Here is a 70,898-nt window from a genome sequence, read left to right on the forward strand (position 1 = left end):
TGAGAACCACAGTATTCCTCATCATTCAGGCAGCTCACCTGACACAGGACAAAGGTGTTCCCCGTGGGCCCATGCTCTGCTTGGCTGCAGGGACCTAAGAGCCTTAAGCCCTAATAAGCTACCTGTGCTGCAAGTAAGAGTTCTAGCATGCTGCAGTGTCCATTAAGCACTCCAATCCTTCTGTACTCAAAAACTCAGATTTATTGGGTAACTTTCTAGGAGAAAAAACAAAAAAACTCTAAAGTTTCCCTGGCTCAGGCATACAAAAAGATCCCAAAGGGCAGAACACATAGAACTGACCCAATGGTGGGAGATCTGTCTGACTGGTTTTAGGCTTAGTCCTGCCCAGAAGCTGAGCACTAGCTTAGAAAAAAAGGATTTATTTTTGCCTGGGGATCCTCAGAATTCCCCTAGCCTTCTTTATAAAATAGCATATGAACTGATGCTGAGTGAAGCGAGCAGAACCTGGAAAACATTGTACACAACAAGATTGTGTGATAATGAGCTGACAGACTTGGCTCTTTTCAGCAATTCAGTGATCCAAGGCAATCCCAATAAACTTTGAGTAGAAAATGCCATCCACATCCAGAGAGAGACCTATACAGACTAAATATAGATACACTTAGAGTTATACCTCTTTTTCTTTTTTTCTTTCTCATGATTTTTCCCTTTTGTTCTTATTTTTCTCTCCCAACCTGATATATGAAAATATGTAAAAAGTAGATGTACATGTATAAACAAAAAATAAATAAATAAATAAAAATTTTAAAAAGAAAAAAAATCCTGGAAAATCTTATATGAACTGATGCAAAGTGATGTTAATAGAATGAAGAGAATATTGTACACAGTAAATAGTAATGCTAATGACAATCAACTGTAAAATATTTAGCTACTATAATAAATACTATGATCTACAACAAAAATAACAGTAGCCAGCATGCTTCTGCCCCCTGGTGGCTCCAAGAACAAAGACTACCCTTGACAGGGTTAGGATGCTCTGGGGCCTGAACTTGACCTCTCTCAGACAGGGCCCTGTCCTCACGCCCAGGATCCAAGCCAGGTACATCGGGGCTCTGCTTCAGATTAGAAGCCCTTGCATTAGTAGGTATCTGGGAAAGGGGACAAAGGTCCCAGCCCCAGAACCTCTGGGTTCTGTCCCCCAGCTCATCTCTCTGCTGCCTCCCATTAGACCCTAACTTCCAAATCTCCCTCTTCTTTCCTGTGATGTGGACTAGCAGGAAAGGACTCCCCAAGGCTTTGAGAAAGGGAGGTGAGACCATAAGTGGTAAAGGCAGAGAACAATGACAGGGTTCTTATCGGGAGAGGATGGGTCTAAGTGACCCAACCAGGAGCGGAGGGCAGGGCAGTGAAAGCAGAAGTGAACATCTACCCATCAGATCAGCAACAGCTGAAACCTGCTCCTCAATTCCCAGGAAAGGGCCCCTGAGGGTGAGGAAGGAGCACCACCTGGACACTGACAAGTGCAAACACCCAGGGAGGCATTCTCTCCAGTTAATACCTTGACTATTGCCACCTCACTATACAATCCGGGTCCTTTAGCCAGGTTATCCATTTTCCCAATTTTTACCACCCCCCCATAGCCTAATTCCTTCTCAGCATCAAGCTCACCTGCCTGACAGGCACTGGCACAAGAAACACTGGATTTAGTGAAAGAAAACCAGTGTCTGGACCCCAGCTCCCCCATTTGGGCAGCAAGCTGAGTTATCCCTTTTCTATCCCAATCACCATGCCAAAGATGTCCAGCTTATGAAAAATGAGAAAGATAGGGTGGTTTCTAGAGATCAGAACTGAGGACAAATACTGAAGCCTGACAACCTTCCAACTGTACAACACCAAACATTTAGCAAAGATATTAATCCCCACCAAGGAGAGCAGAAAAGCATAGAGAAGTAATAGGGCAAAGCTAGCAAGGATCTTAGTGGCCCCAAATGGAACCAAAATTTATACTTTCAGAAAGTTAGGACAAGAGCCTGAAAAGAAAGGAGCCAAGGACATGCCTAGCATTGATCAGAGCCTAGCTCCCAGCCTGCCAAAGGCCAGTAGGAAGCTCTTGAAATGTTCAATTCCTATAGTCCTCCCTAAGAGTGAGGAGGCCAGGGTCCAAGGGGCAAAACACCCCCTCTCATCCTGTTCATTTCAGAAGGCAAATTTCCTTCAGCCACAAATTGAGGTAAGGTACAGATAGGCATGAGAGCAGGAAGCTTGGATCAATGAAAAAGGCACCATGACAGTTTAAGAGACTATTAGCAAAGAGCAGTGTGTTTATACAGCTTCCCCAAAAGGACAGAAAAATGTGCTAAAGATTTGGGTTATAATAGCCAGGATGCCTGGGAGGAAGGAAGGGGCTTATACCCCAGACTCCAGCCCAATCAGTATTGCCTCACCTATACTAGCTAGTTTTCAGGGCACTGAGACCCCTCACATATTATATGGCATTACTGCAATCCTAGGACATAAGCATATTACAGGGTAGCAGCCTCTGCTGGACAAGGTGAACTACTACATTCACAGAAACATCAATGTTTGGGTTCCATATACCCTTAGTCTTCCTCCCTAAGTGGTTTTCCTAATCTTTTAGGAGATAGATAAGCTCAAAAAGATTTCTAAATTCAGTCCAAAAAACAACTTCACTCAATCAGGACAATTATGAAAAGCCCTGAAGGAAGGACCTGAGCTGCTTATTGTGGGCCTAGGCTCATTCTTCAGCACATCTTAAGAAAAATGAAGAAAAAATATTTTCTTATTGTTACCAGAAACTCTAATGTCTTTGACTCAGTCACGGAACCATATATGACTTTCTCCAGAAAAACAAAGTCCAATCATTAGACTTTATTGGGAAGAAGACAGGCCAGGACAGCCCTTCCCTGCACATTATGCTTCAGAAGCCAAAGTCAGCAGTGGGATATGGGGCAGAGCAGAAGGGCCAGTCAACAGGGCCATCTGCCACAGCCAGGGATACCAAGAGGCCCCCAAAGCCCAGTCACTTTCTGGGACCATGAAGAATCTCTGGAATATCAAGATAGCTAGAGCACTGTATTCTCTAAAATTGGAAGAGAAATACTATCACATAGGGCAGGGAAGACTCTGAGGGGTTCACCCTTCAGGCTCAGCTTTCAGGTGCCTGCTTCTCTACTCCTCAGGCTAAGCAATGAAGTATCTTTCTCAAACCCTACTCTCTATCCCTCACAAAAACTTCCTGTGGTTCCCCACTCCTCTCAGGATCAAATCCAAATTCCTTAGCCAAAATGCAAGGCCCTTCACAATTTTATTCTTACCACCACCTATCCAGCCTCATGGTCAACTTACTCCCCTAGGTAAATTCTCTGTTCCAGTCACAATGAAATCTTTGTCCCTTGGGTGCAATAGACATGTTCCCACCCAGGTGCATGGAATGCCCTTTCTTTTAAGTCTTGCCAGTAGTATAAGATTCAGTTTTTCCAGGAAGCCCTCCCTGAAATCTCAGTCCACAGAATCTCTACTCTCTACCCTGACTTCCTTTAGTTCTGATTTTTTTGTACATTCATGGGACATTTAACATAGACTAATGAAGTCCTTAGTGAAGTGCACAGAGCCCTGAACAAAGCAGGTGTTAAATACCCTCTAACCTAACTACTTCTATTAGGCCTAATACTCAAAAAGATCAAAGAAAGAATCCTTGCATACAAAAATATTTACAGCAGCTCATTTTGTGGTGGCAAAGAAGAGGAACTAAGAAAGTATCAATCAGCTGGGGAATCAGTGAACAAGTTATAGTAGAAACAATGTAATGGAACACTATTATATTTTAAGAAAGGATAACAAGAATGGATACAGAGAAACTTAGTAATGCTTGTATGAACTGATGCAGAATTAAGTGAGCTGAAACAGAGAGAATAATTTGTTAAATGACAACAACATTGTCAAGACAAAGTACCATGAAAGACTTAAGAATTCTGATCAGTCCAATAACCAATTATGATTCCAGAGGACCGATGATGATCAATACTAATTATCTCCTGAGGTGAGAGATGCAGGATGCAGATGAGCCATGTGTTTCTAGAAATAGATAATGCAGGAATTGAAATTAATTGAAAAAAGAAAATTTAAACAACAGTAAAGTAGGTGTTTCGAATTATATTGATAGTTATGATGAAATGCTAAGCTCAGTAGAAAACTTCTCAGGAAGGAAACTCCTCAGGGGAGTTTCCCTCAACAAAAATAAAATTGACCACAGCTAGATTTACAGTATTTTCTCTTCAACCAGGCAGTTTTGATGCACTCTTCAGCCCTTTACACACAAAGGGGGGGGGGGGAATAAGTGGGCAATAGCCAGTCGATCCATGGAAGAAACAGGGAAAAGGACCAGCTGCCCAGCTATCCCTTCCCAAGTCTCAGATGGGACCTGTACAGAGTTCAAGGCTGAGGTGAAAGGTATTCTCTGAACCCATATCATGGATAATTTTAAAAGATGATATCCAAGGGATCTCTTTAGAAAATGAGATAAAATATGGTTTGGCAGAAAGAGTATTGGCCTAGAAAGATGGGGTTCAAGGTTTTAAATCCTTGTTCTGTCACTATAAGAGCATTGCACATCATATCTTTTCTCTGTTTTACAACAATCTGTTGTAAAACAAGATTGGGCTACATGACTTCTAATGTGATCTGGTCAAACACAGTTATTTTACAAAAGAAGAAATGAGACACAGAAAAAGGAGGAAATTTGCTGAAAGTCTGCAGGAGATTTTGGACTCAAATCCTGACTCTCTATGTCCAGTCTTTTGCCATATATGCCGAAACAGGCCCCTTAGGGAAGTCATGAAACCTTAATACCTCCTTCATGAGGTCCACACCTCTCCCAATTCTGGAATCTAGCTTTCCACTATAGATACCTAGACCAGCTTCTGGAACATATCTTTTGCAAACATTCTCTCCTCCCTCTTAGAAACTTCATTAAATTCACTTAGAAGATTTTTGGAGGATCCATCTTCCCCTCCCCAGATCTCAAATAGGAAGCCTGGCTAGGAGACAGAAACACCAACAGCTCCTAAAAGCATTATCTAGGTATCCTCCTTAAGTCCAGAAACTTGGCCATCAGCTCCAAATAATTGTAAATTATATCTAGGTTACCTGAATATACTCTCAGGACTCAGATCCAAGAATCCTGGCAAAAAAAACCATACATCCATCTTTAAGCAAACATATGGTATCCAAAATACTACCTGTACGACCTTGAACAAGTCAATTAATCTGTTTGAATCTCAGTTTCCTCATCTGTCAAACAAAAGATTAGACCACATGATTTAAAAAAAAAAAAAAAAAAAAAACCTCTTTTAATTCTAAAATCCTGTATTCCAATGACTGTCTATAAAGTTCCTTTCAGTGCCCAATCTTTGAACTCTAAGGAAGCCAAAGGATAAAACCTTCCTACTCCATGTGAAGGGAAAGGGGCCTAGAAATAATTAAGAAGAGAATCACATCTACCAGAATTTCAAAGTTTCAGATAGGGAGGGCATATTTGCTCATTCATTCAATAAACATTTGCTTAGTACTCATTGCATGCACAACATTATACTAGATACTGAAGAGATGTAAGATTTAAATAAAATTCAGCCCCCACTATCATGAATCTTAGAACCTAGTAGAAGAATAAGACACAAATACAAACATGATTACAGATATATATACATATATATATATATATATACATATATATATATATATATTAGAGATTTACAAATAAAGATGTAACATAAGGTCTAAAGTATATGTTACAGTTATGGAAGAAATAAGAGAGGAATCCTAATTCTGAAAAGAGATGGTATCAAAGGTTGAGGTCCCAATTCCAGCTACCTCAGAGTTCAAATGGAAGGATACTTCCCAGTATTGTCCAAGAATCTCACCCACTGTGTTATCAAACCATCATGATCCTCCTTACTTGACAAAAAAAGGATATTACCACCTGCCTTTATTGGGAAGGAAAAAAGTTTCCTTGAGAACAGGGTTCAAGGAAATGAAAATAAGGGTGGGAGAAAAAAAGGAGGAACAAATAAAGGGAATTTTGAGGATCAAAGACATCCATCTTATCCTAGATTTGGGAAGGGCCTATTCAATAATTCATTCAGAAAAAGATCATATCAGAATTCTTCCCAAGTGAAACCAATGTAAAGGCAAGAAGATGATGGGAAAGGATTTTTCTGAGGGACTCAACTAAATAAAAGCCTTACAAAGCTAAATGATTACTTAATAATAATAATTGTTATTATGCAAATGTATAATCTCATGCATATTATGCAAGAAAAATATAAATAGTAACATCACGTGTGAGCTGCAAAATATTAGCACATATCAAGCAAGACATGACCTCATGGCTAGAAATATACATTAAAAATTCACTGTCTTTCATAGACTGACAAACAACAAATCCCCCTACTACAAATACAGACTTCAAATACATTCAAGAACTTAGATAATATACTATACTGAAGCCAGAATATTATCACAGCTCAAATTGTTGCATATACTTGTCCTAACATAACACTGTCCCATAAAAAAATTAGCACAATTTTCAAAAGATGTTGCCATAACACATATTCAGAATGCTAACCTATATGAAACAAAAATTTTCAAAATACAAAAAGCTAGCAGAAAAACATCAAAGTGCTGTAAGAAAAATATGAGGTGTTAAATATCCAGGGGAGGGGAGAGAATTGGCACACAAGGTTTTGCAAGGGTCAATGTTGAAAAATTATCCTTGCATATGTTTTGAAAATAAAAAGCTTCAATTAGATCACTCCTCGGACTGATCTCGCGACGTGGGACGATCTGCCTTGAGAGCTGCCTCCGCACTAGCCACGGGTGGAGAAGATGGCGGTCGCAGTGAGAACTTTGCGGGAGCAGCTAGAAAAAGCCAAGGAGAGCTTAAAAAATGTAGACGAGAATGACGTAAGACCCATCCAAGCTAGATTGTTGGCCCTCTCAGGCCCTGGTGGAGGTAGGGGTCGTGGTAGTTTATTGCTAAGGCGTGGATTCTCAGATAGTGGAGGAGGACCCCCAGCCAAACAGAGAGATCTTGAAGGGGCAGTCAATAGGCTGGGAGGAGAGCGTCGGACAAGAAGAGAATCACGCCAAGAAAGCAATGCAGAGGACGATGGTGTCAAAAAGCCGGCTTTGCAGTCTTCAGTTGTAGCTACCTCCAAAGAGCGCACACATAGAGACCTTATTCAGGATCAAAATATGGATGAAAAGGGAAAACAAAGGAATCGACGTATATTTGGCTTGTTAATGGGCACCCTTCAGAAATTTAAGCAGGAATCAACTGTAGCTACGGAAAGGTAAAAAAGGCGTCAAGAAATTGAACAAAAGCTTGAAGTGCAAGCAGAAGAAGAAAAAAAAAAACAAGTTGAAAATGAAAGGAGAGAACTTTTTGAAGAAAGACGCGCTAAACACACAGAACTGCGACTTTTGGAACAAAAGGTTGAACTTGCTCAGTTGCTATGTGTGAAGGTAGACGCAATGAATTTGCTGAACAAATAAATAAAACGGAGGCTAGGCCTAGAAGACAATCAATGAAGGAAAAAGAACCTCAGGTGGTGCATAATGAAGAAGAGAAAGTAGAACAAGAAGAGGGTAAGGTGGCTCAGCGTGAGGAAGAGATGGAGACAGGTAATCAGCACAATGATATAGAAATAGAAGATGCAGGAGAGGAAGAAGAAAAAGAAGTAGGTGCAGTTCATAGTAATGCAGAGAAAGAACAGGAGGAGGAGCAAAAAAAGGAAACTGAGGTTAAAATGGAGGAGGAGAATGAGATTAGGGGAAAAGAGAAGCAACAGGATAGTCAGCCTGAAGAAATTATGGATGTGAAAGAGGAGGGAGAAAGTGTCAAAAATGTAGATACAGAAACAGAGGAAATGGGAACTAATCAAGTTGAAAGTGTAGAACCTTCAGAAAATGAGAATAGCAAAGAAATAGGACCAGAATTGGAAGGTGAAATTCAGCCAAACAAAGAGTATAAACCTATTTCTCCTGTGAAGGAGAATGCTAATGTTCCAGAAATTGAAAATGAATCTGAAGAGAAACAAGAGAGAGAACCTGAGTCCCAACCAGAGTTTGTGGTTCAACCCCAACCCCAATCCCAGTCCTAGTCCCAGTCCCAGTCCCAGTCTCATACTCTGCCCTCACTCCAGCTCCAGCCCCAGTCCTTGCCTCAGTCTGAGACTTTGCCTTTAACACTTATAGAGCCACTACCTCAGGTCATGCAAGAAGCAAGGCATCTAACTGAGAGGAAAGGGTTTGCTATAGAACCTGTCAAACTTCCTGAGGTACAAATGCCTACGGAAAGGAAAACCAAAACCAAAACCAGGAGCAGAAGCAGGGGTCGTGCCAGAAACAAAACTAGCAAGAGTAGAAGTCATAGCAGTAGCAGTAGCACCTGAAGTAGTAGTTCAATTAGTAGTAGTAGCGGCAGCAGCTCCAGAAGTGGCAGCAGTAGCAGTCGGAGTAGTTCCAGTAGCAGCACTAGTACTAGCGGAAGCAGCAGCAGAGACAGTAGTAGTAGCAGCACTAGTAGCAGTGAGAGTAGGAGTCGAAGCCGAGGTCGGGGACATAACAGGGATAGAAAGCGCAGGAGGAGTGTGGATCGAAAGCCGAGGGATACATCAGGACTAGAAGTCACAATCACAAGTCTTCAAAAAGTAGTAGCAGAGATACAAAAAGATCGAAGGATAAGAGTTCTCGGTCTGAGAGAAAAAGGTCTATATCAGAAAGTAGTCGGTCAGGCAAAAGATCTTCAAGAAGTGAAAGAAGTAAATCAGATAGGAAAGACAAAAGGCGTTAATGGAAGAAACAGGCTTCCTTAGCCTATTTGCAGCAGAAGATTTCTTGATGTATAAAAGGATACCTTTCCTTTTAAGGGGAATGCAGCCTTAAGAATTGCATGTTGTAAAATTCCTTTTGGAAAAAATGAAGACTGTTTACCAGACATTCTTGTACTTTTTACATAATTTTGTAAAAGTTATTTATCAAAATTATGTGAGGTTTCAAAAAACATGTAAAAAAAAAATAAAAAAGATTAACAACCCTTGTCATCTTTTTTAAATATCCCATGCTCTACATTAAGAATCTGTATATTTTAAGGTAAATCTTTTAAGATTATGTGTTCACTTCATATCTGTATCATACATTGTTTTTGTAGAAATAAATGTACATTAAAGAAAAAAAAAAGCTTCAATTAAAAAAAAGAAAAAGAAAAATATGAGTCACCCAACATACCTGTCACCAGTCTGCTCCTAGAGCTGAATTAAGGATGTTTTCAAGGAGTTCACAGAAGATAAGCTTATATCCCCATTCATTTATTCAACTGCAAAAAGCATTTTTTATCCACTTATGAAAAAATGTGCAGAGCATTAAACAGAATATTAATAGCAGGACTGCAACTTGTTCCAAAGCCATTCATCTGATCTCCATTTAAAAAAATAAAAATAAAATATTATGAGAAGATAAATAGGGATAAGAATCAGATCTATGATTTCAATGATACAGAAAAATCCTAGTTGAATTGAGGAAATTCTTCATATCAATGCAAGTTTGAAGAGTTGCCTAGACTAGTAAGAGGTTAAATGACTTGCCCAGACTGATAGATAGTTTAGGAGGCATAATTTTAGCTTAGGTCTTGCTAGTTCTGAGGCCTAAATACTTCATCTTATGGAAACTTTCTCTAATGATATCAAAATGTCATTCAGGCACAACAAATGTAAAAAGCTATAAATTGTACCAAGGAAAATTTGAGACTGATATCTTTGAGTTTGAATACAAAGGTCAAATGGAACACCTGTCAAGATTGGCTAAAATGACAGGGAAAGATAATGCACAATGTTGGAGGGGATGTGGGAAAACAGGGACACTGATACATTGTTGGTGGAATTGTGAATACAGCCCAGCCATTCTGGAGAGCAATTTGGAACTATGCTCAAAAAGTTACCAAACTGTGCATACCCTTTGACCCAGCAGTGTTACTACTGGGCTTATATCCCAAAGAGATCTTAAAGAAGGGAAAGGGACCTCTATGTGCAAGAATGTTTGTGGCAGCCCTCTTTGTAGTGGCCAGAAACTGGAAACTGAGTGGATGCCCATTAATGGGAGAATGGCTGAATAAATTGTGGTATATGAATATTATGGAATATTATTGTTCTGTAAGAAATGACCAGCAGGATGATTTCAGAAAAGCCTGGAGAGACTTACATGAACTGATGCTGAGTGAAATGAGCAGGACCAGGAGACCATTATATACTTCAACAACAATACTATATGATGATGTATTCTTATGGACATAGCTCTCTTCAACAATGAGATGAACCAAATCAGTTCCAATAGAGCAGTAATGAACTGAACCAGCTATGCCCAGGGAAAGAACTCTGGGAGATGACTATGAACCACTACATAGAATTCCCAATACTCCTATTTTTGTCCGCCTGCATTTTTTATTTCCTTCACAGGCTAATTGTACACCATTTCAAAGTCCGATTCTTTTTGTACAGCAAAACAACTGTTTGGATATGTATACATATATTGTTTTTAATTTATACTTTAACATATTGAACAGGTATTGGTCAACCTGCCATGGGGGTGGGAAGGAAAGGGAAAAATTGGAACAAAAGGTTTGGCAATTATCAATAGTGTAAAATTACCCATGCATATATCTGGTAAATACAACCTATAACTTAAAAAAAAAAATCACTTTGACAGCTGAGTGGAGGATGGAGCAGAGCAAGGAAATGCTCAAGACCAGGAAATGAACCAGAAGACTATTGCAATAGTCTAGTGATGAAGTCTTGTACCAGGGTAATAAAGAAAAGAGAACATATATTGTGGAGGAAGAAATGATGAGACATGGCAACAAATCAAAACTCCTGTTTATTTGTACTTCCTTCTGTACTTCCCTCTGTTTTTTGCACATTCTTAAAAAAACCCCAAAGTAGAGACTCCAAAACTTTTCAAGAAACCCCAGTCCATCTGCTCTTGGAATGTAGTCTAGTACTCGACTATTTCAATTTAGGGATGTAACTATTAGGAATGATGTGGCACAGCCTTGGAGAATAGGTGAAAGAAAGGGAGTTAGGCCCTATATTTTTATTTCACTAAGCTATCCCTACAAGGATGTCTGGGCAATCAAAAGTCTGGGCTATCTCACACCTGGACTCAAACAATAAGCACTTCTTAGTTTCATGAAAGAAGGAGATCATTGTTAGCCCCTATTACCAAACTTTCTACCAATGTTGAACCCAATTTGATGACGTCATTTACCCTCCTCTGTTCTTTATTCTCTACTTACCAAATCCCTATAAATTTATCTGTTTGCTCCTTGTTCTTTACTATCTTCCACTCTTGGAATTTAACCTGATTTAATTAGCATTACAATTATAACAAAACTCTGAGAATTATCAAAAAAAAAGTTGGAGATGGTCTAAGCATTCAAATTTTTTTGAGACAACTACACCACCAGCCTGAAATCCAAATATTTTGGGGTCTTCTCAACTCCAACTTGATTGGCCATTGCCTTGATAAATGTTCTTCAGTCTTTCAAACATGTTTTTCTTTGCAATGTTCTTATCCTTGTGTAGATTGTTCTCCTGGTCCTGTTCATTTCATTCTTCATCTGCTCATTCTACCCAGAATTCTCTAAAATTCATCTCTTGTCATTTTTCATAACACAATATTTATATTCATATAACACAATTTATTGTCACACTCCTTAAGAGGCAAACTAAAACAACTCCCTCCCTTAGATTCTAGTTTTTTGGGTTTTTTTTATTATTCTTCGAGATAAGGACATTTATTTTACATATATTCTTTCCCTTGTATTAATCTACCTTTCCATATATATATCTTCATTCCTGCATATTTCCCTGTTGGGTTTTATGTTTCTATACCAAATAGGTATGTATATGTATGTGTTGTGTGTGTTCAATCCTCCTTTGTTTCAGGTGAGGTGAGATTCATCTAGTGATCACTTTCCCCCATCCCTTCCTCCATGTTTATATATTCTTCTTATATAACTTCATAAGAAATCATAGAGCTCCTTCCAATTGCTCAAATACACTTTCTAGGTTTCTTCTTGATTCTTACTTTGTATTTCAAAGTTGCCATTCAGCTTTGGTTCTTTTCATCAGAAATGTTTAAAACTCTTCTATTCCATCAAAGGATTATATTCAATTTTGCAAAAAGTTATTCTTGGTTGTAAACTGGTTTCTTGTGCTTTTAGAATAGCATATTCTACTTCCTCTTCTAGTTTTAAAAGTTGCCAGGTCCTATGTGATCCTTATCCATAGTAGAAGCTGCCAAGTTGTATCCTGTGTGACTACAATTTTTTAGTACTTGAACTGCTTCTTTCTGGATGCATGTAGTATTTTTTTCTTTAATGTGAAAACTTTGGATTTTGGTTATGATATTCCTTCAACTTTTCTTTTTGGGGATCCTTTCAAGAACTTTTCAGTGAATTTTATCTTTGCCCTTCTGGCAGTTTTTATTTATGCTTTTTGAAATAGGATAACTAGGTTGTTTTTTTTTTTTTAAATAATGGGTTTTGGGGGAGTCTAAAGATTCTTAAATTATCCTTTACCTGTTTTCCAGATCAATTGTTTTCTTATGAGGTGTCTTTTTTTAATTTTTATTTTCACAAAGTTCCTATATTGTTTTAATACTACGTGCTATTTCAATTATGTATATTTATAGAGTGAATCTAGTTTTCAAAGATTCTATTTCTTAGACAAGATTTATCATTCTGTTCTAAGATATTTATTCTCCTAATTTTTTACTCCATAGCTTTCATTGCATTTTTAAAATCTCTTATTTCACTTCTGAATTTTCATGTAGTCTTATTTTTTTTCTTTTGAATTTCTGCTTACAGTTGTTGTAAAGGCACATTCTCTTTCTGAAAGATGTATGGCTTTTCAAATATGTTATATACTAATTGGTGTTTTCTTTCATCTACTCTCAGCTTTTAGTTCCTGAAACAGGGCTTTATGCCAGGGTTTAAGATCTGTCCCTTCTATAATTTGGTCTGCTTGGAGTTATTTCAGGTCTCCTGAGTTATTCAGTACTTTCTTTGGCACCCCAGGACAGTTTTAGGGACCTTAGAGCCCCTGGGCCTGGACTAATCTCTGCAGCACCATAATGGCTGACACAAAATTTGTTGGTACCATGTTAGTCACTATGTCATTTTCTGCTGCCACTTATTGAGGCTTCTAAGTCCCCTCTCTTCCCCTCCTCCCCCAAAATTGTATTATGAAAGCTCCTTGCTCTTGCTGCCTCTGGTTATACAGTCCTGAGAACATGTCTTGTCACTGGTCACATTCATTCTTTCTTCCCTGGTGAAACTTCTTTTCTTAGTACCAATTAGTCTCTGGTTCTAGAAGTGGAAAAAGTGATTGTATTTTGTCATTACATTTCTTGGTCACAATTCAGTCTGATGTGAACTTTGGAGATTATTAGGCAACTATCTTGGCAGAAATATCCATAAATATTACTAAATATAAAGTTTATTACTATAATAGAGACAAAGAACACTTAACTGTTCCTTGACAAAAAGAAAGGAAGATTAATATCCTCAGAACAATCAAAAATATGTTTAAATTTACAAACATACTTTTGAAACAAACAGATCTCACTTCACAAGCCATTGTAAAGCCTATATACAAATTGTATAGCTTTATACCACTGAATTTGTCTCAATTAATCAAGTTTTATCTTCAGGTGTTGTCTATGATATAGATTAAGATTCAAGAGTGAAATTAAAAAGTATTCCACATAAATTGAATTAACATGTTAAAAGTATCAAATAAACAATTATCACATATACAGTTATGTTTATAAAAATTGAGAGATTTATGATAGTCATTTAAGATCATGTCTGTAAAGCCTCATTACTTAGGACAGCATCCAGCATATGACAGGTATTTATTAAATGCTTATTTATTGATTGAATACTCTTATTCACTTATAAAAAGCAGTAATTTTTTTACCCATTTGTGTGACAGCCTACAGTATATTAAATATACCCTAAAAATACCTGCATAATGATTTATCCTTGGACTGTTTCTATCTAAACTTCATTGAAAAAGATGAAAATTAGATGACAACAATAACTAAGGTTGAATCATGAGGATTTATTTATAGAAATGGAGAAGTTTTTGATGTCAATTCAGGACCAGGTCATCTGTTCTAGAAATTACAGAACAATTATCTTTGAAGAGCTCAGAGTTAGTTAATAATGCAATAACATATCATTTGCAGGCTGCAAAAATTTAGCATTTACCATAAACCTAGGTAGATAAGATGTAGTACTATTGTAGAGTTGTTTCAATTGTGTCCAATTCTTTGTAATTCTGTTTGGGGTTTTCTTAGCAAAGATACTGGAGTAGTTTGTCATTTTCTTCTTCAGCTTTTTTTTTTTTTTCTTACAGATGAACAAACTGAGGCAAACAGGGTTAGGTGACTCATCCAGGTTACACATCTGGTAAGTGTTTGAGACTTCATTTGAATTCAGGTCTTCCAGACTCCAAGCCTGGGTACTCTATCCATTGTGCCACCTAGCTGGCTAGATATAGCAGCTAGACTTTGTAACGTGCTGTTGTCTCCAGAAGCTGCAGATCGCTCTCTGGGAGGAGATATGCTGTATCAACTCAAATCTCTCGGACAGATTCTTCTTCCTGTAGAGAGCCGTTGTCTCCAGACTGCCGTTAACTCTGGTCCAGAGAAGTGATTTCCCTTCCTGCAGAGAGCTGCCTCAAGTCTGGTCTAGAGCAGAGACTCCCTTTTCCTCCAGACCTGCCCTCTTTTATCCTCCCAGAGAATGGGCGTAGGATAATGCAAGGGCTTCTGGGAAAAATTACTTCAACCAATGAACTTGCTCCTCCTAAACATGCAAGCTCTTCCCCAGGAATTCACAAGTCAAACTCCCAGGAAAGGCCAGAACTAGAAAATTGTTAAGTACCGACTTAGCACTTAGTAAAAACCTAATATCTTATTATCTCATTAACACTTAGTAAGAACCTAACAAGACTTAAATATCAGAAGCTTCCTATCTTCCAGAGACCAGTAGACAACAAATCCCTAGACAGCATTGCAAATACTAACCTCAAAATACACCAAAAAAAGCTCAAATGAATAAATTGTGTGGAAATTGGAGCATCATCACACACAACTGAATATAACACTAGATCCATAAAATATTAAGCATAACATTTTAATAGCTGTTGACATACAAAATCTCTATGTTGTATGAAACAAAAAAACTTTCAAAACACAGAAAATTAGTTTTAAAAAATCAAAATCATGCTGCAACAGGATAAAAAAGTATATGTTCTTCTGTTTTCTACTGGAATTGTAAAAAAGGATGCTTTTTAGTGACCCTCCAGAAGACATGCTTACTATTTCTATTCCACTATAAAAAACAAGTATATCTATCTGTACAACATTATCTGTCTTCACAACATTAAGTTGAAAAGGCTAAAAATAGCAAGCAAGCAATTGTCATAGAGACATTTCTATCAGAATGCCACCAAATGAGATGAGTGAGATAACAATAATAGTGATTGACTTATATAGCATGTTCAAAGTGCTTTATATACATTATTCCATTTGATCCTCATAACAACTCTGTGAAGTATGTACCACAGATATTATTCGCATTTTACAGATTAAAAAACTAATGCTTAGAGAATTTAAGCAACTTCTCTATACTCCTGCAACTGCCCCAGACAAGATTCAAAACTGGGTTTTCACCATCTCTAAGGCCAATGCACTTTTAATTACTCCATGATAACTCTCAGGAAAGGTAAACCACTAGTTTAGGAAGAAAGGGCTGGAGGGCACTTGCCTCATTGAAGCTTTGTGAAATATCACACCTAGGCCCTGCTCAGGACCTCAGCTTCCTGAGCAATCAGATGTTCTCAGAAATTACTCAGCAAGAAATAAGGTTGTCAGCAAAGCCTATGGCTCAGTGCCACTCCCTAATCAACTTTTATTTTTTTAATCTCTTTGGAAGAAATTAGGCTTGGGGCAGCTGCCGAATAAGCTCTTAAAGATAAAAAAAAAAAAAAAAAAGCCTCTTTATAGAAAGCACTTAATAGTATATTATTTTAGGGATTGTTTAATCTAAATCTCTCAATTCCATAGATGGGGAAATTATCTAACAGTTCCAAGATGATCTTCAAGCAAACAATCATCAAGACTATCCTTTTAGGGAAATCCTCTAACATTAAACAGGGCTGTTAGTTAGACCACATGCCCCAGGTATGAAACCTCATAAAAGCTTCATCTCAGCAACAAACTTATCTGCACGTGTATAAGGAGACACCAAAATCCCACAAACGGCTTTTAGAGGTAACATGGATTCCCACCCAGATTCTAAGGACTGTCCCTGAGTGATGACAGTCACAGCAAAACTTGCAATATTTCTGTAGGCCAGGACAAGTTACTTGGTGATGCAATATATGTGGCTGGGCTCTGGAATGATCTTGGGACAACCCCAGGCTCCTGCCTGCAGGAGAGTCACAGGTGGTAATATGACTGTTACTAAGTTACAACAAAAAGAATGATAATAGCTACTGTAGACATCAATATACACATGCAAGATTAGGGGTAGACCTGAAGGAAGATTTTCCTGGGGAGTTGGCCCCAGTAACAAAAATAAGTCACATTTCTCTGATATTTTAACTATCCTCTAATATATATATATTATATATAATACATATATATAATATAAATTATATTTATTTATAGATAAAGATATTGAAGTTCACTAAAAAAAAAAAAAAAAAGAAGTAGTTACTTGCCTGGAGACACAATCAATAAATGCCCGATTTAGAACTCCAACTCATGTCTTCTGATTTTAAGATTCTTTTCATTATGCCCCACTTTCAAAAACCTAGAATTTGGATGGAGCTACAAACTCCTTCTTTAACTTAGTAGAATCAACCAAAATAAGCATCCTGAAATAAATCAGGTAATAAGTCTCTGAGTGATTCTTTTCCTCCTAAAACTTGCTTCTTTGATCCTTTCTTCCAATTTTCAACTTTGTCTTATGTTGAGACGAAGACAAGCCCCAAATGATGAGAATGATGTAGACACACCAAATGATGAGACTCAGGAGAGCAACTGGCACCAAATAACGGGATTCGGTAGCAATTCACATGTGAAGAACTTACAAGGCTTTCTCTTTGTCAAAAGGTACATTTATTTATGAGAAGAAGTTAGACAAAATAAAGAGGTAAAATAAGCACCAGGAGAGGTAAATGTGAAATCGATTTGGGAAATTATATAGTTAGCAAGCAAAGAGGTTTTAACAATTAACAATAGAAAAGATAAGTTCCCCAGTGGAACTCACAATTAACCAGGAGAAAAGGGAATAGGCCATCATAAGGTGGGAATATGCTATTGATTGGCAGGCTAAATCCATAGAGGAGTTTAGTACTCTAAAAGAGTTAGTTAAGCTCTAAAAAGGAGAAGGGTTAAGGAGAAAGAAACCGTAAGGCATGGGAGAAGAGAGAATGGGGTCACACCATGAGGCAGAATGCTTTGGTGGGTGAACCCAAAGGGAATTCAGCAAAAATGGCACAGGCCATGGACAGATTTATAGGGGAAATGTAACCTCTGGGGTTTAACACATAACTTGGCTTTCTGGTTGGATACAATAAGGTGGGGTTACCTAAGAATTCCACAAGGGTGAGACTATAAGACTGAGTTGATTCCCATCAGTGTCCCCTGCTTGCCTCTGAGAGTAACTTTCTCAATACTTAGGCTTTTTCAGCCAATCCCATCTAGTTGCTCAGGATTTTATCACTTATCCATTAGATTCTTCCCTCTTATTTACAAATATGCCCAGATCTTCATCATCCTAAAAAAAAAAAAAAAAAAAAACCTTTCACTTGACCGTATCTGCTTGACCTTTATCATTGCTTCCTTTGACATCTCAACTTTAGGAAAAGCTATGATTTTTGCCTCCATTTTCTTATCTCCTATTTAATTCTGAACTCCCCCAATATGACTCAAGCTCCCACTACTCAACTGAAACTGTTCTTTCCAAGATCAACAATAATCTATTGCTAAATACAAGAGTCTTTTCTCAGTTTACATCTTTCATGACCTCTCTACAGTAGGTATCTCCATCCAATATCCTCTCCTTCCTGGGTTGTCCTGACATTGTTTCATCATGGTTCCTACCTGACTACATCTTCTCAATCTCCTTCAAAGGAAGAACATTCATGTTCTACCTCATGTCTATGAGCCCAAGAACCTCTCATATTCTTTCTCTGTGTGTCTCTCTACTTCCATTGATATCAATTATCTTTTGAAGATGACTCCCAAAGCTATCCACTTAGTTACCACCTCTCTTAGATCAAATTTCTTATCTCTAATTGCCTGCTGGGCATCTCCATTTAGTAATCATTTTGTTAGCATCTCAAACTCAACATGTCCAAAACTGTATTCCTTATCTGTCCCCTTGGTTTTCTTCAAGTTTATTTCAAGTTGTTTCTGAGACCATCTCCAACTTATACTGCTTGTTTGTGTATCTCTTATTTGTACATAGTTGTGCATATGTTGTCTCCCCCATTACACTGTGAGTCCTTAAGAACAGGGACTGTTTGCCCTCTTTGTAGTGGCCAGAAACTGGAAACTGAGTGGATGCCCATCAATTGGAGAATGGCTGAATAAACTGTGGTACATGCATATTATGGAATATTATTGTTCTGTAAGAAATGACCAGCAGGATGATTTCAGAAAGGCCTGGAGATACTTACATGAACTGATACTGAGTGAAATGAGCAGGACCAGGAGATCATTATATACTTCAACAACAATACTATATGATGATGTATTCTTATGGACATGACTCTCTTCAACAATGAGATGAACCAAATCAGTTCCAATAGAGCAGTAATGAACTGAACCAGCTATGCCCAGGGAAAGAACTCTGGAAGATGACTATGAACCATTACATAGAATTCCCAATACTCCTATTTTTGTCCGCCTGCATTTTTGATTTCCTTCATAGGCTAATTGTACACTATTTCAAAGCCTGATTCTTTTTGTACAACAAAATAACTGTATGGACAAGTATACATATATGATATTTAACTTATACTTTAACATATTTAACATGTATTGGTCAACCTGCCATCAGGGGAAAGGGTGGGGGAGAAAGAGGGGAAAAATTGGAACAAAAGGTTTTGCAATTGTCAATGCTGAAAAATTACCCATGCATATATCTTGTAAATAAAAAGCCATAATAAAAACAAAACAAAACAAACAAAAAAAAAAAAGAACAGGGGCTGTTCAAAAAATGTATGCATGGTCCTGGTGACACATAGTGAAGTGATTCAGGATTTATGATGGAGCCAGCCAGGTGCATCTAGAGAAAGGACTATGGGGACTGAGTGTGAATCACAACATAGTATTTTTGCATTTTTGTTGTTTGCTTACATTTTTTTTCTTTTGATCTGATTTTTCTTGTGCAGCATAATTGTGGAAATATGTATAAAAGAACTGCGCATGTTTAACATATATTGGGATTACTTGCTGTCTAAGAGAGGGGTGGGAGGAAGGAAGGGAGAAAAAATTTAGAGCAAGGTTTTGCAAGGGTGAATGTTGAAAACTGCGTATATTTTGAAAATAAAAAGCTAAAAAATGGTTTAAAGATGAAAAATCAAAAATAAAATAAAATACATGACAAGAAAAAATTAAAAAAGAAAAAAGAACAGGAGAATAGAAAGAATATTATAATTAGCAAGGAAAGAGGTTTTAACAATTAACAATGGAAAAGGCAAGTTCCTCACAATTAAGAAGGAGAAAGGGAATATGCTACAAAGTGGGACTATACCATTGACAGGCAGACTAAATCCACAGAAGGGATTAGCAAAGGAAGGCTAACTGACTAGGAGGCTAACCCTAAAAGAGATTTAAGTACCTTAAAAGAATTCACTATATGGAGCCTCTAGGTGGCACAGAAAATAGAGCACAAGCCTTGAAATCAGGAGGACCTGAGTTCAAATTTGACTTCAGACACTTAATACTTCCTAGTTGTGTGACCCTAGGCAAGTCACCTAACCAATTGTCTCAGGGAAAAAAAAGAAGATACAATGAAGTAGAATACCATAGTGGGCTAAAAAGAGATTTTGGCAAAAATTTGCATAGGCCAGGGCAGATTTATCCCTTTATCAATACTCAATTTGTGCTAACTTACATGATTTTAAGGCCCTATGGTTTGAGGGCATTTTTTTTTTCCTTACTGTTTTTGTTTTAACCTTCTCAGATCTGCAAGAAACTAAAAGAGCCAAACCATTATTCCTCTTAATTTTTAAAACATATTTATTAAATAAACATTTAAATCATTAAAAGTTGAATTGCTGTCTTTTACTGGGCATTTTTTCCTCCAAAATTGAATTATCCTCTAAAAAAAAGAAAAATAATTTTAAAAAATCAACAAATATAGTTTTTATGTCTGACAAATACAACATTCCACCCTGACAGCCCCCACCCTACAGGGCTCCATAGACAGGCAAGAGCCAAGTATCCTTCACCTTCTGATCCTCAGGCCCATTAGTTATCTTTCAGGTACTCAAAGAGAGTTCAGCTTCCTTTTAGTCATCTCATTTACATTTTATAAAAGTATATATTAAGTACCTGTGATGAGGTTAGTGGCAGTCAGAGTTAAAATAACAGGTTTTTTCATGAAAAAATTCATGAAACTCTGAATTATTAATTGGCAAGAATGAAAGTTTATTGTTGGAAAGAAAGCAAGTTTTGCTGAGACTGACTTCTTTAGTGGCAAAGTCCTCTTAGGGAAATGGAGTCTGGCACTGAGAAGAGAATGCCTTCTCAGTGGGCAGAGGGTCCCAGCAGCTGAGCAAGCTACTTTAGGCCTTCTACAAGTAGTGAGTTTAAGGAAACCTATTATATGGGTAGCTCCTGGTAGGGGGTTGAGACAACTTAAGCTGATCAGACCAGGATTTCTCAATTGAATGAGAATTAAAATTTCAAAAAGATAAATGGGAGTTGATTTGTCCTTGAATAGTGTTGCTTCTCTCATCCTGGGAGGATGGGCCCTCTCTCTAGACTCCTTAGAGCCTGGGAGATCCTGATCTCTCAAATCAAAAAGGGGACACAATTTAATTTTAAAGGGAACAGTTTCTCTCCCCCTTCACCTGCTATTAAGTAATATTGTCAGGCAATAATACCAAAAAAAAAAAAAAAAAAAAAAAAAAAAAGATTTTTAACTCAAGAAGTTACATTCTATTCAAAGAAAATACATATCCATAAAAATAAATACCAAAAACATGTATACATGCATTATACACATATGGAGGAGGGAAGGAGAGAGACCAGGAAGACCAAAACCACCAGAGTGAATCAAGTAAAGTTCAACTGCTGTAGGAAATAGCACTCTATCTGGAAGAAAACTGGGAATTGATCATAAATTTGGGCTATGATAATCTGTGGCAGGAAATGGTGGTGGAATGTTGGGAGCACAGTCTTCTCTACCTGCCACAACCTTAACCTGCTCCAAGGACATACTTACTATACACAACTTCCAAACTCATCCACCTCCATTGAAACCAGGAAGATACTGACCAGAATCAAATCCCCAGTACAGAAGAATGTTCATTGACCGGACAACAGGAATTCAGGAGGTTTTTTGTTTGTTTGTTTTTTCCTGAGACTGGGGTTAAGTGACTTGCCCAGGGTCACACAGCTAGGAAGTGTTAAGTGTCTGAGACCAGATTTGAACTCGGGTCCTCCTGAATTCAAGGCTGGTGCTCTATCCACTGCCACTTAGCTGCCCCAATTCAGGAGTTCTTGACCTTGACCTTGACAGTGGCTGGGCCAGACTCATGTCCATGTTCAGGAAGGCAAGGCTGGCTAGGCCCCACCAGGACATCAAGTCTAAGTCATCCAAGATCTCGTTTTCTCTACAATATGGCAGAAGGTGGAATAGAAGGGGTAGAAGACGGCTGAGGATGGAGTTGGAGGAGTTTCTGGGGGTTCTTGCCTCTCAGGGTAGGTGTAAAGGACATAATGGGGAAAGAAAAACTGGACAGAAACAGAAGCAGAGCAAAAAAACCCTCATGGGCAGATTTACAAAGGAAATTTAACCTCATGGTTTGATATAATAACTTGGCTTTCTGATTGGATACAGTATTATGGGGTTTCCAAAGAGCTCCATAGGGGTGGCACTATAAGGAAACTCCACTTGAACAAAAGGCTTACTTAGGCCTGAGATGGCCCTGTCTGTGCCCTTCCCTACTTGCCTCGGGAATATTACAATTTTATTAGTACTTCAGCTTTTCTCTGCTAACTGGACTAGGATCTCCACCTATCCTCTCAACTAGTCCTAGACTATTGTCCCATCTTCCTAATTGGCATCCCTTTATCTAGTCTTTGCCCTCTCCTAGCTTTACATAACTATCAAAACAATATTCCTTAAATCACACATCTGATCATGTTATTCCCCTGCTCAAGAAACTAGTTTCTCCCCATTGCTTGTAGCATAAAACATAAATTAGGCATTTATAGCCTTTCCTACTAAAATATCCATATATTTTGACCCAGAACTTCACTTTGAAGTGGCAACAGACAATCACAATGTCACAAAACTTGGGTTTCATCACAAGAGAAATTAATATGCATGTAGAACTCAAAGAGTTCACAATCAGTATGGAAATCTGCATTTTTACAATAGCAGGACAAAGCAAAGAGGAGATGTCCAAAATCTCTACCTAGAGAGGCATGGCTTAGGAGGGGGAAAAAGGTGTAGTAAAGGTAGGGAAAGGATAGAACCCTTCCCAAAGGAAAGGAGCAGGTAAAAACAAAAACTAGCATTCTTTTCCCTGGGAACTGCTGGACTATAAAGATGGGATGGTCTGCTCATCTACAAGGGCCTCAACTGCACAAGCAATTTCTCAGTCTAGTGTAGATTGAATGGCACCAAGACACAAGGGAGCCCAGCTTGGGATGCAAACAAAAAATTATGCCATCTAGGGTGGGGGGTGCTTCAACTTGATATATTTGGGGCCTCCCCTATAGTTTTAGTCCTGTGTTTCTGGAAAATATGACATTTCAAAAAAATAAGTTCAGGGGATCCCTTAAACAGTCTCTGAGAACAAAAGATGAACAAGCTATGTGCCAGCCCCAGCACTCCTGCTGGGACAAAGTACAAACAAAAACGGTCCTTACTTTTAAGGAACATAGTCTATGCCGGGCCTCTTAACCTTTTCCACTCACAACCTCTTTTTGCTCAAGAAATTTTTACCGAAACTAAAAAGAAAATGTGAGGATCCTGGATATGCGGGTATTATAAAGTAAATATACAAATCAAGCATTCATGATACCATAATTCATGATCCTACATTCAGTTACGGGCCCCCCACGGGACGAAAACTACCGCTTAACAAGCTGGGCTCTGTACTACGGGGAGGGGATGTTAGGTGGTCCAGGTCAAACCACGGAGCCCGGAGTGTTGTAAATTCCCTTCGTGTGTAGTCTGAAAAATAAAAAGCAATTATAAACATTTTTAATAAAATATGTATTTAGTGGCCGGTCCACAGATCACTATTGTCTTGAACAGATCTTTATGCCTCCAAAGCTCTTCTCTTTTATCCCTTAGCTTCAATTCGGAGAGGAAACGAGGCCGCGGATGGTGACTGTTCACCACGGATTGTTCCCACGGGGCCGAGTCGTCGGTCCCGAAGCTGGCTCACGTTAGGCCCTCGCTGCCGCACTTTGCGAGGCTCTACCTCGCTTCAGGGGCAACCCCGCGGGGCAGAAAAGGGAAAGGGCCGGCTCCCAGGCCCGGACTGTCCCCGGTGCCCTCCGGCCCCAGAACTCTGTATCGGAGGCGGAAGGTTCTTAAAGCCCACCTCGAACAACGCCTCGTTCTGCCGAGGAAGACGGAAAGGCCCCGGGACGGACACGGCCCCTCCGAGTCAGAAAGCGCCGTTTCCGGCCGTGGCCGCGGGCGCGGGGCAATTTTAGGGGCTCTAATTTTCAAGCAGACAGACCGCCCCGCAGTTAGACCCGGAGCCCGGGGGCAGGGGCCTCGTCGCCACATCCTCCTCGGAAGCCCCTGTCATACCCACTTAAGCCGCCTTCTCCCGCTCTTCTCCTACTCTCTCGCTCTGCAGCATTCCGCCCCCAGCTGCCGGTCCGCCTCACGCCCCGCTCGGTTCCTATGGCAACCCTGCCGCCTACCGCGTCGCTCTTCCGGGGGGCGGGGCGGCGCGAACCAATGACGTATGACGGACTCGTTTCCGGCCGGTGGCTGAGGGGCTGGGCTGGACCACCGGCAGTATCTGGGAGAGCGGCTGGCTTGGCGACGGCGGCCTGGCCGGGCCCGGGAGGGGGGGACGATGGGGGCCACGCGGGATCCGGAGCAGCCGCGGGGTCCCGGTGGAGCTGAGCGGGGCGCTCCCGAGCCGGGGGACGAGGGCTCGGCGGGGCAGCTGGTGGTCACGGTGAGAAGAGGACCCTTGGGAAGGTGGGCGCGGGGCCCGATCGAGGCCCGCCGGGGCAGGGGGCTAGGTTAGAGGGGGGGGCTAGGACTGAGGAGAGACCCTTGCCCCGCCCCAACCTCCTCTGTCCTCTGGGATCGTGGGCTCAAGGGGCTCAGCTGCGCCTCGCTTCCCGCAGAACCCCTGGAACATCATGATCAAACACCGGCAGGTACAGCGCAGGGGCCGCCGCTCCCAGATGACCACAAGGTGAGCCTGCCGCCCGGGGCCCCCGGGGGGAGGGAGGGGAAGGGGAGTCCTCCCGGCTACCCACTGCAGAGGGGCCTTCGAAGAAGCCAGGGGGGCGGGCCTCAGCCCTGTGGGATGTGAGAGAAAGAGCACTGGTTTAGAATGGGAAGATCCGGAAAACAAACCGCCTCCGCTAATAAAAACGCAAAATGGAAGGGACTCCCCTCCCCCAAGGTAGCCTCCAACCAATCCTCCCGACGCCAAATTAACCTTCCTGGCCCTATCCTGGTCCAGCCGCCTCTGTTCTGCGCATCTCAGGGTGTTTTCTTTTGTGAAACGGAGTGTCTGGAGTAAGATACGCATCAGTTCTAGAGCCTCTGGCTTCGGCAAATCAGTCCCCTTACCCGGGCTTGTGTTTCCTCCGGGCGATTGAGAATGACAGCCAGGGGCATTCCATGGGTTCCAAGGACACTTTGTACTCTAACGAGCCCCTCCATCCCGTCCCCTCCCCCAACCAGTGTTCCCAAAGTGGAAGATTATAAGGTAGGCAAGAACCCTTCACCGCACAGTGCACGTCCCGGATGCCTCTGAGTGTTTTGGTGATGATTGACTAGTCTTCGGAACTTGTACATCTGAGGGTTTTGAGTTAGGAGAAATCAGACTAGTCAGGCTGTAAGGCTTCGGTTATTAGCATTTTAATACCACTTCCCTTCCAAGGTAGATCCCAGCAACACTAATGAGTTCATAGTTGGATATAAGCCCCAGACTAATATAATACATCTTTTTATCTCATAAACCAGATTTTAATTTATTTCAGAGTAAGCACCGTATCTTAAACTAAAAATGCCTTGAGTGTTCTCTGAATGTTTCTTGATTGGGTTTTTGAATGGCAGTTTTAGAAGTTTGAAAGGACCTGCTTCCTTTAAGGTGAGGTACTTATTTAAGGAATGTTTAATGTAAGGAAAGCCATGACAAGAGTCATTGACCCTGTTAGGACAAAGATGAATCAAGCATTTGGAACCAGGGTTACATTTTCCCCTTTTAAAAATGCAGCTTCACAGACCCTGCCATCTCTATGGACCTGCTTCGAGCTGTCCTACAACCTAGCATCAATGAGGAGATTCAAACAGTCTTCAACAAGTACATGAAAGTAAGTGGTGTTGGGGGGGAAGCAGGCAGAGAAATCCTAACAGACTCACCCTGTTTGCTTGGATCTAATCTTCTACATTAGAATCATGGAACGTTGGTATCCCCAAATCCATCTAATCCAATACACATAGGTAAAAAGATTTCTCTGCCAACAATCCCAGTAAGTGATTATCAGAAAACATGTGCTCACAGTCTGATCCTACTATTACACTATTATATTACGTCCTACTATTCTGTTGCTAAAAGCCCTAACGAGTGTGCCATGGGAAGCTTGGGTTGTCTTCTCTGACAACAACCTTACAGGGTATCAAATAAAGGTGATTGTCCCATGCCCTTCTTAGATGATAGGTGGAGTACCACATTCAGTTCTAAGTGGGTCACATTTGTAGAAGGATATCAACAAATTGGAGCACATCCAAATGAGAACAGTCAATGTGGTAAAAGGACTGGGATTGTGGTAGTTCATTCATTTCAGTCTTCCCTGACTCTTTGTGTCCCTGTTGATGTTTTCTTGGCAAAGATAATGGAGTAGTTTCCCATTTTCTGCTCCAAAGGGACTGGAGACTATACCATAAAAGAAAAGATTAAAAATCCTGCAGTTTTTAGCTTGAAGAAGAGAAATCTTTTGAAGTAGCCTGATAGATAGATAGATAGATAGATAGATAGAGTAGTTTGAAGAGTAGTTATGTAGAAGAGGAATTTTACATGTTCTGATTAACCCCAGATGGCAGAACTAGGAACATCAGGTAGAAACTGCAAAAGCAGATTTGGGCTTAATATAAGGGAAAAGTTCATAAACAATTAGAGCATTCCGGATATACAGTAGACTTCATTAGAAGGTATATAGGGAAATTCATGTCACTGAAAATCTTGGGGCTATCATAGTGAAGATTCTTATTCAGGAAGAGGTTATTGTGTGAAATAGGACTTAATATTAGAGAATCTCAGATTTTAGAAGTTACTGAATCTCAGAATTGAAAGAGACTCAATCTGTCTAATCTAGTCTATCCCTGAGAAAGATTTTACTTCCTAACTCTCATTTAAGATCTCCATCAAAGAGGAACCCAGTACCTCCAAGGCAACCATCTTTTTTTTTTTTTTTTTTGAACACTTGAAGACCGCTATCACAGCTACCTAAATCTTTGCTTTTTCAAACTAAGTATCCCCAGTTCCCTCAATGGGTCTTCATGTGGCATGAACTTGAGGCTTTTTGCTGTTCTGGTTGCCCTCCTTTGGGCAATACCTAGCTGATTAAATATCTTTTATAAAATACAGTACTCAGAACTATACATAGTATTCCAAATAGTATCTGACCAGGTAATAATACATGCATATATATGTGTGTGTATACACACACACACACACACACACACACACACACACACACTCTTTCTCTCTTTCTTCCTTTGTTCTTTGCCTTTGCCCTTTATCTTTCCATCTGGTGTCACCCCCTTGCCCAATGCATATGTTCCTTCTATGATTATCTCTAACCATTTAGCCTCTGCCTGAAGACCTCCAAGAGATGCAACACATATTGCCTAATGTCAAATTAAAAATGGTAATACTCTACATTTTAAGCACGAGACTGTCAGAAACAATTTGCTTTATCATTATCCCACATTCATGCCCTTTCTAATGTAAAGAGGGCTCCAAAATGACATAACTCCTCATGCCTTCTGACATGTTTCTCTATGTCAAAACAATTTGAAATTACATTTATAGGAATCTTGAACAAGGAAAAGATTAAAATATGATTTAAATTTCCAAAATAGTCAATACTCAGTTTCTTTTTTGACCATTCCCCTTAAGTACTAAAAGGACTTCCTTCCTAGTATCTGTATCTTAATCCCTGAATGAAAAAAATTACCACAGCCTTGAAGTGATTTTAAGATTAGCTTTCCACCTTGATATAATTGCTAGAATCTTTGCCTTCTTTCTTTACCTGTTTTTCTAAAGGGAAATTCTGGAAAGGGTTTTTGGCTGAAAAAAAAATATTCTTAATATTTTCAATTGAAGTATAAAAAGAAAATTTTTAATATGTGTCCATACTAATAAGGCAACTGGTTCCACTATTAGCTTATTATCTGAGGGTTATTCAACAAATATTAAGCACCTGATTTGTAATATGCTCTGTGCTAAAAACTAGAAATATAATAATAAATCTGGTTTAATTATGGTGACAGTCTGGGCCCTGAAGGAGCTTTCAGTCTAGCTGGAAGAGGCAACATGCACATTAATAAATAACAAAATAGTTACAAAATAATTTGAGGGACAGAAAATAGCAGCTGGAGATTTCAGGGAAGGCCTCCTTTAGGAGGTAGTATATGGACAGAACTTTGAAAAAAAATAAGTATTCTGAGGAAATAAAGATGGGAAGAATGCATATTCTAAGCCTGGGAAATAGCTTATGCAAATGCATAGAAAGAAGAGATGGGAGTGTTATGTATGAAAAACAATAAAGCTAGTCTGACTGGATTGTGGAGTCTGAGGTGGAATAATGTGTGCTAGGCCTGGAAAAGTTCATTGGGAATCGGTTGTGAGGGCTTTAAAAAAATTACTAAGGAGTTTGTATTTGATCATAAAGGTAGTAGGAAGTAGCTAGAATTTACATGTTCAGGTCTGTGCTTTAGGAAAAAATCCTTGGATGATGGATTCAAAAGGAGAGAGACTTGAAGTAGGGAGAACAATTAAGCTATTGTAAGAGTCCGGGTGAGAACTAATAAAGACTTGAACTAGGGTGATGGCCATAAGAGTAGTGAGAAGGGAATAGATGCAAGAGATGATGCAGAGTTAGTATTGACAAGGTTTGGCAACTGATTGGATATGTGAGGTGAAGGAGAGTGAGAAGCCAAGGAGGACTCCAAGGTTTCAAATCAAGGTGACTAAAAGGATAGTGGAACCCTCAACAGAAACAGGGAAATTTGAAAGAGAGGTAAGTTTGGGGGGAAAGAGAATGACTTTTGTTTTAGATGTATTGAGTTTCAGAACTACCCTATATCTGGCCAAAAACCCACCTTATTATAATTTCCAGGCACTGGTTCTAGTTGTACATTTAGAGCTATACAGAATGGAAGTTTCTTTTTCCCCTTGATAGCCTATTAGGCATTTGAAAAGTTGTCATATATCATCTCACACCTTTCCTTCCCTTTGCTCCTTTTTTTTTTTTTTTTTTTAACTTTCAGTTCCAAATTCTCTCCCTCCATCAAATTGAGAAGGCAAGAAATATATCCATTATACATATGAAGTCATGCAAAATATATTTCCACATCAGCCACATCATAGGGGGTGAAACATAAGAAAAATAAACAGAGCAAAATATATGCTTCAGTTTATATGTAGAGTCCACTGGTATTGGATCTGCACTTTTCATCATGAGTCCTTTGGAATCGTCATGAATGATTGATTGTATTGTATTGATCAGAGTGGCTAAATCTTTCATAGTTGATTATTGTTACAATATTGTTCTTACTATGTCCAATGTTCCTGTTCTGCACATTTTACTTTGCATCCCTAATTATAAAACTTCACAAATCTTTCTGAAATCATCCTCTTATAGCAAAATAGTATTCCATTATAATCACATACCACAACTTGTTCAGTCATTCCCCAATTAGTGGATATCTCTTCCATTTCCAATTTTTTGCCACAACAAAAAGAGCTGCTATAGACATTTTTGTACAAATAGATCCTTATTCCCCCCCCCCTTTTTTTTTTTTTTTTTTTATATCTTTAGGGCACAGATCTGGTAGTGGTATTGCTGGGTCAAAAGCAATATATAGTTTTATCGCCCTTTCAGCCTAGTTACAAATCATTTTCCATAATGGTTGAGCCACTTCCCAGCTCTGTCAATAGTGCGTTAGTGTCCCTGTTTTTCCATACCTTCTCCAACATTTTTCATTGCCAATATCAAAAATGGAAAACAAATGAACAGGAAATAAAATTATTTAAAAGTTTTAGCAAAAAAAATTAAGCATTTTAAATAGCTCAATCCCAGATAATGAAATTGAACAATTCATAAAGGAACTCCTGAAAGAAAAACCCCAAAATCTACTCCACTGTATCTCTCATAATCTCTGCCTTCTCTCTTCTCATTTTGCTAAATTTGGTTCAGGACCTCATCATTTCTTAATCATTGTTGTAATCTCCTGGCTCATCTTTCTGCCTCCAATGTCTCCCCTCTCCTTCATCTTCCATGTAGATGCCAAAATCATCTAGTCTGACTGTAGGAATCTTTGTTCAACACTGAGTATGAAATACCAGTTCCCTTCACAGTTTGACCCCAACATCATTCTGTAGCCTTTCTCTGAACTGGATGTGTCATTTTCCACTTCCTAGCATTCAGCAAGGTCAGTCAGTCAATAGTTAGGTAGTATGCAGAAAATTAGGGATACAAAAAAGATAAAAGATAATACCTGCTTTCAAGGAGCTTACAGTGTAATGAGGGAGAAAACAGGTAAAAAAATATATGAAACAAGCTATGTATAAGATAAATAGGTAATTAATAGAAAGCGAAGGCTCTGCAATTAAGAAGGGTAGGGAAAGCTTCCCTTAGAAGGTAGGATTTTAGGAGAGAAGTCAATGAATGCAGTAAATAGAAATGAGGAAGAGGGACAGCCAGAGAAAGTGCCCTGAGCTCTTCTCAGAAGAGCCAGGAGGTCAGTACGGAATATAATATAAGAACACTGGTAAAGTAGGAGGAAGTTCAGTTATGAAAGTCTGTGAGTGCCAAATAGCACTTGAATTTGCTCCTGGGTGCAGTAGAGTTTATTGAGTAGGGCAGTGACCTAATCAGACCTGTGCTTCAGGTAAATCACTTTTTCTTTTTTTTTTTTCCTGAGGCATTTGGAGTTAAGTGACTTGCCCAGGGTTACACAGCTAGGAAGTGTTGTGTCTGAGACCAGATTTGAACTCTTGTCCTGCTCTATCCACTGCATCAGCTAGCTGCCCTGGGTAAATCACTTTTGTGGTTGAACCAACCAATCTCACATATCTTTGTTTGAACAACTTAAGGCTGATTACAAATGAACTTATTTTTACCAAAATCCCCAGTAAATCAGAAAAACCCAAAATCACAAATAAAATTACAGGTTTGAACAAATAGTTCAGGAAGATTTTTGATAACATTGGTTAGTCTAAGTACCAGCTGACCACCTCTCCTTTATCTCTGCATCCCCCTCTTTTTTGTATTATGCTGTAACTCATTTTCAAGACTGTTAGTGGATATCACAGATAAAGTTTAAGTCTTACTAGAGAACATTTTAATATTTATAATCACATTTGAAATTTCATACTAATGGAATCATGTTCTCCTTTTTACTGAAATATTCATGTTTTCTTTACATACAAAAGTGGATATGAACAGATTCTTATCCCATCTTTTAAGAGCTGCTTTTGGCAGTACAAACATTAAAACTGAAAGTATAGAAAATTATTAAATTGGTCTGGAATGCCCACGTCATAATAGGTCACAATTCAGTGTTGTGCAAGATTTCATCTTGTTAGTAAATATAAAGAAGATAATGAAGACTCTAAGATGACTCCCAGGTTGTAAGCTTGACAGCTGGGAGGATGGTGCTACCTTCTGTATTAATAGGGAAGCTAGGATTAAGGGGAAAGATAATGACTTGCATTTTGAATAAATTGAATTTAAGATGTCCAGTGGACATTCATTTCAGATGTCTAAAAGGCAGTAGGAGATGTGAGATTGGAGGTCAGCAAAGAGTTTAGGCCAGAAAAGGTAAATTTAATAATCAGTATAGAGGTGGTAATTAAATCCATGGGAGCTGATAAGATCACCAATTAAAATAATACAGAAGGGGAATTAAAAAGAAGGCCCATGACAGAATCCTGAGGAACATCTATAGTTAAAAGGTATGATCTGGAGGAGGATGCAGTAGAGGAGTCTGAGAAAAGTGATCAGATAGAAGGAAAATGACCAGGAGAGAGAACAGTGTCCTGAAAAGCTAGAGATCTAAGAGGAGAAAGTGCTCAACAGTGTCATCAACCACTGAAAGGTCAAGGGGAGTGAGGATTGAGAAAATGCCATTGGATTTGACTACTAGAAGATCATTAATAACTTTGGAGGTAGTAATTTCAGTATAATAATAAATTTGGAAGCCAGAGTGCAAAGGATTAAGAAGACATTGAGAGAAGAAAAAGTGGAGGTATCCACTGTAGAGGGCTTTTTTGAGGAATTTAACTACAAAGAGCAGAAGAGATAAAAGACTGATAGCAGGAATGGAAGAAAAAAAAGAGGGATTTTTGACAATAGGGGAGACTTGTGCGTGTATGTAAGCAGTAACGAATGAGCCAGTAAAGAGGGAGAGAATGAAAATAAGTGAAAGATTGGGTATAACAGAAGAGGGCAATCTATTGGAGTAGATGGGTTGGAATGTGATTGCTTGAAACACCAGAAAGGTTGCGTTTGGTTAAGGAGTAAGGCCATTTCATCATGTGAAACAGGTAAGGGAAGAGAAAGTGGCAGAAGTCATCCGAGTGATGGAAAATGACAAAGAGTGGAGAATAGGGAATTCACTGCGAAGCTTCAATGTTTTCTGTAAAATATAGAAGGCAAGATTCTCAGCTGAAAGAATGGTGAGAAGGGGTACCATAGAAGCCCCAAGAAGGGATAAAAAGATTTGGGAGAGCCACTATAGAGATAATGAATTGATAAAGCGAGTTGTATAGTAGGATTGCCTAGCAGTACTGAGGGCCCAGTTGATGTTGTGTAACATAAATTTGTAGCAAACCCAGACAGAATGGTTGCATGGTTTTCTCCACCTTCAATTCAATAGCATGTGTGTAGAAGTGAAGGCAACAGCTGGTGGGAGCAGTCTAAGATTAGGGCTTTGCTGTATATAATTAGTCTTATGATTAGGAGGCTAGAGAGTCAAAAGAGGAAGCTTGTGCAGAGATGAATTGGTTCACCAAAGTGTCAAGGAAGAGTGGCTAATGAAGGGGGAAAAGGTTTAGGAGAAAATTGAGGAGTAAAGGGATTCTAGGTCACAGTACAGACAAAGAATAGGATTTTTGTAAGGAAAGGCAGATTGTGATAGGACAAGATTATTTCAGAGTTCATTAGCATAATGGCACTACATTTATGGATGATGACAAGACCAAGGATATGACTGTCTTTATGTGTGATTGAAGTTGTGTGGAGAAATAGCTCCTGGGAGGTGAACAGGTTGAAGAACTAAGTAGTTAGGATATTTGAGGGAAAATCAGTATGTATGTTGAAGTACCTTAGTATGAAGGCAGGAGTTGGGAGAAGAGAAAATTTATAAGGTTAGGAATCAAACTCATAAAGGAAGGAAGGGTAAGGAGGTGCATGTCTGTAAGATAGTAGCTACCAGAATTTTGATTGGGCGGATGGAAGCATGGACCTCAAAGAAAGAGAGATTACAGTGATGGAAGTCGGGGGGGAGGGGGGGAACCTGAAAATGGTAAGGGAGAACAAGGAGAATTCCAGTGCCCCCTCCTCTATTAGTGAGACAGAGAGAATGAAAGAAGGTTCAGTTAGTATTGGAAAGACTGTGTCATCTGGGAGAAGTTAGTTTTCATTAAGAACTAATAGTTGGAAGGAGTGGGAGAAGAAAAGAATGTTGCTGAAGGAATGACCATTCCTGAGGGAATAGGGGAAGATGGAGTTAGAATGAAAGTTGGGAGTAAAAGTGTTGTGGGTTTTGTTGTTGTTGTTGTTATTGTTGTTTTTTCCTCCTGAGGCTGGGGTTAAGTGACTTGCCCAGGGTCACACAGCTAGGAAGTGTTAAGTGGCTGAGACCAGATTTGAACTCTGTTCCTCCTGAATTCAGGGCTGGTGCTCTATCCACTGTGCCACCTAGCTGCCCCAGGAGTAAAAGTGTTGAGAGAGATGAGAATGATGAGTCAAGAGGTGTGAAATGGGGTTTGGGTAATAATCTACAGGAATCCAAAGTCACTGAGATGTGAAGAATGTGACCAAGTATGAAAATATTCAAAGGACAATTGAATTAGAGATGGGAAGGCTGCTTTTCCCTGCAATAGAGTCTTCACATTCCTCTTGGAATATTGGGATATTGATCACCCCTTATGCCTTGTGCTACTTAATTTTATAATCCTTCTCTTACTTAAGGGCCAGGTCAGGTGTCACTTCTTCCATAAAACCTTCTTTGATTCCTGAAGCTAAAAGTCCCTCCTAAGATTTTTTTAGAATATTTTGGATTTTTGCTTTATCTCTATTATACTCCACCTAGTATTAAATTAAAATCTCTCTCTGTCTTTTTCTCTTTCTCTCTCTCTGTCACATCTGTGTCACTTTATCTCTATAATCACAATGTGTAATACTGTAACTTGATTATAATAATAATTTTAGGGGCAGCTAGGTGGCACAATGGATAGAGCACCAGCTCTGAAGTCAGAAGGACCCAGGTTCAAATTTGGCCTCAGACACTTAAGATAGCTCAGCTGTGTGACCCTGGGCAAGTCACCCAACCCCAATTGCCTCAGCAAAAAAAAAAAAAAAAAAAAAAAAATTCAGAAAATAATAATCACTTTAAAAATGTCTTTTGAAATTTGAAGAATCCCAATTTCAATTTGACCTTATAGAAGACCATACATCTTCTGATGTCATATCACCATTGATGACCTTGTTATATTCTTGAAATAGCTGAACAGAACTGCTCCATCATTTACTGTTAATCTAACTGACTATGGGCAATAAGATAACATAGGTATGAAGGCATGGCTTTTGACCTTTTCTTCGGTATTCTCCCTAGTTCTTTCAGAAAGCAGCATTTAATGTCAGAGACAATGTTGGGGAAGATGTTGATGCAGAACAATTGATCCAAGAAGCCTGCCGAAGTTGTCTGGAACAGGTAAGAGCCTGATGAGGCAGTGGCTATATGGTCTGAAACCAAAACTGTCTAGAGACTTTCTAAATGTTGAAAGTTCATCTGAGAACTTCGTTAATGCCTACCAAAATTTTAATCCAACTAAGAGTTTAAATATTTTGAAGCAGCCATCAAAGTACTAAATTTCAACTCAGAATAGCTGAAATCTATCATCTTTGCTACTGCTTAGTGAATAATACTGAGATGGTCACCTACCTTGTCATTGCCTCAATTTCTGCCATGCTGTTATAAAACATTGAGTCTTAGTGGGACCTTGGAAATCATAAGCCAGTATTTTGAAACTAATGTGGGCACCAAAGACTTTGGAATTGAAAATATTGAAAAACCAATTTAGGCATCCTAGAGGTGTAGAATACTCCTGAAATAAAAGTCAGATGAATGTTGACTCAGAAGAAATTAAGCCAAACTTCATGCTAAGAAATTGTCATTCAGAAAAAATACTTTTCATTTGTGAATAATTTAATTTTAATCTATAATTTCCCATAATGCACTTGTTCAGAGTTCTTTTTCTTTTATTTAAATTTAGTGGGTTTTGTTTTGTTTTTTTCAACTTAACAGCATTTGTTGTTCTTTCCGCTCCTTTAACTGGAAAATAAAAATAAAACTCATGTAACAAATACACAGTCAAACATAACAAATGTTTACATTGGCCATCTACAAAAAATGTATGTTTCATTTTGTATTTTGAGTTGGGAGGAGAGAGGAGCATGCTTTCTCATCAATTCTTATTGGAATTGTGATTGGTTACTAAATTGATCAGTTTTTTTAAAAAATAACAATAGCTTTTATTTTTCAAAAATACATGCAAAGATAGTTTGCAGTGTTCACCCTTGCAAAACCTTGTGTTCCAATTTTTTCTCCCTCATTCCCCTCCTCCGTAGATGACAAGTAATCCAGTACAGGTTAAACATGTGCAAATCTTCTAAACATATTTCTACAAGTACCGTGCTGCAAAAGAAAAATCAGATCAAAAAGAGGAAAAAGTAAGGGGGGAAAAAAACAACCAAACAATAGCAACAACAAAAGATGAAAATACTATGTTGTGCTTCTCATTCAGTCCCCATAGTCCTTACTCTGGATTCAGGCAACTCTGTCCATCACAAGTCTATTGGAATTGCCCTGAATCACCTCATTGTTGAAAAAAGCCAAGTCTATCATAGTTATTTATCAAGGTTCTTAGTTCTTAAATGTTTGTTGATTTTATAATATGATGATGATAATTATGATGATGATGATGATAATGTAAATTTTTCTTCTGTTGCTATTCACCTTATTTTGTATGATTTTATACAAGTCAATCTAGCTTTTTCTGAAATTGTCCCTTTCATCATTTTTTATGGTGAGATAGTATTCCATTACAATCATAAATCATAATTTTTTAATCATTTCCCAATTATTGAGCACTCTTTTAGTTTCTAGTTCTCTGTCAGAACAAAAAGAGCTGATATAAGTATTTTTGTACATATCAGTTCTTTTCCTATTTTTGATTTCTTTGAGACAGTGCCCTAATATATTGCAAAGAGGGAGTGCACAATAGTTACTTTCCAGAATGGCTGGATCATTTTCATAGCTACACAGTGTACTAATGTTCCTTTTTTCTTGTAGTCCTTCCAACAGCTGTCATTTCTCTAATATTGGCGATTTTAGAACACTTTTTAATATGGTTGTTGATAACTTGGAATTTGTTTCCTTTGAAAATTGCCTGTTTGTATTCTCTGATCATTCATTTATTGAGGAATAGCTTTTGTTCCTATAAACTTGAATCCATTCCTTATGTATACTGGAAATGAATATCATTGCTCTTTAGAACCCTTTAATACACAGTTTGAAAAAATATTGATGTGGGCCAGTCTGTTCATTTTACAGATGGAGAAACTGAGACACAGATAAAGGAAATGGTTTTCACAAGCCACACAGGTCGTGAAACACAGTATAAGGAAGAAGCTAGATTTAGAATCAGGAATTTGATCAAAGGATTTTAGTCCTGATTTTTTCCCCACTCACTGTTTCACATTGGGCAAGTTATTTAATCTCATTGAGTTTTTTTATCTGTAAAGTAGAACAATAATATTTGAACTACCTACTTCACAGGGTTGTTATGAGGAAAATATCTTCAAAATAATAAGTTGCTATAAAATGTGGACTGTTCGCAGCAACAAGATTATGTGATGATCAACTGTTAGGATTTAGCTCTTTTCAACAATGAGATGATTCAGAACAATTCCAGTAGTCTTGTGATGAAGTAAGCCATCTGCATTCAGCAAAAGGGCTGTGGGGACTGAGTGTGGATCACAAGTTAATATTTCACCTTTGTTGTTGTTTGCTTGCTTGTTTTTTTCTTTCTCATTTTTTTCCCTTTTGATCTTATTTTTCTTGTGTGACATGACAAATATGGGAATCTGTTTAGAAGAATTGTACATCTGGGGCAGCTAGGTGGTACAATGGATAGAGCACCAGCTCTGAAATCAGGAGGACCTGAGTTCAAACCTGGCCTTAGAAACAGCACTTCCTAGCTATGTGACCTGGACAAGTCACTTAACCCCAATTGCTTCAGCAAAAAAACAAACAAACAAAAAAGGAATTGCACATCCCATATTGGATTACTTGCTGTGTAGGGGAAGGGAGAAAAATTTGGAACACAAGATTTTGCAAGGGTAAATGTTGAAAACTATGTTCGTGTGTATTTTGAAAAATAAAAAGATATTTTTTAAAAACCTGCAAAAGCAAAACAAAGAACAACAAAAATGCAAAGACCTCAAACATGTCCTTTTTATTTGAGTATGGTATGAAAATATTTCAGAGGTACGCTAAATAGTACACTAACTGTACTATTTGGATACTATTTGGCATAAGGTAACAAATACAGTCATAATGAATCATGGCAGGGGGAAGAATGTGTATTGTTGTTATTAATAACAGAATTGAAACTAGAACTATAGGTCTCCTAATTTTAGTCCAAGAACCTATTATGCTGAATTTCTTGAGGACTGAAGTTCCCTCCCTTTTCCTCTCTTTGAAGTAAAAGATGACATCATGTCTGCAAATCCTTTCATGTAGCTAGATGTTTATTTATTTAATATTTAATCCCGGTGTTGTTATTAATAGTAATCAAAGCATCACCTATTTTAAGACATTAGCAGTCATATAGAGAGTTCTAAAGAGATGATTGTTAACACCCAAATGCTACAGCATTAGTATAAATCAGACAAGGAACCAACTTCCCTCTACCTGCTAATTTTTTTTTTTTTTTTTTTTTCCACTTTTGCCGTCTCCTCTTAGGCTAAGCTGCTGTTTTCAGATGGTGAGAAAGTGATACCCAGACTGACTCATGAACTTCCCGGGATGAAGGTCAGAGCTGTTTTATCCTAGGAGCATAAATGGGTTAGGGTGGTCTAATTTGAGGCACGGTTAAGCATCTGGGAATTCAGTCTGACCACTCTTTAGGAGCTCTGAAGCTGAGTAGCATAAGATAGACAGGTGAGTGGGTCTCTTTCTGAGGCCTAGGGGAGATGCCATCCTACTCCTAAAAGAGAAGATCTTGATCATTGACATGCTTATGAGATAAATCCTCTACAGCATTATCCAAATTCTGGTGGTCTCCTCTGAGATTTCATGCCTCCCTGACTTTTCTCTCCTTTTCCCAGCGTGGTCGACAAGCAGATGAGGAATGTGCCCATCGTGGAAGCCCCATCCCAAAAAAGGTGAAAAAAATACATATGTACACACACATATATTCATAGATTGTGTATATCTCTATTCTGGTGGCCAGGAAGAAATCAATTAGGCCTAAATCTCCTCCCTTTACTCCACCCTTTTCCCAGACCTGATAATGTAGTCATACCTTCAGAGATATGACTTCTACCCAATTCATCACAAACACCATCTAGTTTCTGAAGTTCTAATTTCTTTAAAAACAACAACAACAACAAATAACTCTAGTATTAGTAGTTGGCTCAAAGTACAGTACTGGGCAGAGGGGATCCCAACTGGCTCAGACTTTAGCCAAGATCCCCTTCTGACAAGCCATTTTCTCTTGCAGAGGAAGGGACGGCCTCCAGGACACATCCTTTCAAATGACAGATCAACCTCAGGCATGGTGTAAGTAGTGACTGGGGTCTGGGTCTTTCAGAGATGAGATTAGTGAACAAGAAGGAACTTACTGCATAAATAAAGGAGAGGGAAATTTTGTATTCTTAAAGAGAAGTGGATTTGTTTGTGTTTAGCTTCCACCTTTGTCATGTACTAGCTGTGTGACCTTGGGCAGATTATTTTATCTGAACTTCAGCTTTCTCTGTTTTCTCTGTCTTACTACATAACTGATGACCAATATAGATTGTGGATATAAGCCACCTTGCAAATATGAATGCCTTAAAAATATCAATCATCAATAGTAATCACAATCTGAAACAAATGAGGGAGATGAGGTGAAGGTTTTCACACAATTCAGTTGGATTCGAGGGGCAGTACTGGTGAGAATCCCAAATGTTTTAATTAACTGGGGAGAAGAGATAGTCAAGAAGATTAATATTCACCATTGACTTTGTGTGATACATTGTTTCAAATAACAAAAAAATTTTATGCAGTATACAAATACCACTAAATATAGAATTAACCTTTGATCCCCCAGTCCCTGAAAATAGGTATGGAAAACAATTTTTAAAAAAGAGAGATATTATTAGTGGTGGTACAGATTATGTTACACTTGAATAATTTTCTGTTTGTTAAAAGAAAGGAAACATAAATACTTAACTTGAAATGTTAATAGCAACATTGTCAATTATGTTCGGTGTAAATTTTGTACTGGGATTATACCTCATTTTACAGATGGGGAAACTGATCTATACAACAGTTTAGCCAAGGCCACAATGACAATGTAACCAGTGGCTGCTAGTCTAACTGCTCTGAGCAAAAATGAAGTCTTGACTACTGATCTTGAACAATCACTTTTATCTATTCTCTACTAGGTGGAAACCAAAATCCTGTGAACCAATTCGGAGAGAGGGTCCTAAGGTATATTATTTGACTATGACATTATTATGACATTAGTAGGTCCCCAACGACCCTGGAGAGTTACTTTCTGTCTGCTATATATCAGGAAAAGGGGGAGAATCTTGTCTTCCTCTGTGGGTATCCCGATTTCTGAGGTGAATCAACAGTTCTTGTTTTTATTACAAATTGCTTTTTTCAAAAGAAATTTGAGATACAGGGAGCAGGGGTATTGGTGTAATCATTTTGTAAGTTAGTAAAATCATGAAAGGAGAAGTCAGTTGACTTTCTGTGATTTATTTCAATTCTCATTGATGTTCTTCTGAAGAGGAATGTTATCTCTTACTTTTATCTATAAACTAGGAGTCTTTACATCTAGCTACAAGCTGCCTGCTATTGTTCATCTTTTGTCCACTGAAACTAAATTCCTTGAGGACAAGAAACCAAAATATTTATGAATCCTTATTCACAGAGCTGGGCATGTGGTAAATGATCAGAATATACCTGTTGAGTAAGTGTTTAAAAAGTAACAACCATTTCAGAAAGAACCATAGACCTCAAGTGAAGATGACCTTGCCTTCAAATGCCAGCACAATTAAGCAACTAATTAAAGTTGGACTCTATCTAAATTACCTTTTAGTACTAAAGAGAACACTTGATCCACCTTATCTCACATTGTTTTAGAAGGAGTTTTCCTCTTACCTTTTGAAAGTAGCCTTCAGCTAGAAATATCAAGCATTCACCTCTTCTTTGATTCAAGAAGCACCAAAACTTAATGAAAAGATCACTGGATGTGGATTCCAGTTTTCAACTTGGCCACTTTGTAGCTGTGTGACTGACCAAATCATTTCTTGGTTCTAAGCTTCAATTTCTTTATCCACAAAATATGGACAGTGATAACACTTATACCTTCCTGCTTCAAAAACATGTGATAAAAACAGAGGATGTTGTAATTAACTAATTAGAGGTCAAGGTGGCATTTGTGGTTCTGCCCAACCTGCTTACCTTCTACTTCTCTGCTCTTTACACAGTGGGACCCAGCTCGGCTGAATGAATCCACCACCTTTGTGCTGGGCTCTAGGGCCAACAAGTAAGAAGTTGGACTCTGACACTTGTGGGAGGGGGGGTGGCACAAGGGTCCCACAACTGTCACCCTGCTGGGAAAACCCTGATTCAGTCCTCTATTGATTATTGTTTCAGGGCCCTTGGCATGGGAGGCACTAGAGGGAGGATCTATATCAAGCACCCACATCTTTTTAAGGTGAGTGGCATAACTTCCCCAGAACATTCCCTTCTGGAGTAGGAAGGAACAGTTGTCAGGAAAGGTAGCCTAAAGGAGCTGCCCATGACCATCCTGTCCTGGCTGTGCAGGGCAGAGAAAACTGAGTGGGAAATAAAGAGGCATCTTCTAAGTCTCAGCATGGGAGCTTAGGCAAGCTGCTTCATACTCTGGGCCTCTGTTTCCTTATTTGTGAAATTCAACACTGGACAAGGTCCTATCTCTGATGTGCTAGAATTTCTATGAAAATGTGAAGAGCCAGGGCCAACTTTTTCAGTCCACCACATGCCACAGCGGGTGTGCTTTTCTACTGCGTTCCTGCCCAATTTCCCTTCCTTAAAAGCTCATTCTCACCCAGACTCTCATTGTTATCATCTGTTCTCCCCTTTTCCTCCTTTCCTTCCCTCTATCTTCCCAATCCTATCTACAGTCTGGAAAGCTAGAATTCAGGTGAGAATCTGATGCCATCAGAAATGTGGGACAAAGGAAAAACTTAATTGTTTAGAAAATCTTTGTTATTTTGCTTTATTCTAATTGGGTTTTGTTTTGTTGTGAGTGGGATTATAAAAGGCTGAGGGAATCCTAGGGAAAGAATGAAAAAGATCAAGAGCTACAGGGTTGGCACTAGCATCACCTCATAGGAGATACACTCACCAATACATGGTAAGTTCATGCTCCCATAGAAATCCAATAAGAATGGAAAGGCAGCCTAGCCTGATGGTGCAAAAAGAAAAATGCAGAATTAAGAGATTAGTTCAGATCCTACTTCCCACTTTAGCTATATGGCTCTTTTATTTTTGAGCATCAGTTTCCTTATCACTAAAAATAGATTAATCCTACTTACTCCAGCCATGTCATAAGAGTTGTAAGCTTTTTATGAAACTTAATATTATGGAAATAAGAATTTTTAAAAGCTAAGCATATCTCCCTTTTTAATCTTCTCGCCCAAACTATTTTTCCTCCAAATTTACTTCAAAGTTTCCTGTTTGTCCAAATTACTTTAGAAGAACACTTTACAAAGATAACAGTAAGGATTTGTTTGGACTTGGCATTTCTTAAGCACGGCAATCCAACCCACCTAGCCCTGACATACCTGAGAGGTTTACCACACCCTTAAACAGACATAGCCCATGACTTCACCCTACCCCAAAGGATAGCCTGTTCTTGAAACCACTTGTGCTTTAAAAATTAATAGGGTTGAGGGAAGGATGTAGCCTTACCCCTAGGAGACTCTCTGCTTAAGAGGAGTTGATGGGGAACTACTGATGTAAAAGACCCAAGGATTGCCTGTGGCTACTTGAGACCAGGACAAGACTATCTTTCTCCATGAGATCTGCCAGAGGGAAAATGGCTTGGGGACATGGATCAGGAGAAGGTCAGACCAGGCTGAACTCTCTATCCTGTGGTTCCCTTCCCTACAGTATGCCGCTGACCCGCAGGACAAGCACTGGCTAGCAGAACAGCACCACATGAGGGCCACTGGTGGCAAAATGGTGAGTCTCCTCTCCATGGGCTGTTCTCCTGAGAAAGGATCCCTTGGGATCAGGGGTCAGGCTTTGTGGTGTTGAAAGAAAAGTTCATTTGTCAGGTGTGATATGGAGGATGGCAGGGAAGAGCTTCTGACCCTGACAAAGAAACACACGTCTTCAGCTTCCAGATTGTAAGTCTACAGGTCATCAATCTAGAGCTAAAAAAAAAAGACTTAGGAAATGATCTTATCTCATCCCCTCCTTTTACAGTTTACTAAAGCACAAAATGAAGATCAAAAGTGGGATTGGAACCCAGATCTTTTGTCTCTAGAATTAGTGCTCTTTTAACTATTGCATAAATGGCATAATTCCACTCTTAAATTGTGGCTCTTTGTTGCTAGGTAACTTTAGACAAGTCACTTAACTTCTTGGAACCTCAGTTTCTTCGACTATAAAATATATTTCCTATTTCATAAGATTGTTAGGAGGAAAGCTCTTTAAAAACCTTAAAATACTAAAGACCTACTTCATGCTATCTGCTTCATAAGGTTGTTAGGAAGAAAGCTCTTTGAAAACCTCAAAATACTAAAGAAACGAGAGCAGGAATACCTGCTATTTTACTGATATTGTGTTCGAGAGAAAATAAAAGTATCTTTGCTATTGAGGAATTTAAATTCTTTTGAGGAAAACATCCTTATATAAGAGAATAGCAATAAAAATGATAGTCACCTCAGACACTTAATACTTCCTAGCTGTGTGACCCTGGGCAAGTCACTTAACCCCAATTGCCTCAGCCAAAAATAGAACAACAACAAACTCAGGAAGGAGGGGAGAATGGTCAGTGTTACATTTTACAAAGAGATTAAGTTGGATGAATACTGAGCAAAGGCCATCAAATTGCTGGTGAAGAGATATTTTGTAAGTTTGGAGAGAGCAGTTTCAGTTAGTTGATGTCAGAAGCCAAATTGCAAATAGTTAAGAAGTGAATGAGGAGAGGAAATAGAATTATCAAGTATAGCTACTTGATCTAGGAGTTAAGCTGTTAAAGAACGGAGAAAAATAACATCAAAGCTTGAGTGGGTGGCAGAGTCAGGTAAGGACATGTTATAATTTGGAGAGAAGAATCTAATAAATAGGGAAAGACTTGAAAATTAGAGAAAGTGGGATATTCTATTTCCCTTACTTTTCCTAATTCTTCTAGACTCTCGGGGTTAGAAAGGACCTTAGAAGTCCATCCAGCCCCTATCTGAGGCATATCCTGAACAATTAATAGCTTAAATCCCTCCTCTTGCAGGAAAGTTGCTACCTTTTGGAGAAACACATTTCACTTTCAAATAGCTAAAGTGTTTTGTTTTGTTTTTTTCTGAGGCTGTGGTTCAGTGACTTGCCCAGGGTCACACAGCTAGGAAGTGCTAAGTGTCTGAGACCAGATTTGAACTCAGGTCCTCCTGAATTCAAGGCTGGTGCTCTATCCACTGCACCACCTAGCTGCCCCATAGCTAAAGTATTTTAGAAAATATTCTTTATATTGAACATGGACCTCTAATACTCCACATTTGTATTATTGTTCCTTCTGGGGTCAAGAAGACTAAATCTAATTCTTCTTGCATATAACAGTCTATGTGACTTTTCTGTCCCCCAGTCTACCTGCTTTTGAGACTGGGCACGTCACTAGACTAAAGTTTCTCCCAAGCCTCCCTCTCTCATTCGGGAAGCAGTGAAGGAAACCTAAGACCCCTGGTAGCTTTGACCATTCTCCTTGCTTCTGTATCTATAGGCCTATCTCCTTATTGAAGAGGACATTCGAGATCTAGCTGCTAGTGATGATTACAGGTGAGAAACCCCTAGTCCCAGCCACAAAATCCTCTTGTTGCTCCCAGTGGCAAATCCCTTTTCTAAACATGGTCCTTCATCTTTACTATCCTGTTCTTCTGTCCCTTTCCCTCTCACCCCCAACTCGTCTCCCCAGGGGCTGCCTGGATCTGAAGATGGAAGAATTAAAGCCTTTTGTTCCTCCTTCCTGGATGGCAGAGAAGATGAGGAAATACATGGAAACACTCAGGACTGAGAATGAACAGCGTCCTAATGAAGTGCCTCCTGAGACATGATGCCTAGCTCCTTGGTTGTCCCTGAAACCTTCAAGTGTCCCTCAGACAGGACTCAAGGCCAGGTGCCCCCTCTTCTGACTTTTGGCACCTGCCTGGGGGAAGCTACACTGCTGCTCCTGAGCCTGTTCTCCAAGAACATCTTTTACACAGGGCCCAAACTGGTTTGCAGCTGGTTACTGTTCAGCGCCCCTAAAGAGGCATACTTGGTTTTGTGTTTTTGTGAATTTATTGGGTTGGAAAGCAGTTGAATGCTTTGTAATAAATACAGATGGTAGAACCTGCTGTGGAGACTAGTATATCTAAATGAGAGCAGCCAAATGCTCTAGAGAAAAGGTGGGTGTAGAAAGGAAGGCTGGTGGAGGCCCTAAGCTCTCAAGACTGAGACTATTACAATAGTAATACCAACTTACATTTCTATATTGCTTTACATTCATTCAATAAATATTTCTTAAGCACTCCCTATTGGCAGAGCACTGTATAAGAGCTAAGGAAAATACATTTTTAAAATGCTCATCCTTTATAATCTTTATCTTACTTCAAGACTTAAAGTATCACTTTATCCATAGAGCCATCCTTGAGCCCCACCTTAATTAGGTTGATGGGGAACTACTCCCTCCTCAAATTACATGCTTTTCTATATTAGTAGCATGATACAGTGAAGTGACTACTGGACTTGGAATCATCAAGAACTAGGACTTAATACTTTAATACTAAATCATAGATAGGTCTCAGCACTTACCCATACTGTATTAATATCAAAGATCCATCACTATTCATGTGTATCTCCCCATAGAGTATATAAAGTCTTTTAAGGCAAGGGTTTGGGTTTTTTGGTCTTTGTACTCCAGCACATTTTCTTAACCATAATTGTGTAATTCATACACAGATAAAATCAAATTGCAGCTAATATTTGAGACATACAAAAGTCAAGAGCTGTGTCATGTTGAATATCCTTTGTGCAGTAGATAGTAGAAGTAGCATGTATTTCCATTTTACAGATGGGGAAACAGACTTGGAAAGATATAACTTGAAAGTGATAAGTGGGGCTCACACATCCTGACTCGGAGATGCACTGTTCGAAATTGCAATAAGGCATGGCCTACTTTGTCTCTTCCCACTTCTATAAGAATGCAGGCTCAAGAGGGAAGGCAAATGGAGTGCTTTCTTACCTCAGCAACCTTTTGTAACTTATATACCCCAGACAATGGACAAACAATTGATTTCTAATTCTCCAATAGAGGACAGACACAGGACATCCAGATGCAAGATCTTGATGGGCACATAGATCCATGGAATAATTGTGGGTATTGTGATGGGCTGCCTCACATTCTAATAAGAGGGTGATTCTGTGTTTTAGAAGTGGTAATTGAAGATGAGGCTATGAGTTGGGGTGGCATAGTGGGTAGAGCACCAGCCTTGAATTCAGGAGGACTGGAGTTTAAATGTGGTCTCAGCCACTTAACACTTCCTAGCTGTGTGACCCTGGGCAAGTCACTTAACCCCAGCCTCAGGGAAAAAAAAGAGCTAAGAGCCCCTCTTTCTCCTTCCTTGCTTCTTAATGGCCTAGACAGTACAGTGATGGCGGCGACCAAGGCAGCCATGGACAGGACTGTGGCCACATGGCCAACAGCCACCAGTGAAGACAAAACTTTTGGAAAATATGATCAACACCTGAAGTATCTAGAAATGAAAGATATTGCAGTATACAAAAGTAGAAACCTAAAGGACTTAAACCAGAAATAGCACTTCAGCCTTATCTGGATCAGATCACTTTGAGTAAGCAGCCTACAAATTGGATGCACGTTAAAAAAAAATTAGCAAAGTACAAGAAATTAGAGGCAATGAATTCTTTAGCACAGACTAACTACAAGAATATTTCATAAGAGCTGAAATGCATGGGATGGAATTTATCAAACTTATATGCTTCTGTTCTATAAAGGGATGTGGTGCTGCTAATCTAAGGAGAATCCCAGCCTCCAACTTTGGTTGGATGTATAACTTGGGGTACCCCATGATACTTTGCTAAAACTACCTCCCATAACTTCATCTTATTATATATCCTGAACCAAGGCTCGGAAAACAGGATCAACCCTGTCTAGAGCAGACACAGGTGACAGGATCTGTTCTTCCGGCCTCCTCCCCCAGGGCTCCATCTTTGACTCTTTGTTGTAAATGTGCCCTCATCACTTTCATAACCTGTTCTTGAACTTGACTGATAAAGGCTGTTTGTAACCAAAAAGAAGCTCTGAAAAGGAGTCGAGAAACTGGAAAGACAAGACCTGATCTGTAATATTCTTCTCTAAAATGTAATCTCTTGTTGGGGTTTTCTTGGGGTCTCTGGAGGCAGCCTTTGTTTCAGTACAGTAATCACCCTAAATGCAGCCAGATATTAAAGTCCAAATCCTTTATTGTCTCTTTCCTCGTCTTGTCTCCTTTCCTACAGCTGGTTAGCTGTCTTAGAAGCCTTCTGTTGTCTTGGTTCTGAGAGCTTGAGTTCTGGCTTCTGAATCTCCCCAACTGCCTTCTCTGGCTTCTGAATCTCCCCTCATTGTCATTTGACAAGTCACTTGTTCCCATCTATATGAAATTAGTTTGGATGATCTCTTAAGTCCCATTTAAGTATGATGTTCTTTGCTTCTACAGGATGACCCTAAACATACTGAATATAGGTGGTAGATGAGAAACAGTTTACTCCTGCCATTAACTGACTATAGTCAGTTACTGGATAAGTTACCTTCCTTCTGGACTTCATTTAGTGTTCTCACCTGTAAGATGAGTTACCCACCTATCACTAGACTTCTTCAAAAGGAATTCAAATGACTAAATGATACACAGGTTTTTTTGGTTGGGGTTTTTTTGCTGCGCAGTGAGTTGATCTGTGATCCCTTACAACTGCCCTTCTGCAATGGTAGGGGGTCTTTAAAATCTTCATGCATATTTATATCATTCTTTTCTAATATTTGTAAGGCACTTTCCTCACAACCCCTGTTTAGTAGTATAAGTATGATGGACAGTTTACAGATGAGAAAAGTGCAAAGACATCTCGGATTACATAGTTTGTAAGTAAATAAGCCAGAATAGGAAAGCTAGTCGTCTGACTCCAGTTTCAGCACTATCCAGTATCATGCAGTCCTCCAGCTTAAAATCTAGGAGTCACAACTCTGGCAGATGAAAGTGTTGGGACTTTTCCAAGTGTTAACCGCCACTCAGTGTAAACGGAGAGACCACTTGCAAACAGCAAGGTGCAAATAAACTAAGTACGGGGTAAAGTGTAGGGAATCGGAGGGAAGGCTCTAAGGAGGGATTTGGAAACGCCTCCGGTAGGTGAGATTTAGGTGAAGAAGCTTGCGGGCCTTGATGAGGAGGGAGAGAATTTCACGAAAGACGGAAAGCCACAAAAAAAAAAAAAAAATTCTGAGCCGAAATTGACCTTCTTGTCCGGGGAACGGCAAGGAGGCCAATGTCTCTGGTTGGAAGGGTGGGACACGCTCCAAGCTCCCCCGTTCTGTGGGGAGTCCAGGCTCCAGTGCTGCCGGGTGAGCATCTCTAGAACGGGGAGGGCTGAGCAGGGCTTTCTTCCTCCCCAAGCCCACCGGGGTTCCCAGCCCTCTCCAGAATGAGTAGCGGTTTCGGGTGGACAGCGGGCGGGGCCTGCTGGGCACGCAGCCTCAGGTGACCATTCAGGTCTTGGACGGGATCTTCCAGTTTCCTTTACTCCAGCTTCTCGGCTGTAGATTTAGGAGCCCAGGCTCAGGAAGTGTCCCAGCCAGACTTGTTTGAATTCACAGCTTTCCCACGTGTACTTTTCTGTGGCCCTTTAAGGATCGCGTTTCCCCGAAGGCCACCAATCACCTACGAATTCGTTACCTAGTGGACAGTTCCAGCAGCCAATCGACTTCTCAGGAACGAGCCCCCTCTGGCCAGTCCCGTTGTTCTAGTTGGGTGGGTTTACAAGTTTCTAGGTTACGAGGCACGTCGGAGCGGTCCATTGGCTGGATCAAACCCAAGCGTATCCCCGATTGGTGGAGGCCGCCGGAGGGTTACAATTCAAACGCGGGCGGCGGGCCTGGAGCCCCGCAGTTGCCGCCAGGGAGTTTCTCTCTTCCTTTATCTCCGGTCCCCCATGGCTTCCCAGAACCGCGACCCCGCTGCTGCCAGCGCTACCGCCGCCTCCCGCAAGGGGACCGAGCCTGGGGCGGGCGCGGCTCGCGGGTCCGTAGGCAAGAGGTGAGAGTTCCCGAAGCTCGGGGCCGAGGAAGCCGGAGAGCCTGCGGCCGGGAGGGAGGGAGGCGGGGGAGCGCACTGCCCCCCAGACGGAGGTCGGGCTGGAGCCTGGGGGGCTCGATGGGAGGAGGCCGGGGTAAGGCCCCCAGTTCTCGGTAACCGAAACTCCCCCCGCCCCTTCTCTGCAGGTTACAGCAGGAGTTGATGACCCTAATGGTGAGTAGGCACTCGCTGCCTATTGGTCAGCCCCAGCAGCCCGGAGGCCCCCGCCTCCCGCTCAGCCCCCCACCATCGAGGCAAAGACCCGCTGAAAGCGACCTCGGCCTCCAGACCCGGGTTCTGTCTTTTACAGGGGGGACCTGGGAGGAATGTGGACTTTTACAACCACCGCTAACTTTGCCCCCCCCCCCGACTGGTCGCTGGACCTCCCACCCCCAGCTCTGCGCGTGCCCCTCTCCCACCCCCAAAAACGCCAAACCTGAGTGGGCCAGGTTGTCTTTTATTGGGGTCAGTTATAATCACAACAGTATGGCTTTAGGCTGCAGCCCTTTCACCCGCGGATTCTCCCCGCCGGAAGGCCTGGGAAGGAGCTTCGGGGCCATCTAAAGCCAGGCTCGGCAGCCCACCCCAGAAAATGCTTATTCTTCTCCGCAGATGTCGGGAGACAAAGGAATTTCTGCCTTCCCGGAGTCGGACAATCTCTTCAAATGGGTGGGAACCATCCACGGGGCAGCTGGGACGGTGAGCCTCTGGGACTGGAAGTGGGGGGGACCTGCGCAGTGTGCTCTGTATAACTGAACTAAGGGATTGGGTGAGAGGACGCCTGAGGGGTAGAGGAGAAAGCCCCACCCCCAAAAGTGAAGCTCTTATGTTTGTAACTCTGAGGCTTTCCTGACCATCTCTAACGCCCAGTGACCTCCGGAGGGCAAATGGTAATAACGCAGTGTTGTGTACCGGAGGAAAGGGAGACAGGGCACTTTGGCTCCTGCCTTTTTTCCCTTTGGGCCAAAGTGCCTTCTGTAGCTTAGATGTCCCCTCAAGCTCAGTCCTGCTCCACTCACTTGTTTATTTGGATGTTTCTTCCTCAGGTATATGAAGACCTAAGGTACAAGCTGTCCTTGGAGTTTCCCAGCGGTTACCCATATAATGCTCCCACTGTGAAATTTGTCACACCTTGTTACCATCCTAATGTGGACACCCAAGGCAATATCTGTTTGGACATCCTCAAGGACAAGTGGTCAGCGCTGTATGATGTCAGGACCATCCTACTATCCATCCAGAGCCTGCTGGGAGGTGATGCCTACTGTCTCTTTAGGCTTTCTTCTTTCTCTTCCCCGGCTCTCCCCTTCTCTTCCCCGGCTCTCCCCTCCTCTTCCCTCTGAGGTTTAAGATTATTACACTTTACTCTCTTTTCACCATCTTCTAACTCACAGAATGTCAGAAGCCATCTAGCTTAACCATTACTACACTTGTGAGCCTAATTTTTACAGAGCTCCAATTTCCTAGGCAGTTGTTTTTCTGGACTTCCCTTCTAACATGTTGTTTCCACCTACAGAGCCCAACATTGATAGCCCATTGAACACACATGCTGCTGAACTTTGGACAAATCCCACAGGTAAATCCTCTGTTAAAACAAGAACAAACTTTTCCTTAGATGATTTAAAATGAAAACTTCTGTCCTACATAGATTAAACTCTTTGTCCTTGAGAACATTTAGGCAAATGGTGCTGTGGGTAAAATGATAACTCTTATCATAGTGGTATTCAAAGAGTAGCTATTGCAAAAATCCTAAGAGATCTTTTAACTAAAATATGTTCTTAAGTGAATGGGATAGAGGGAACCTTAGCAGAAGGAGCTTGTTGTGTATGGGAACAAACACTGAACTTTGGTTAAGAAGAGAATGAGGGGGCAGCTAGGTGGCACAGTGGATAGAGCACCAGCCTTGAATTCAGGAGGACCCTAGTTCAAATCTGGTCTCAGACACTTAACACTTCCTAGCTGTGTGACTTTGGGCAAGTCACTTAACCCCAGCCTCAGGAAAAAAAAAAAGAGAGAGAGAGAATGAATTCTGCTAGCTTCTAGTTTGCCAGATTTGGAGCAAAAGCACTTCCCCTAGAAACGATTAGCATGGAAAGGAGTGGTCTAGGATCAAGGAAGAAATGGGAGAAAAATTAAAGGAAGGCTACCTCATTCTAAAATTATTAGATTTAATATTAACCCTTTGGGGTTTTGTCAGAACACTGGCATGTCCCTGGAAACCCCCAGGCCAGTTGCTTACCTATTTATCTTCTCTCCCCAGCCTTTAAAAAGTACCTGCTGGAAACCTACATGAAGCAGGTGACTAGCCAAGAGCCCTGACCCTGGCTGCCCAGTCTGCCTTCCCTTCATCTTGTGTGTATGTGTATGTGTGTATGTGTGTGTATCTTTTTCTCTTCCTCATAATGTCTTCTATCTCTTTTCTTCTGTACAGGACTCTGTATCATAGACTTTTCCTTTTTTTTTCCCTCTTAAACTCTAGACTAGTCCTCAATATTAATGTATAAATAAATTTTGGTTTGTTTTTTTTTTTTGTTTTGTTTTTAAAGCTGTTGCTGTGTTGTTTGGCTCTCTTTGGCGGAAGGATGGGGAACTGATGAGCTGTAAACTGAACCTCATTATAGAGGAAACAATTCCCTGGGGTCTGAGCTAGTCTCTCTAGCAAGCAGTGTACAATGTCAGAGCTAGATAGGACATTAGAACATAGGCCATGGAATATTTTGAATTAGAAGGAATCCTGGAGCTGGATTAACTAGCTGATCCAAACCACTTTTCTGTCACAGATGGGAAAATGGAGAACTAGACATAGCTAAATCAGTGGACCAGAAATTGAGTCTTTTACAATGTAGTTTTGTTCCTTCATCATTATCCTACCTTCCAGCTGTTTTATATTTGTAGTTGCACTTGAGCCTTATTCTTGAAAATAGTTCCTTCTTATAATGCCCCCTGCTTTGCCCTCCTGGGATTTGAACTGGGAAAGAATATGACTTAGCAACCTTACATTGAAGTGGTTCCCTGGTGTAGAAGACTGACATCTGCTGACTTCTCAAGGGGAAAGGGGAGAGATGTTCCTGTAGTAGGCTACATTCAGCTTCATGCTACTATACAATGAGATTGAAGCCTGTCGGGAGCCCGGGCACAGCATCCCCGAGGACTCCTCCCAGCTGAGCTCTCAGGGCTGTGTTCTAATGCTTCAGGATCTCCCACTGTGGCCTCCACACTCCACACAGGTACATTGACCTTGGTCTCCATCTCCAAAAGCATCTCTTCCAGGCGTTGCCCCCATTGGGCCAGTTCTTCAGGCAGCTCCCCAGCTCTTTCAGAGGTCCTTCCACTGGGCCGTCTCAGACTCCAGCCCTTGGGCCCAAAGGATATAACCCCAGTATTAACCAACTGGGTCCCAGAGGCTGGAGATGGCAGGGGGAAAATCTGGCTGAGGTCATGGGCCCGACCCAGATCCTGCAGGAAAATTTCCAGGGCAGACAAACAGAGCACCCAGATTCGCTCCAGCTCCATTTTCACCTCTTCCTCCTGTCTGCCCCCTGGATCTGTGAGTTCGGCCAGAAGCTGGTTCCGAAGGCCTGTTGGGGGGGGAGGGAAAGAGAAGGCAAAGAACAGGGGCAGCCACAGGGGATAACAAACGGGGCATTAGATCTCAGTGGCCACAGTGAGAATTTTAAGAGCTCCGGCCTCACTTTGATAGATTGAAATAATTCCTAAGGTCCTAGGATCTAGAGAACGGCTAGCAAGTGTGACAGGTATCCTTAGAGGGCCATTTGGCCCACCTCCCTTTACAGAAAGGAATGCCAGGCAATAAAACAGAAGCAGAATTCGAACTCCGCGTCTGCTCCAAAGGCAGTGCTCTTCCCACTCCGCCGCTTGGAAGCCCCCGGCCCTCCCACACCTAGCGGACTCCTGCCCCTTCCTTAAGCACCGCCTCCCGCTCCTCCGTCCCCCTTCCCCCTCCCCTCGGTACCCTGTCTGCTCACCCAGACTCAACTCGAGGCCCCGGCGGCCGCTCTCCTCCAGAGCCCGGCGCAGCCTCCTCCCGTCGGCCGAGCTGCCCACTCCCAGCACCAACTGCCTGTAGCTGGCAGTGAACCTGTTGAGCGCTTCGTACGCCGCCCGGCACTCGGCCACAGCCTCCCGGGATTCCCGGGCCTTCTCCCCTGGCCCCGCGCTCCGCATGCCTCCCTCGGTTTTGGCAATCTCGGCCTTGGCCGCAGCCTGGAGTAGCAAAGCTCGGGCTCTTTCTCTTTCAGCCTCCGCCCTTGCCAGCGGCCAACCCCCTCCCCACCCCTCCGGGACCCGGAGAAGGCGGAGACAGCCCGAAAGCTCCGGCCCACCAGCTCCCTCTACGCTGCGTGGTCCGACTAGCCTGCGGTTTCCACCTTCCCGCTAACCTAGCCCTCTCGGGTTTGATCCTCGCCTCTCACACCAACTGTATGGCCACTAGCGAAGCACAGACATAGCCCTCCCCCCTTCCTCAGTCTGAACCAGACTGCCCTCCAAGCTCCTATAGATAATAGATTATCTCGGTCTTATATGAAGACTTTAAAGATGAAGAGAGCCCCGGATCTGAAATGGCCCATTCCACTTTGGAATGCCCAAGGTCAGACTTTGAGATAGCTTTAATCATTAAGGATTTTTCCCCTCACCCCAAACCTAAATTGCAGTACTAACATTTATATTTAGAAACAAAGCTTTTAGGGTTTGCAAAGGACTTTACATTATCCTCACAACAACCTTGTGACTTGGGCTAACGCCCCTTTTGCTATGAACAAATCAGAAAAAAATTGTCACAGGCCCCAGTGTTGTCTACATCTAGGTGATGGAGCAGCTCAGACCCTGAGGCCCAGTCCATTTGAGTTTTTGTTTTTTTCCTTTATTAGTGACATTTACACATTCCTGGCCCAGAAAAAGGAGAGGGGGGGGAGGGAGAAGAGGGGGAATATTACAATTAGGGAGGGACAGGGCAGCAGAGGGCAAGAGAACAAGGTGACAGTCCTGGATGGTCTTGGGGATAGGAACCAGTTGAATTTCTGAGTGAACCCTTGGGTGTGAAGAGTAGGGTGGGACAATACAAGACTGAGCTGTGCTGGATTCTTACTGCACACCCTCCATCATCTTCAGGAACTCTGCAAGGACGGAGAGAGGAGAGGAATCAGAAAAGAGATAGGGAGGAGGTGGGGACCACATCTGGACCCCGTCCCACATAGGCCTGGCTTACTCAAGTTTATTGATACATGCAATTAAGACCTGGAAAGGAATTCAGAGACCGAGGACTTAAGTCCTTCAGTTGATAGAAAAACTAAATGACTTGCCAACTTAGGGTGCTTAGCTAGTAAGTGGCAGTGCCCAGCTCAGGTTCACATTAGCTTCAGATACCTTGACACAACACTGGCACTCATTTCTAGACTGGAAGCTCCTTGGAAGAGGGACAAGATTATTTTCATCTTTACATCTCTGCACCAGGACAAAGTCCCACATCTGCTTTAGTGTTTAGTGAAAAGGGTTGTTTATAAATGTTACAGTATATCACATCTGGAAGGGACCTTAGAAATAAAGTCAAACTTCTCATTTTGCAAAAAAAAAAAAAAAAAAAAAAAAAAAAAAAAGACTCAAGAAAAAAAAAAAAAAAAAGACTCATCCAAAGCCATATAGCAAGGTGGGAGGCTGAACTAGGATCGGTAGGCTCTGAGAGCTCCCCATCCCTTGCCGAGACTCCTCGAAAAGCCCCTTCCCACAGAACGTGACTATTCATGCACCCCTCCCCGACTACTCCTCTTCCCCTGGGCCCGCCCACTTCCAGCGGCAACCTCGGCGCTTACCGTCAAAGTCAATTCGTCCGTCATTGTTCTTGTCTCCATCCTTCATTAAGGACTCAATCTCTTCGTCAGTCACGTGCTCTCCTGAAGCCCGGAAGATCTCCACTAGCTCTTCAGCATCAATATAGCCATCAGCATTCCTGGGGAGTGGGGGGAGGGGAAGGGAAGAGACCAGACACTTTTCAGGGAGCCCCTCAGGAGGAGACTGCTCCACAAAGGCGCTGCAATGAATCTGAGGAACCAGTGGGGAGAGGGTCCTTACAGATCCTTTAGTTCACCCGCCTCAAGGCCGGAGACCAGGGCCCAAGCATGGGGCCCAATGGGGCTTCTCCCTGTCCCCTTGCCACTCCCATACACATAAAGCTTCCCCAGCTCCCCCAGGTGAGTCCGAACTCCCACGTTCCTGGGGCAGCACATCTCCCCCCACCTCACCCTACCCCCGCCCTGACTGACACCTTCCCGGGGAATCGGCCCAGCGGGCACCAGTTCGGACCTGTCAAAGATACGGAAACACTCGGCCAGCTCTTCCTCACTCTTTCCCTTCGCATCCTCTTTCATCTGCCGCACCATCATGACCAAGAACTCTTCAAAGTCGATGGTGCCGCTGCCTAGGAGGGAGAGGTAGCCTTAAAGGCCCTGTCCAGATGTGGCTGCCCTCCCCTCCCAGCTGGCCGCAACCCCCAGCTCACCATCTTCATCCACCTCCTCTATGATGGCGTCCAACTCCTCCTTGGTGGGGGTCTGGCCCAGCATCCGCATCACTGTGCCCAACTCCTTGGTGCTGATGTCACCACCGCCATCAGCATCAAACATGTCGAAGGCGGCTTTGAACTCTGAGAGGGAGGCCCCAGGAATGAAAAGGGTGACCTGCTAAGAGCCCTAAGTCCACTCCCCTGCCCCTGCCCACAAAAAATACATACTCACCAGCGATCATTTCCTCGCTGAGGAAGGACCGGGCTTCTGCCTGCTGGTCCGTCTGCAACACACAAGAGAAAGTCAGGGACCAGGTCTCGGGGAAGGAGAAGGGAAAGAGAGAAGGGGAAAGGGGACCTCCAGGAGGGGGCTAAGCTGGAGAGAGCCAAGCGCTCCCCTGCTGTTAAAGAGCGGTTCAGTTCTGTTTTACTACTCACATGATCTTGGACAGGTCATTCGTTCACTTTCAGGGTCCCTATTTCCCTATCAGTAAAATGAGGAGATTGATCCAGAAAGTCTCTAAGGTTCCTTCTAAATCTAAACTTTTTTCTCTCTCTCTCTCTCTCTGTCTCCCTCTCTCTGTCTCTGTCTCTCTCTGTCTCTCTCTGTCTCTGTCTCTGTCTATGTCTGTCTCTGTCTTTCTCTCTCTATCTCCTCTCTCTTCTCTCTCTCTCTCTCTCTCTCTCTCTCTCTCTCTCTCTCTCTCTCTCTCTCTCTCTCTGTGTGTGTGTGTCTCTGTCTCTCTCTGTCTCTCTGTCTCTCTCTGTCTCTCTCTCTGTCGCTCTCTGTCTCTCTCTGTCTCTCTCTGTCTCTCTGTCTCTCTCTGTCTCTCTCTGTCTCTCTGTCTCTCTCTGTCTCTCTGTCTCTCTCTGTCTCTCTCTGTCTCTCTCTGTCTCTCTCTCTGTCTGTCTCTGTCTCTGTCTCTGTCTCTGTCTCTCTCTCTCTCTCTGTCTCTCTGTCTCTCTCTCTGTCTCTCTTTCTCGCTCGCTCTCTCTCTCTGTCTCTGTCACACACACACACACACACACACACACACACACACACCCCCCAAAGCACCACCTGGTGGCCAATCTTTTGATGATAAATTTCTTCTTAGTAGTTAGACCAAGTCTTTGGACAACAGATATACAATCACTCTCTAGACTCAAACTCTTCTTGATTAGGTAGCATTTGATATGTTGTTCTGCCGTGTCTTTAAAGTTCATGGAGTAGAGAATCTGTATAAAAATTCACCACCACTCCCACTCCCCCAAGACTAATGCCATTTAAAGACTAAGACAACTTAGTTGAGGAAAGGGTACATAGAGTATTATCATGGGGCCATCCTTATTCCTTAACAAAGCAAACAATAGAAAGAGAACTAACTGATGGTCTTATCCCTACTACTCCTCATTCATCAGGCTGAAGGCCCTCCATAGAGGACAGTGTAGATTAGAACTGATAGCTACCAACTATTGGACAGAATATCAGAGATGAAAGGACCCTTAGAGATCATTTGATCCAACTCCCTTATTTTATTGAAGAGAAAACTGAGGACCTGAGGGGATTAAGTGATTTGAACAAAGTCATAGAGAAGTGTATGGAAGAGTTGGAATTTGACCCAGGACTTTGGACATCAGTACACCATTGACTACGCCATCTTGCTTTAGTGGCGTATATATAACTGCTTACAATTCTTAACATTTCTGAGCCTCAGATTTCCTTTGCCAAATAGGGGTGATCCCATATCCCTGCCAGGTTTTGTGAGGTAGTGTAATACAGTGGGGAAAGTCCCAGGTTATAGAGCACCAGCCTTGAATTCAGGAGGACCAAAGTTCAAATCTGGTCTCAGACACTTAACACTTCCTAGCTGAGTGACCCTGGGCAAGTCACTTAATCCCAGCCTCAGGGAAAAAAAAAGAAAGAAAGAAAGAAAGTCCCAGGTTAACTGTGTCCAGACTTCTCCCAGTCCCATAGTCTGGAGTCTGGAGTCCAGTCTGGAGAAGTCTGGAGACATCTGACCTGGGACTTTCCACACTGGACTACACTGACATTGACTTCATGTGGTACTGTAACAGGCAAGTTAAGTAACTCTGACCTTAGTTCCTTCATCTGTAAAAATGAAGGAAATGAACTAGATGATCTTCAAAGTCCTTTCTGGCTCTAGGAATTTTAAAGTATATTCCTCTTGCTTATGAAAGGGATTTGAAAAGTCTAACCTTAAGGCCCAAAGCTAGAATCTCCATGGGCTCCTTTCCAGCGTGAGAGAACATAGGACCTCTTCCCGTTTCTCCACATCCCCTCCCCCCTGCCATGTCCCACCTCAGGCCAGAAGATTTGGCTATTCTTAGGCTGAGGCTGTGAGAACAGCTGGACCCAGGCTCTAGTTACTTCTCAAAGAAGGAATAGCAGGACAGGAAGGGAGGGGCTAAAAGTGGGGATGGGGGTGGAGATATTGAAAACTAAAGAACGCCTCCTTCACGGACTTGTAGAGTATAAAACTGAACTAAACCTTAAAGACTAATTGAGCCCACTACTTTAGTCCCCTGTTTTGTAGATTAGGGGGAAATAGAATAATAAGAATAAGCAATGATGAAATTTGATCCCAGTGCCCTTCATCCAAGTCTGGTACTCTTTTCGCCCTTTGATACCCCAGAACTCCTGTCCAAAGGTCAGAGAAGGCCCTCTGGCTCTGGCTCCTTCTTCCTATTCCTTGGCAGTCTCTCTGCTCTCTAGCTTCAGTTGTAAGATGACCCAAAGTCTTTGGGATTCTTTGAATAAAAATAGTAAAAGCTAGATAGGGAGGCAATTGGGGCAGAGAGACTCCATGCTGCCTGATGCCCCAAAAAGGTAGAAGATGGGAGATGGCAGATGCTCTAAGTCCTAGGTCTCCAGGATCCTCTCTTTTCTGTGGTCAAAGGAGACCACTAACCCCTCATTCCAAGAAAACTTCCAGAGAAAGAATCACGGGAAGTGACTCATGTTGTAGATGCCAAAGCTGGAGGATGAACTTCTATCCCTCATTTCCAATTCCAACACTTCTCATCACACTATCCTGTTTCTTTGTTGGAGAAGTGAGAGTGGAGGACATTTTGAAGAAATTGCTCCTTCTCTCTGGATGACCATATTCCTAATGACTTCACTAATCCTTAAGGCTTAGAGCTAAAAATGACCTTAGACATATTTCTCATTTTGCAATTGAAGAAAGGTTAAATGACTTGGGTTGGGGAAGAAGGGTTAGAGGCATAGTTGAGTCAAGACTTGTACCCGGGATTCTAAATCTGTGCTTTCCTCTCCCTCATCCTCTCACATCTGGGCCAGCAGCCTTGAGTTGCCTGGACTTCCTGGCCTCTTGTGGGGACATGTTTTCCCAAAGTTCAAGGAGAAGGGGATGAGGTTTGGTTCTCTCCTCAGGAGGGTGATAGGGGTTGGGAAGAGAGGCCCACTTACCATGGTGACTGGTCACGAACACTGCCCCACTGCTGCTCAGTCCAAATGCCTCTGCACTCCACACCCAAAGGCTCACTACAACCTCAGTCCCCAATATTTGTAGGGGCTCCTGCTTTTCTTCCCTCCCCCACTCCCTGGGATTGGACACTCTTGTACCCCCGCCTTCACCAATCCAATTAGCTTCCAGAGTTTAGTTGCACCCACCCCTCCCCAAGACTGATCCCATTACCTAATTTAGCCAAGGCTCCCTGGGTAAACTTAAACCTTCAAGCAGGTGCCTGTCTTGATGTTCCAAGACCCTTATGGGGAGGTCCCACCCCTCCTCCTACTCCAAGAGTCTTTTCACTGGACCCTTGATCTGTTCTAAGCTGGGCCATAACAAGCAATGAGAAGAATGACTGTGGCTAGATAGGAATAAAGCAGTGACATAAAGAATTTTGTCTTAGAGAGAGAAAGAAGAAGACACTAGAAGTAAGGGATCCCTCTCTTTTGCCTGAATATGTCTGTTGTTGGTTTCCTGGACACTAGTAATGGCTGGTAGATTTTAAGGAGGATTTGGGGAGGGAGAGTGATAGAGATAAAAGCTAACTTCAGCACATCATAAATGGAAAGCACTACAAAGAACAGACAAAACTGAAGCCCCAAAAGGGGAGATCTCCTCTTCTCCCAGATCACACTGTGCTATGGGAGCCGGAGAGCAGCCCTAACAATTTCACGATCATCCCCACACCGTCATAGGAGACTGGAACATAACAAGCCTCTGATTTGAGAAAACGTGTCCCCACCCAAACTGGGAACAAGACAACTGGAGAGAAAAATGAAGAGGGTTAAGAGAGCCCCATACAGCAGCTGATCAGAGGGTAAGGGGAGATGGGGGTGGGGAAGGGACCAGGGGATTCAAATGCCAAGGAGAGGGCAGGATGGACAGCAGCAAATGGCACCAGCTTCTTCCCCTATATATAGACATTCCCAAGAAAAGCATGAGCAGTCCAGCCAGACTAAATAAGGTATCAGCCAGGCTGGGGCATAGGAAAGGGGCCTGGGTAAGTTCTCTTGGAACCATTTACACCTTGGAAAAGCCAAGGCCCAGAAAAGATTTTAAAATTATCCACAAGGACAGTGGCAATGGTCCTGAGGCACAAAGACAATCCTCTCATTTTTGCATTCTTACAATGTTCCCTAGCTTATGTTGGGCTTTCCTCATAACAACCATATGAAACAGGTGGTTTAAGTATATATCCCCATTTTGTAGATGAGGAAACAGGCCCAGAGATATAAACAGCTTGCTTCTGGTCCCACAGCAAGCTAAGACCAGATCAGCTGACTTTAAGACCTGTTGTCATTGTTCAGAAGTTTTCTGTCTGTGACCCCATTTGATGTTTTCTTGGCAAAGATATTGGAAGTGTTTGCCATTTCCTTTTCCAGACCATTTTACAGATAAGAAAACTGAGGCAAACAGGGTTGACTTGCCCAAAATCACACAGCTAGGAAGTGTCTGAGACTAGACTCCAATTCTTCCTGACTTCAGGACTAATGTTCTATCTACTATGGACACAGCTACCCAAGGAGCTGGATTCCAAGGCCAGTCCTCATTTATTCATTCAGTAGGTTATTTCTTGGATACTACTATATGCTCAGCCCAGTCTTGAATGCTCAGCTGTTCTACAAGGAATGACAAAGTGTAAGATGTGCCCTATCTTTTCAGGGAGCTCACATTCTAGACTGAAAGAAAAACATATTAATGATGATGAGGATGACATCATAGTATCCTTGTAAAAACTGATATTTATGTATTTTTTTATGAATAGCAAAGTTTTAAAATTATCATTAAAAAAATTTAATAATAGCTTTTTTTATTTTCAAAATACATTCAAAGAAAGTTTTCAACATTTATACTTGTAAAACCTCACAATACAAATTCTTCTCCTTCCTTTTCCCCTATCCCCCTCCTATGGACGGCAAACAATCCAATATATGTTAAACATGTGAAATTCCTCCATATATATTTCCACATTTATCATGCTGCATAAGAAAAATCAGAACAAAAAGGGGAAAAAAGAAAAAAGAAAGCAAACAACAAAAAAAAAAGGTGAAAATACTATGTTGTGATCCATGTTCCATCCCCATAGTCCTTTCTTTGAATACAGATGACTCTCTTCATCACAAATCTTTTGGAATTGGTCTGAATAACCTCATAATTCATCATCTTATTTGATAAACAAGGCAGATACTATGGGTTTTATCATTTTTATTTAAGAAATGAGAAAACTAAGACCCAAGGAGATAAGTACTAATCCCTGGTATTAATATCTCTCTTTACAAGCATCACATCTGATTTTTACCTGTGACATAGCTACTACAGAATCTGTAACCTTTAATGTACAGATAAAGAAACACACAAATGGAGGGGTAAAATAACTTTCCCATGGTCATAAAGCAAGGATATGTTAAGGATCAGATTTGAATACAGGTCTTCCTGACTCCAAGCTTAGTATTTCAAATCCCACAAAGACAAGGGCAATGGTCCCGAAGCACAAAGACAATCATCATCAGTTTCCCATGAAATGACTTGTCACAAGTCACAAAACACTCATATTAAAAGACAATTTGGTGGTGGAGTTGTGAACTGATCCAACCATTCTGGAAAGCATTTTGGAATTATCCCAAAAGGACAAGTTAATCACGAATGTCCTTGGATTCAGCAGTCTCACATCTGTATTTCAAAGAGATTATAAAAGAGGGAAAAGGATTCAAATGTGCAAAAATGTTTGTAGCAGCCCTTTTTATAGTGGCAAGGAACTGGAAATTGAGGGAATGACCATCAATTGGGGAATGGCTGAATAAGTTAAGGTATATGAAGGTAATGGGATATTATTATCCTAAAGTAATGAAGAGTAAGCTGATTTCAGAAAAGCCTGTTTTGAACCAATGTTGAATGAAGTGACCAGAACCTGGAGAATATTGTATACAGTAACAACAAGGTTATGGGACAATTAATTGTGAAGGATTTGGCTCTTTTCAGCAATACAGTAATTAAAAATGATTCCAATAAACTTGGGATATAAAATGCCAGTTCTAACCAGAAAGAGAATTATATAGGATGAGAACAGATTTTATTTTCACCTTTTTAAAAAAAATTGTTTTTTTCTTTCTCATTGCTTTCCCTTTCATTCTGATTCTTCTTTCACAACACAAATATGTTTAATAACCATGTATAGCTTATATCAGATTGCTTACTGTCTTGGGGATAGAGGAGGGAAGAAAGGAAGAGAAAAAAAATTTAAATTCAAAATCTTACAAAAATGGATGTTGAAAAATATCTTTACATGTAATTGGAAAAAAAACTAAGTACAAAAAAAAATTAATTCAACACCTTTGAGCTTTCTGTCTCTTTTTTAATGTACTCTATGTAATACTAGGAATATTTTAATGTTGCAAACCCAAATCATCTCATACCTACTCTGCCTTCTTTTAATCTACAGAATATATATATGTATAGGTGTGGTGTTATATTATTTAGTGTGTAATATACTTGAATTGTCCACTAGGTGGTGCTTTTCTGAATCAACAACCAAAGTTTCTCATCAGGTTCTCTAGTGAAAGAAAACCTCATAAAAGGTTTCAGCCTCCTCATTGGCCATCAGGGGGCAATCAGTCTACAAAAACTTAGATTATTACCCTTCCTTTCAACTATTCCCCTTCCTAGTGCCATTGGCAAAATTCAATATTGATCTAAAGAAGGATTTCTTAATCTTTTTTTTTTTAATGGATGCTTCTACAATATTGATGAAGTCTATAGACCCTTTCTAAGAATAATATTCTTAAATATATAAATAATATTAACACCTTACATGATGCTTTTTTTTAAATTTAATTTTTTTTAATTTTTACAAAAATTTTATGCATAGGTAATTTTTCAGCATTGACAATTGCAAATCCTTTTGTTTCAACTTTTCCCCTCTTTCCCCCCAACCCTTCCCCCAGATGGCAGGTTAACCAATACATGTTAAATATGTTAAAGTATAAGTTAAATACAATATATGTATACGTGTCCAAACTGTTATTTTGATGTACAAAAAGAATAAGACTTTGAAATAGTGTACAACTAGCCTGTGAGGGAAGTAAAAAATGTAGGCAGACAAAAATAGAGGGATTGGGAATACTCAATCCCCAGAGTTCTTTCGCTGGGTGTAGCTGGTTCAATTCATTACTGCTCTATTGGAGCTGATTTGGTTCATCTCATTATTGGAGAGGACCTCATCCATCAGAATACATCCTCATACAGCATTGTTGTTGAAGTATATAATGATCTCCTGATTCTGCTCATTTCATTCAGCCTTAGCTCATGTAAGTCTCTCCAGGCCTTTCTGAAATCATCCTGCTGGTCATTTCTTGCAGAACAATAATATTCCATAACATTCATATACTATATCTTATTTAGCCATTCTCCAATTGATGGGCATCCACTCAGTTTCCAGTTTCTGGCCACCACAAAAAGGGCTACCACAAACATTGTTGCACATGAGGATTCCTTTCCCTTCTTTAAGATCTCTTTGGGATATAAGCCCAGTAGAAACACTGCTGGATCAAAGGGAACACGCAGTTTGATAACTGAGCATAGTTCCAAATTCTAGCCAATCAGACAGGTGTAAAATGGTATCTCAGAATTGTGTTAATTTGCATTTCTCTGATTAATAATGACTTGGAGCATCTTTTCACATGGCTAGAAATAGTTTCAATTTTTTCATCTGAAAATTGTCTGTTCATATCCTTTGATCATTTATCAATTGGAGAATGGCTTGATTTCTTATAAATTAGAGTCAATTATCTCTCTATATATATTTGGAAATGAGGCCTTTATCAGAACCTTTGACTGTAAAAATGATTTCCCAGTTTATTACTTCCCTTTTAATCTTGTCTCCATTAGTTTTGCTTGTACTAAAACTTTTAAATTTGATATAATCAATTTTTCTATTTTGTGATCAATAATGATCTCTAGTTCTTCTTTGGTCACAAATTCCTTCCTTTTCCACAAGTCTGAGAGGTAAACTATCCTATGTTCCTCTAATTTATTTATAATTTCATTCTTTGTGCCTAAGTCATGAACCCACTTTGACCTGAGCTTGGTGTATGATGTTAAGTGTGGGTCAATGCCTAGTTTCTGCCATACTAATTTCCAATTTTCCCAGCAATTTTTGTCAAACAGTGAGTTCTTATCCCAAAAACTGGGGTCTTTTACATGATGCTTTAAAGTTCTTTTGATCCTCACTACAATCCTAGGAAGTAGGCTAGATCACATAGCTAGTCTGAGATCACATTTGCTCTCAGGTCTTCCTGACTTTTTAAGTCCATTATGCAACATTAGCTCCCCAATTACAAATTTCAATCATAATGAAATTAGATAGATAGATAGATAGATAGATAGATAGATAGATAGATAGATAGATAGATAGATATTTAAAGTTCATTAACATCAGACTAAGAATCCCTGATCTAGGACATAATATGAAATATTGTTTTAAAAATGTATTTAAAAGACCAAGAGATCAATTTATCTTATTCTACTCCATATCTGAATCCAATCAATGATCCCCACCCACATTTGTTGGACATAGATAATCAACATATATTGATTCATCATAGCAAAAATGTAATGAAAATTGTTTAAAAGCCCAACTGAGTTCTCTGCCCAATTATCTCCTCAAACTTATTCTGACTGTCCTCTGCTTTGTGGCCATGGAAATTTCAGACACACACTACAGCAGACTGTGGAGAGGAACTAAGTAAGGAAGTATATGTGTCTAAAATTCTAGCTCTGGATCTCAAAAGTATAAACCTCTGAACCTCAGAATATCAGAAAGGCAGGGCAAAGCATGAGGACTGGTGTTCCTATGCCCTAGCACACCCATTCACAAGACTTTGTAATAGCTGATAATTTCTGGTCTTGGTCACAGTTCTAAGCAGGTGGTATTATGCTCATTCTATTGATGGTCTTTTTTTTTTCTTTTTTTAATCGATTACTTTCCACTATCTCGTCTTTTTTTTCTCTCCCTTTCTCCATCCCCCTAGTCTCACACCAGAGCCTTTCCTTATAACAAATAAATACAGCTAAGTAAAATGAAGTGGGACAGGAGATTGAGAGAGCATAGTTATTTTGTAGGAGAGCATAGTTTTATATTGTTAGAGAGTAATGATTTGCAACATGAAGAAATCATGACCGAAATCTATCTAGCTCACAGGTTCAACCAAATATGATTAAGCAAGTCAGATGCATAGATGATTAAGCACTATGATTTCATGTTGGGGGACCTTTTAAAGCCTCAGGAAGAGGAGGAGCAAGGGCAGTGTCTGGGGAGAAAGGGAAGGAGCAGGGAGGAGTTGGAGAAGAGTCAAGGGAGGGATCAAGGAAGAGTCAGTCTATGCTAATCAAGATGAAGACAGGATGGATGGATTTGTGGTCTTGGACAATGGAGGCCAGATGAGCTGATTAAGAGTCCTGGCTTCACATGATAAAATACTTTGGATATGTTGGGGAAATGTATCTTTTATTTCATACCACTAATCCATCATTCTCAGTTAAGTGGTTAAGACAAGTTTCATCATCATGCTCTGAAATCCTCACTGATGATTGCCTTAATCAGAATTCTGAAATTTTTCTGTTTGGATTGAGAGTGTTGCACTCCAAAAGTATACTGGGGTTGTGGGACAGTGTCTGAGGTTTCTCCAAAGAATTTGTAGGCTTAGCAAAATAAGCAGAACCAGGAATACATTGTACAAAATAATAGCAAAAATGTGCAATGATCAACTACTAAAGACTTGGTTCTTCTCAGTGGCTTAAGTGATCCAAAGCAATCCCAATAGACAGAACATGCCATCTGCATCCAGAAAAATAACTATGGAGATTGAATGTAAATCAACACATGCTATGTTCACATCTTTATTCTGTATGTTTCCTTTTCCATGGTTTTTCCCCTTTTGATCTGATTTTTCTCTCCCAACATGATTCATAAAGCAATGTGGATTTTTAAAAAATCATTTGTAGGCTTAGACTTTCAAAACAAAAGGCAAAGATTTTATTACACTACTAACAATGGGCTAACTCCTTAAGTGTTTTAGCAATTAGAAAGGGGTTTTAGCAATTAACAAGTGGAAAAACAAGTTTCCTAGTGGAATTCATAATTAACTTAGGGAAGATGACTTGACATTAAGGAGAAAGACACCAAAGGTGTGGCCTGGACTCCATAGAATGTGCTAATCCTAAAAAGGATTTAAGAAGTTAGCCATTATATACTTAGCAAACAGACTAACTCTAAATAGAAGTTATCTCAAGCTAGTGATATTCAGATAACTTCTTTTATAGAGGAAATAATATTGACAAGGAACAAATGGCCTACTTAAGAACAAAAGATTCACTTATGGCTCAGTTGATCTTAACTGTACTCCTCCCTTTTTGCCTAGGAGAGTAGCTAAACTTCTAGATTGTTTATTGTATTTCAGGCTATCTCTGGATGCCCCTTCCTTCAGCCTGGCTCCTATCAAAGATCTGGGCTTCCACCTTTATCCCTTTTTTCCTTTACAAAAGTATACAAATGGTTCTCCTGCTTCCCTTTATGTTAATTAGTATGATTTCATATAAATCTTCCAAAGTTTCCCTGAATTCTTCATATCTGTCATTTCTTCCCGTAGAGTAATATTCTATTACATTCATATGCCACTATTTAGCCAAATGTGGAAATGTTTTGTACAACTTCCCATGTATAATTGATATATTACTCCCCTCCTCAAGGAGCAGAGAAAGGATAGGGTGGGGGAGAGAGAATTTGGAGCTAAAAAAAAAAGTTTTGCTTTTTTTTTTTAATGTGTAAAGTACAACTCTATAGATTTAAATAAAAACATATGCTCACTAAATGTTTTTACGCTTGTGAGAAATACTGAAAAACTGGGTTTCCACAGAGTGTTGCAAGCTTTGAGATAGTATATGATAGTGGGTACCACTGACCAAGAGGTTTTCAAAATAAGAGAGCTTAAGTAAAGTTCAGGATTCTACAGAATTAAGTGACCAATAGAAGCCTTGAGCAAACAAGGAATTGGGGGACTAGAAAGGCATTGGTGGATTCAGCCAATCAGAAAGAATCTTGGTTTTGTGAAAACCACAAACTTAAGATAATAGCTAATCCAGCCTAAACTTCTTGGGGTCAATGATCTAATTTGACCAAATCACTATTGCATCTGCTTAACAAGCTAATTGAGTATTAAATAACATACCCCATAGGGAGGAATTTTCTGCCATTTTTGAACATGGGATGTATGATGAGGGAATATGTTTACATATATTAAGGGGAAACATTTAGAAGGTATATGTAGTGTAACCTGGAAGAAATGGACCACTCTCTTCTCTGAAGGGAGGGGCTGCTCCACACTAGCAAGTATAAAGCTTCTTCCACTTCTATGCTCAGCTTCCTCTTCCTGAAGAGGATGGGGGCCTGCTTATGGCCAGAAATGTTAAAATAATTCCTTAAGATTCTTCTTTAATAAATTTTCCTCAATATCTGATTTTCTGTGTCAAGAGTATATTTCTTGACCAACAGGAGAAATACAGAGAGGCTTGGAGAGACTTACATCAACTGATGCTGAGTGAAACGAGCAGAACCAGAAGATCATTATACACTTCAACAATGATACTGTACGAGGATGTATGCTGATGGAAGTGGATTTCTTCAACATAGAGAAGAACTAATCCAATTCCAATTGATTAATGATGGACAGAACCAGCTACATCCAGAAAAGGAACACTGGGAAATGAATGTAAACTGTTATTTTTACCTTCTGAATCCAATTCTTCCTGTGCAACAAAAAAATTCGGTTCTACACACATATATTGTATCTAAATTATACTGTAATATATTTAACATATATAAGACTGCTTGCCATCTGGGGGAGGGGGTTGGGGGAGGAAGGGAAAAAATCTAATAGAAGTAAGTGCAAGGGATAATGTTGTAAAAAATTACCCATGCATATGTACTGTTAAAAAATGTTATAATTATAAAATAAAATAAAAAAAAAAAAAAAAAAAAAAAAAAAAAAAAAAGAGTATATTTCTAACACAGTCAGATATACCAAGACACAGTTGCAGTAGCTATGTAGCAATTAAATAAGACTGAAGAAGAGACCTCAATCTAAAATCCTCTCTTTGCAGAGGTTCCAAACATGCCATACCATGCCAAGGAGTCTCTCCCCACTGGAATATTCTTTACCCTCTCTTTACCCTCACCTATTTTCCTAACCAGACTTTATGCCTCTCTGTCAGGATTTCTAACCTTACTTCCCAATCCCTATAATTAAACTTCTTTTATCAGTCTAGGTTTTCGGGTCTCTAAATTCCTTTACAGAGAATTTGTAGGGAGTTCCCCAAAACTCCCTACCCTTGCACCAAATCCCAAGGGAGTGCAGGGGAGCCAAACCTCTCTGGACCCCAAACCTGCCACTAGACCTTATAATTTGGTTCCCTACTAAAGGAATCCCAAAACCTAAACCTCATATTTTGGTTCCCTAACCAGAAACCCCCAAAACTAGATCATCTCTGCCTCTAAAAATCCTTCCTTGAGCAGAGATATTTGGCTTGAGAAAAGTCCCCTAACTGGAAAGCTTAAGATGTTTAGGTTTTGCTGGAAAGGAATCAAACTTCCTCTGCTCAGCCCCTCCAGAGACAAAGGACCTTCCTTTGTATTTCAAGATATTACTAAATTCCTTTTTCTCCCACCAGAACTGAATCCTGGGCCTTTCAGCTTTTCCAGGATTCTGCTTTTAAAGCCCTGCCCTCAAGCAGAAACTCCTAGACATGAGAGGAAGTGTCTCTTTAAGAAAGCTGACCACCACCACCCCCCCCCAGACCAAGGAGACACATGGCCATTTTGGGGACTCCACCCCTCTTGGAGGTCTAAGGCCAGCACTCCTTTTAATCTATCCTGGGAAGATAACCTGAGAAACTTAAAAGAAGCCACGCTTGAGCCCTTCTCCTACTCCACTGTTACATACAGCTCCTGGTGTCTTTAATGATCAAGCTGTATCCACGAGGAGAAATTAAATTAAAGCAAGCTTTGAAGACATCTCCCTACCCTTGGCTGCTACTCTGGAGGACTATAGGGGTTGAGCTTGGTCAGCACCCCCTCCTTCAAGTTCCATCATGGAATTAACAGCAGGGCCCTCGAAGCCCTCAATATTCGGGAAGCAGCGGGGTAAGAGTATTGCATTTCTTTCTCCCTCACTCTCACTCTGCACCTCTGGTCTTTCCTTCCCTTCCCCTACAGAGTGGGGAATTGCAGAGGAACCCAAGGCCTATTTTAGACCTCTCCAGTATGGCTTGGTAACCTGTCATTTAAATGCTCCTATCCTGTCCCCTTATTGGGGTACTGTACAATGTGAAGATTGGGGACTCAATCTTATCTTCTCAAATCTCTGGAAAAGTTTTCCACCAACTTTTAAATTTTTTTTTTAATTTTTTATTTTATTTTATAATTATAACATTTTTTGACAGTACATATGCATGGGTAATTTTTTACAACATTATCCCTTGCACTTACTTCTATTCAGATTTTTTCCCTTCCTCCCCCAACCCCCTCCCCCAGATGGCAAGCAGTCTTATATATGTTAAATATATTACAGTATAATTTAGATACAATATATGTGTGTAGAACCGAATTTTTTGTTGCACAGGAAGAATTGGATTCAGAAGGTAAAAATAACAGTTTACATTCATTTCCCAGTGTTCCTTTTCTGGATGTAGCTGGTTCTGTCCATCATTAATCAATTGGAATTGGATTAGCTCTTCTCTATGTTGAAGAAATCCACTTCCATCAGCATACATCCTCGTACAGTATCATTGTTGAAGTGTATAATGATCTTCTGGTTCTGCTCGTTTCACTCAGCATCAGTTGATGTAAGTCTCTCCAAGCCTCTCTGTATTTCTCCTGTTGGTCATTTCTTATAGAACAATAATATTCCATAACATTCATATACCATAGTTTACCCAACCATTCTCCAATTGATGGACATCCATTCATCTTCCAGCTTCTAGCCACTATGAAAAGGGCTGCCACAAACATTTTGGCACATACAGGACCTTTTCCCTTCTCTAGTAGTTCCTTGGGGTATAAGCCCAGTAGTAGTATGGCTGGGTCAAAGGGTATGCACATTTTGATAACTTTTTGGGCATAATTCCAGATTGCTCTCCAGAATGGTTGGATTCTTTCACAACTCCACCAACAATGCATCAGTGTCCCAGTTTTCCCACAGCCCCTCCAACATTCATCGTTATTTGTTCCTGTCATCTTAGCCAATCTGACAGGTGTGTAATGATACCTCAGAGTTGTCTTAATTTGCATTTCTCTGATCAATAGTGATTTGGAACACTCTTTCATATGAGTGGAAATAGTTTTAATTTCATCATCTGAAAATTGTCTGTTCATATCCTTTGACCATTTATCAATTGGAGAATGGCTTGATTTCTTATAAATTAAAGTCAATTCTCTGTATATTTTGGAGATGAGGCCTTTATCAGAACCTTTAACTGTAAAAATTTTTTCCCAATTTGTTACTTCCCTTCTAATCTTGTTTGCATTAGTTTTGTTTGTGCAGAAACTTTTTAATTTGGTGTAATCAAAATGTTCTATTTTGTGATCAATAATGGTCTCTAGTTCTCCCTTGGACACAAACTCCTTCCTCCTCCACCAACTTTTAAATTAATAGAAGTTTACCTTCAATCTGGACAAGTGGGCCACTTGCTTGGGATGTTACCTTCATCATCGATTGGCTTGTGTCTGTGACCTCATAGACCCCATATAATCTCTGGGCAGGAAGAACTCTCTCTCTTTACCATATAGAGCTTGGCCTGGAGGAGCAGTACCAAGATAGGTGCAGGAGGTCATAGAGTTGATGTAAACCACGTGAATAAAGTCTAAGCTTATTCACCAAAACTCTCCTGTGCTTTGTTGTGCTTAAAACTGCTTCCCTATGTGAGGGATAGAAAATCCTATTAAAAATGACTACTCAGAGATCACTCATAGAAAAGCAGAATTATTTATT

At 40.5% G+C, this 70,898-nt stretch overlaps 4 protein-coding genes and 1 pseudogene across 5 annotated transcripts; 3 read left to right on the forward strand and 2 right to left on the reverse strand.

Moving 5' to 3' along the window:
- Positions 1-6,827: 6,827 nt before the first annotated feature.
- LOC141553640 (pinin pseudogene) lies at positions 6,828-8,833 on the forward strand (annotated as a pseudogene).
- Positions 8,834-24,338: 15,505 nt separating this feature from the next.
- On the forward strand, positions 24,339-44,884 carry DNTTIP1 (deoxynucleotidyltransferase terminal interacting protein 1). Its single transcript, XM_074293534.1, has 13 exons — positions 24,339-24,503; positions 24,679-24,749; positions 25,782-25,878; positions 34,631-34,729; positions 38,045-38,113; positions 38,410-38,466; positions 38,805-38,863; positions 39,730-39,775; positions 40,783-40,841; positions 40,952-41,012; positions 42,452-42,523; positions 44,277-44,332; positions 44,469-44,884. Exons 1-13 carry the CDS (start codon positions 24,399-24,401, stop codon positions 44,605-44,607), a joined length of 990 nt encoding a protein of 329 aa, XP_074149635.1. The 5' UTR covers positions 24,339-24,398; the 3' UTR covers positions 44,608-44,884.
- Positions 44,885-48,631: 3,747 nt separating this feature from the next.
- Positions 48,632-51,412, forward strand: UBE2C (ubiquitin conjugating enzyme E2 C). The gene is made up of 6 exons (XM_074293537.1): positions 48,632-48,834; positions 49,020-49,047; positions 49,486-49,572; positions 49,920-50,124; positions 50,387-50,446; positions 51,131-51,412. The coding sequence occupies exons 1-6, from the start codon at positions 48,731-48,733 to the stop codon at positions 51,187-51,189; spliced, it is 543 nt and encodes a 180-aa protein (XP_074149638.1). The 5' UTR covers positions 48,632-48,730; the 3' UTR covers positions 51,190-51,412.
- Positions 51,287-53,181, reverse strand: LOC141557623 (regulator of G-protein signaling 9-binding protein-like). The gene is made up of 2 exons (XM_074293538.1): positions 52,857-53,181; positions 51,287-52,448 (listed from the first exon to the last, which is right to left on the reverse strand). Exons 1-2 carry the CDS (start codon positions 53,053-53,055, stop codon positions 51,961-51,963), a joined length of 687 nt encoding a protein of 228 aa, XP_074149639.1. The 5' UTR covers positions 53,056-53,181; the 3' UTR covers positions 51,287-51,960.
- A 549-nt stretch (positions 53,182-53,730) lies between these two features.
- Positions 53,731-58,913, reverse strand: TNNC2 (troponin C2, fast skeletal type). Of its 2 annotated transcripts, none has more exons than XM_074293536.1 (6): positions 58,818-58,913; positions 55,620-55,671; positions 55,385-55,528; positions 55,189-55,303; positions 54,699-54,835; positions 53,731-54,005 (listed from the first exon to the last, which is right to left on the reverse strand). In XM_074293536.1, the coding sequence occupies exons 1-6, from the start codon at positions 58,818-58,820 to the stop codon at positions 53,974-53,976; spliced, it is 483 nt and encodes a 160-aa protein (XP_074149637.1). In that variant the 5' UTR covers positions 58,821-58,913; the 3' UTR covers positions 53,731-53,973. The 2 variants fall into 2 exon arrangements, with proteins under 2 accessions (XP_074149637.1, XP_074149636.1); XM_074293535.1 differs by lacking the exon at positions 53,731-54,005 and adding an exon at positions 54,311-54,512 and having other exon boundaries at positions 54,674-54,835; positions 58,818-58,911.
- Between the last annotated feature and the right edge of the window lie 11,985 nt (positions 58,914-70,898).

Source organism: Sminthopsis crassicaudata, chromosome 2, assembly GCF_048593235.1.
Source record: "Sminthopsis crassicaudata isolate SCR6 chromosome 2, ASM4859323v1, whole genome shotgun sequence".
NCBI classification, from domain to species: domain Eukaryota; kingdom Metazoa; phylum Chordata; class Mammalia; order Dasyuromorphia; family Dasyuridae; genus Sminthopsis; species Sminthopsis crassicaudata.

Bases quoted from the DNA above. Each gene is read 5' to 3' on its own strand.
- DNTTIP1 (XM_074293534.1), top strand. From the start codon at position 24,399: ATGGGGGCCACGCGGGATCCGGAGCAGCCGCGGGGTCCCGGTGGAGCT. The intron at 34,730-38,044 runs GTAAGAGCCTGA...GTCTCCTCTTAG, and splicing joins GCCGAAGTTGTCTGGAACAG to GCTAAGCTGCTGTTTTCAGA. The intron at 39,776-40,782 runs GTATATTATTTG...CTCTTTACACAG, and splicing joins TTCGGAGAGAGGGTCCTAAG to TGGGACCCAGCTCGGCTGAA.
- UBE2C (XM_074293537.1), top strand. From the start codon at position 48,731: ATGGCTTCCCAGAACCGCGACCCCGCTGCTGCCAGCGCTACCGCCGCC. The intron at 49,573-49,919 runs GTGAGCCTCTGG...TTTCTTCCTCAG, and splicing joins TCCACGGGGCAGCTGGGACG to GTATATGAAGACCTAAGGTA. The intron at 50,125-50,386 runs GTGATGCCTACT...TTCCACCTACAG, and splicing joins CATCCAGAGCCTGCTGGGAG to AGCCCAACATTGATAGCCCA.
- LOC141557623 (XM_074293538.1), bottom strand. From the start codon at position 53,055: ATGCGGAGCGCGGGGCCAGGGGAGAAGGCCCGGGAATCCCGGGAGGCT. The intron at 52,449-52,856 runs GTGAGCAGACAG...CCCCCCCAACAG, and splicing joins GGGCCTCGAGTTGAGTCTGG to GCCTTCGGAACCAGCTTCTG.
- TNNC2 (XM_074293535.1), bottom strand. The intron at 55,529-55,619 runs GTGAGTATGTAT...CCTCCCTCTCAG, and splicing joins CAGCGAGGAAATGATCGCTG to AGTTCAAAGCCGCCTTCGAC. The intron at 54,513-54,673 runs GTGGGCGGGCCC...GCTTTGGATGAG, and splicing joins CGCCGAGGTTGCCGCTGGAA to TCTTTTTTTTTTTTTTTTTC.